At 38.7% G+C, this 72,089-nt stretch overlaps 3 protein-coding genes across 3 annotated transcripts; 1 reads left to right on the forward strand and 2 right to left on the reverse strand.

Annotated features, from left to right (window-relative positions):
- The first annotated feature begins 14,056 nt into the window (after positions 1-14,056).
- Positions 14,057-16,211, forward strand: LOC143568160 (expansin-A10-like). Its single transcript, XM_077054381.1, has 3 exons — positions 14,057-14,257; positions 14,898-15,210; positions 15,841-16,211. The coding sequence occupies exons 1-3, from the start codon at positions 14,116-14,118 to the stop codon at positions 16,145-16,147; spliced, it is 762 nt and encodes a 253-aa protein (XP_076910496.1). The 5' UTR covers positions 14,057-14,115; the 3' UTR covers positions 16,148-16,211.
- Positions 16,212-20,878: 4,667 nt separating this feature from the next.
- On the reverse strand, positions 20,879-24,238 carry LOC143568161 (uncharacterized). Its single transcript, XM_077054382.1, has 7 exons — positions 24,232-24,238; positions 23,465-23,572; positions 23,170-23,220; positions 23,031-23,082; positions 22,808-22,866; positions 21,366-21,411; positions 20,879-21,165 (listed from the first exon to the last, which is right to left on the reverse strand). Exons 2-7 carry the CDS (start codon positions 23,531-23,533, stop codon positions 21,035-21,037), a joined length of 408 nt encoding a protein of 135 aa, XP_076910497.1. The 5' UTR covers positions 23,534-23,572; positions 24,232-24,238; the 3' UTR covers positions 20,879-21,034.
- Positions 24,239-26,030: 1,792 nt separating this feature from the next.
- Positions 26,031-30,270, reverse strand: LOC143568162 (fatty acyl-CoA reductase 2, chloroplastic-like). Its single transcript, XM_077054383.1, has 9 exons — positions 29,738-30,270; positions 29,064-29,167; positions 28,428-28,627; positions 28,241-28,341; positions 27,692-27,893; positions 27,423-27,584; positions 26,997-27,078; positions 26,512-26,915; positions 26,031-26,401 (listed from the first exon to the last, which is right to left on the reverse strand). The coding sequence occupies exons 1-9, from the start codon at positions 30,132-30,134 to the stop codon at positions 26,236-26,238; spliced, it is 1,818 nt and encodes a 605-aa protein (XP_076910498.1). The 5' UTR covers positions 30,135-30,270; the 3' UTR covers positions 26,031-26,235.
- Between the last annotated feature and the right edge of the window lie 41,819 nt (positions 30,271-72,089).

Here is a 72,089-nt window from a genome sequence, read left to right on the forward strand (position 1 = left end):
ACATTAAGCAAAACTAGCAATGGCGAATCCCCGTTCAGCCTAACCTATGGGACAGAGGCTATGATCCCAGCAGAAATTGGATGCCCATCCCATAGGGTACTCATGATGAGCAAAACTGATAACGAGCGCGAAAGAAGATTGGACCTTAACTTGCTTGAATGGCGCAGAGAAGCGGCTATCATTAATGAAGCCAGATACAAGAAAAAGCTGGAAAAATATTATAATCAGCGCGTTAAAGAATGCCACTTCAAGAAAAATGATTTTGTCCTTCGAAACAATGAAGCTAGTCGCGCAATACCCCCAGGAAAAATGTCCCCCAATTGGGAGGGACCTTATCAAATTTCAGAAGATTTGGGGAAAGGCGCGTACGCTTTAAAAGATTTGAATGGAAAAAAGATACCGCGCTCGTGGAACGCGGCACAACTTAGAAAATGCTTCATGTAAAAGTTCAAATTTGTAATCAAGGCTTTTAAGCCATCATGAATGATGATTCGCGCTATCTTTCAATATTTGTCGCGCTATCTTTCAATATTTGTTCTATTACCTTTGCATACATGTTTCACACTTCCTTTATTAAATTGGAACAATATGACAACACTATATTGACTTCAAAACAAAATAAAGCGAAGTAAAACATACATGCGCGAGCCTTAGCTCAAACGCGTTAACGAGTTTTAACTCTAAAACGTCAGGGCCTTAGCCCAAACTTACGAGCCTTAGCTCAAACACGTTAATGAGTCTTAACTCTAAAAACGTCAGGGCCTTAGCCCAAAACAAAGAGCCTTAGCTCAAAACACTCACAAACATCCATCTTACATCCCGCGCAGCCTGATCATAAAAATCCTTAAACACAACTAAGGCAAAGTACATGCCATATCATGTTAAGGTCTCAGGTCGAGGCCGCGCGCGGAATCATAGTGGATATCTGAGTAACACAAGCTGACATGTAATGGCTAAACTCATACTTCCATACCGCGCGACAACGACGCGCGAAAAAGAAAATAACGAAAAGTTAGCGCGCATGTCAGCATGAGCAAGATACTGCGAGAACCACAAACAAAATAGAACAGAGGTTAAGTGAATAATTTCCATACAACCTTGTTCTTATTTTAACGTGCAAGCATATCTTATATCTATACAACCAAACATGAAGAGATGAATGGAAATGCGCAAGATATGAAAAGGAGAGAACAAGTTTCATTCCATTGGATCGAAATTTACAAGTATGATGAGTTACAAATTACAAGTATAAAAAATAAATATACAAAATTTGATGAAGGGCTTCTCAAGTCTCCACGTCGACGTCAGCCGCTTCATCACCCTCATCATCTCCCGCAGCATCTGGCGCGGTCTGCTCCTCATCCCCGAACTGACCATAGTCAAGTTCTTCCTCCTCATTGGAGTCTTCGATCACAACGGTGTCACGAGCAGATTCTTTCGCCGCGCCAGAGCCGCTGGCAGGGGCAACATCCCCCGCGCCACCATCATCGCCACCAGCCCTCTCGCAATCATCAAGCAACTTCTTTAGCGCGCCGAGGTCGGGCTGGTCAGCAAGCGCAGCTATCTGTAAATCATTAGAAAAGTAATGAGTACAAAACACTTAGAAAAGTTAGTAAAGTAAAACTCATTAAGATCAAGGTACCTGCATAAGGATGGGGATGGGAGTATTCATATACTTTTCCCCCACCGCGGCCATGTCCGCGCAGGCCGCATCGCTCTTGTAAGGGTACTCGGATGGGTTCTTCCTCAACATGCCATACTCATACCCATCCGTAAACCCTTCAGCTCGGCCCACCAAACGCGCGGCGGCATTGCAGTCCATCACAAGGGCTTGAAACTCGGCGGAATATTTCATCGCCAAAGCGCAGCGAGCCATGCCCTGTGACACCAGCCATTGGCGATCCTGCGCGAGGCCAGCAACAGACGTCTCGAGGGCAGGAACCTGAGAGTTTAATAACTCAACAGTTTCCTTAGCCTTTTTTAGTTCCTCCTTATCAGACGCTGCTGCCGCCAAAATTTTTTCTTTCTCCGCCTGCGCAGCACCAAGTGCTTCCTGGCTAGACGCCGCCGTGGCCAAGGCCTCATCTCTATCGGCCTGCGCGGCCGCCAAATCCCTTTTCAGGCGCGCAACCTCGCTCTCCAGTGATGATTTCTCAGTGATACTCTGGATGATAGCTTGGTCACGCGCCTCGGCCTGCTGTTCCAAGACACGCACTCTGCGCGCGTACTTGGCAACTTCGGCCTCCGCCAACTGCTGCTTCTCCCGCGCAGCTTGGAGCTCATGCCCGCGCTTGATGTATGCGGTGTTGGCACTTGCTCTGTTTTCACTGAGCTCCGCCTGGAGTTTCTCAGCTCGCGCGCGAGCATCAGACAGGTTCCAGGCGGCCACCTTAGCTTCTCGCTGGGCTTCCACAAGAGCATCGCGTACTTTAATGTAATCACGACGAAGCTCTTGGGAAGCAGCGAAGAAAGCCGACCCAGCGAAAACATGGTCGTTCAGCAAGTCCGCGCGGGTGCGCTCCTCCTGATACCTCCTTTCAGTAGGAGGCACGGCATGAGCCCAGAAGTCCTCGCATACGCCCATGGATTGAAAGGAACTCTCTTCATTAATATTCCATCTCGGGCGGTAAACGTGGACACCTTCCTGCAAAACACAAGAAAAGTTCTAAGTCATAAAACATACTTATATGGAGATACGCGCAGCGGACCAACAAATCAATACATACCTGCGGGGATGAAGCAGGAAAGTCAGCGCCAGCCCCACCAGAGGTCTGCGCTGCGAACACTTGCGGCATCGCAGGGCTGGCGCGGTCTCCCAAGGAGTCTTCAACTTGAACCCCCTCGTCCTCCTCGTCTTCTTCAACAGGCCTCTTCTCCTGCGACCTGGAAGGTTCCAAACCAGCCTCGCGGGGAGGGCTGCGTGCAGGAGGAGGCGAGGGAGGTCTCGACGCCGCCAGTTCGGCGCGCAATACGGTTTCCTGCTCCTTGGTAATCCCAATAAGGGGAGACTCAGCACTAGCAGGAGCAGGACCAGAACCAGCGGCGCCGGAAGTGGCGCCAGGAGTATCACCAGCAACTGTTGCGCCAGCTACAACTCCTATGAACAAATAAACAAGGAAAAATTGTTTATGACTGACTCGAAAGGGAAAAATTCAGAAGACATATGTGCAAAACTTACCTTGGCGCAATTCTGTTCGCGCATCGAACATCGCCATAAAATCCATTCTACCCTTTTCAGAGGGTAGAACAGGGGACTTCGATGGAGTCCCCGGCGCAGCCGTGGCACCTTGTGGCGCCTGCGGCTGATCTGTTACCGTCGCTGCCTCTGCAAACATTTAAAGGAGCAAAGGTTTAATAACAATTCAGCCAGATGAAGATAAATAAAGTATACCTGTTGCAGGCGCGGCACTGCTTCTCTCTTCAGCCGCGCGAAAGGAGGAGGCGACGCCACCATACCTCAAGTGGACAGGAGGTCTGCCCACTCTCACAGGCAGAGAAGCTAAAGAAACCTTTGTGGTAAACACCTGGGTTTCCTTAGGTCCCTTCGTTTGAGCATGGGGATGAGCGACAGGGGTGTCCTCTTTCTTCTGTTTCTTACTGGCCCCTGCGCCAGATTTCCCCTTAGCTTTGCGCTTTAGTAGAGGCGCCTCCTCTTCCTCCTCCTCCTCCTCTTCCGCGAGCTCTAGCTCGTAGTTTTCAAGCGCATCTACAAAAACAAGCGACAGAACTGTTAATAAACTTGGGTATTCTAAAGGAATGAGCAGGAGTGCCAAGGCTTACCAGGCGCGTCACCGTCAAAGTCAAAATCCAGATCCACTGGGATGAACATGTCATCAAAGCGATCCGGGAAACCAACCTCCCCAACGCCAAGTTCGATGGAGCCGCCCTCCACATGTTCATCATAAGCGGCAAGGATGTAATCCTTGGTGACTGCGCAAAGACAAGTTAAATGATATCAGCAAAAGAACGATGTTCGCGCAAAAAAAAAAAAAAAAAAAAAAAAAACTTACACAACCCGTCGACTTGGATAACGGGCTCAAGCGCGCTGTCGGCCCAGAGCCTGCTCATGCCGACCCCAACCAGCGCCTCCTCGCAAATTTTCTTCGCGGGGGATGGTTCGGCGGTCAGTTTCTTAACCCATGCGCCAGTTGGGTTCTTGAGGACATCCTCATCCGCAGGCGCAGAAGTGATAGAGCGCATGGTCATACGGATGGGGATCACACCGGCCTTAATGTAAAAAAACCTCTCAGACCAGTCATGAAGGCTCTTGAATGAAACAGTGGAGCACTTCACCTTCTGACTGCGAGGAATAAAAGAGATCCAATTGTCTTGGATCTTGGCCTTATAAAAATATTGAAAGCGCCGAGGAGTGGGTTCCTCGCGCTGGGATTTGCACATGAACTCAAAGTGAGTCACGCGCACGAGTCCAAACGGATGGACTTGGGATATGTGAATCCTATAGAACTTCAACAGTGCACCCACAAACCTTGTCATCGGGAGACGAAGGTTGCAGTGGGTGAAAAAGTGGCTATATAGGGATATATAGCCGGCAGGCGGGTCCGCCGCCGTTTGCCCGGACCGAGGCAACATGCAGCCAAACAGGGTGGGAAAGCCCTGAGAGGTGATCAGGTTGTCGAGATCTGCCTGCTTCAATTTGCAGGGGATTTCATTCCACCTTTTGGTGGCCTTGGTCCTCCCTACTTCCTCCGATGTGGTCTCAACAACCTTCTTCCCCTTCCCCTTTTGCTTCAATGTCGACATCACCACAGACTTCACACGGCGTCTTCGAGAGGCAACGGAGGTGATTGAAGGGCTAGACGAGTATGAACTATCAGACATACAACTGTAATAGCCGATAATCGAGGATTCGAATCGATGTAAACACTCAAATCAGAATGTGAAAGCAGAAATTTGAATTTTAGCAACAATGAAGATGAAGATAAAAATTTCCTAAGGGCCTGCTTTTATAGGCCCAGGAGAGAGAAATGTGGCAGCTGATCGGGTTTCACGCGCCCCCACTCGCAGGGGCAACCCAACGAAGGCGCGACACGTGTCCCTAACAGCTGTGTGAGGGGACAAAAAGATGTAACCGACCTGCCACGGAACAGAGACGCGCCCCCACTCGCAGGTACTAACCAATGCGAGTGCGACACGTGTTCAAGACAGCTGTGTGAGGGGACGTGAAAGGCAACTGTAGCACCTCGAGCACACGAAACGTCTGACACGTTTACGGCGCACGTCATCACCAACCAACCACGTGTTTGGACCTTTCGTTTTCAACCAAATGGATAGAACTTCGCGCGACGATGGAAACAACCAAGAAAACGACAAAACCCCCTATAAAAGGACAATTCAGTGAGTCTAATATCTATCTTACCACGCTCGCGCAAGATAAGACACACATTAGACTGGGGGGGCTTGAAGAGGTATGTACCCGCCTCAACACCAAGCAAGGCGGGTCAACCCACAAGATAAAGACATTATGAAGGCACAAAGCCAAAACCCAGGCGCATGGCGCATACAAAACATGCTCAGGCATCATATGCTCGCGCATCACATATGCGCGCGGCGCATATCGCATGCTCTTGCACATCACATATGCTCGCGCGTCACATATGCGCGTGGCGCACCAGCGCGCGGCGCATATCACACGCTCGTGCATATCACACCTGCGCATGAAATATCTGCGCGTGAGAATAAAAAGAAGACTTCGCGCATCCTCAGGATGGGCGCATATCACACGTACACATAATCAACCTCGTCCTTATCCAAATCAGGATCAGGGCAACCTTGATTGTGCACGTCAGACACTCTTCTAGAAGGCATCTTTTTAAGGAGTAAGAATATGCTGATGTTGACAGCTGCCAAATGAAAGGTCGACAACTCAGCATGACACATGTGCTACCACATGATTACAACCAACGAGAAAGCGCCAGGTGTCCCAGAGGACACGTGGCGCAGTGCGATTGGAGGAGGCCAACGAGGCTGAGCCCAGCCAGTGGAAACCCTAGCACTATAAATACAGCATCAACTCCACTTTGATGACACATTCATTCACACTCAATCATTGACACTTACAAGCAGTGATATCACATTCAATCATATTGAATTATATTCACTCACAGTCAGTTACAGAAAACACACAGTCACACAATCAAGAGTATTCAGCGATTCAGCAATACTCTTGAGATTTCACTGACTCACACTTTATTATCTTCTCCACAAAGATACTGATTCTCACGCCGGAGGGTTACCCCAAAGAGGACCCCTCTGTCCCTTTCTGAGGGGTAAGTAACGGCGCTGTTCATTTTGTAGGTGGAAGAACACGGATTCAAAGGAACCATCGGTGAAACAGTTTAATCATACCCGAGGAAAGTAGATCTGCTACCAGTGAGCAGATCCACGTTTCTTCAATTTCTTTTATAAATAATTAAAAGTGTATCTCTTGTAACATCATCTCTAACCGGATCTTTTTGAATGTAAAAGAGAGCCGGACACGACAAGAGAATGAAAAAATTATCTCTATGGGCACACACAGGAAGAAGGGAGATGTGAGAAAATAGTAGAAGACAATAGTCGTCCGTGAAGCTTCTGGCTGGAGTCCGACATTGATTAGATATGACCCGCTTGTGGTATGGTGTGATGCAAATGCTTTAAATCTTCCAAAAACACTAGTTAAAATATGCAGGTGAAACCCAAAGTAGCCACATAATTGATGGTCAATACGTCTTAAATAAACTTTCCTAAAAAAACCTTTGTGGTTATAGAACGTAAAATGTATATTATATATAATAATAAGATGACAATTTTGTCACTATAAGTGCATAATGCTACAGAAATGTGTAATTATCGTAATAAATTAAAAAAAAAACTGTCATTTTGAAATACAAGTGTCAATCATGTCATTTTGCGGGATTGAATGGTTTTGGATTAATGAGCTGATAAGTAAACCTGCGCATTACCCATATAATATTTATGAAAAAAAACATTAGCTCTAGCTCGGACTCACTTGAAATCTGTTTAAAATATCGAAAGAAGTGGATAGAAAAATCTGAAGAAGGTTCAGTTACAAGTAATGGATAAAATTGTTGAAAATGAAGGGTTGGCGACGTGTTTAACAGGGAAAGTGATTTCACCTATGTTAATACAAAGTTTCAGAAAAATAAAAATCAAAAGTATCAAAAGTTTGATGTTAAACTTTTTCAATAACTCCTTTAAAAATTCAACATAAACTTTTTAGAAACCCTTAAACGCGTTAATGGGTCTACTCGCTTATTAAGTATGCCGTTTCCCGGTTAACCCGTTTATCAATCATGGTGTGTTTAGGTTGACCCGAAATTAAGTATATTTGAGTTTTGAACAACAAAGAGATTATTAACTTCTTGAATTAAATGAAGTCAAAGTGTGATGACCATGAGAAATAGAAAAGGGAAGAAGACTTAACGATGTCATTAAGCAAGAAGCATTCTAAAACACTAGTACATAATTAATTAATAATATATCTAACTTTTACATCAATTATACCATAGGAGAGAATAATTCTACACAAAATATTAGTGGGACATGTACGTGGATACGTTTTGTTAAAAACAAATACCGTTGAATTAGCTTAAAATAATGAGATTTTATGTTGCTATTTTTGAGATTTTTGTAATATTAGTTTACAGTTAAGCGATATTAAAATATATCTAACTTTTACATCAATTACCATAGGTATTAAATTTTAACTATTAAAGATATTGGTTAGACAAATTTGAGTTTAGAATTGACCGAGTACAAAAGGATTTTATACTTGTGAAAAGGTGCAAAGAATATTGGTGTTATCACCATTTTTAGATAATTTCACGAAAAAGGATAAATTAGTCATTTTTGTTCTTTCTCTCATATACATAAATCACAAGCCAATGATCTCGTCAAATGGTTGAGGTCACTTATCCAAATACTTCAACTTAAAAAAAACAAGGTTATTTGAAGTCTTATCTATAACAAAAAATAATGAGTTTCAGGTTGGGTCAGGAAATTTTCTCTCCTATGATGGGTGTTTCTCTTGAGTGTAGAATGAAGATGACCAGATGAGTCAATGACCCGTCAGTGATCTAAATGACGACCATTACCAGACTGTCACGGAGCCCAGGGACCTAAAGACGATGTTGAACCCTTTCTAATCATCTCCATAATTTAATTAAAAAACATATTTTCAGTGTTTTTTTTATTTTTTGAAAAGCCTTTCATACCGACTCTCCGTCTATGGCTATATCTTACTCAAATACACAAAATTTATTATTTTTCCTCATTTTTAAACAATTAACAATAAAAAAAATCTAAGTTTGAATGAGATAGAGCACTCATAGTGACGTCTGTGTACCATACAATATCTCTAAAATTTAGAGAAAAATTATAGAGAATTCTACAAAAAGTCAAAACTACAAAAGCATTCACATCCTTGTTTATGTCTGTATAAAATTTAACTAAAATATACATTTCTTTTTCTCTAAATCTTGCGACCTCACCAAGACTATACTAACCAACGAGGTTAGGTGAAAGGTGTAAAACACAACGTGACATTCAAGAGGGTCGAAGACAAAAAGAAGCTAGTTGAAGCTGCATTTGAACATGAGGGCTCTACCGGAGGGATTTGACACTTACTATTGTGTCATCCACTTAAAAGCTCAGTCGACTACTTCGTACTTTTTATTTCCTAACTGTATCATTTGCCATGTGAATATACGGATATTATAAATCTGGATACATATATTGTATTATTACATAATATGGTGCATGGTGATAGGAAGTTTCTATATCTCCCTTTGAATGCATGTGAAGATAACACATAGAATATGTTACCTGAATTGCCCTTAGATGTGGGGACTGTCACCCCGGTATGCCTTTATCAAACACTCGTCCTCGGGTGAGGGAAAATCGCCATAGCCAAACGTTATACTATAATTGTATAAAAAGTTTAAGCATGCTATTGAGCTATGCTTATAAAAGGTTACAAATTCTTAATAATACTTAAGACGATCACTCGATTAGTGTGTCAGTGGGTCAACAGACCATAGGTTTACGTAATATTCAATAGACTACCCATGGTTGATGCATAGTCAACCGTGGGTACTATTTCGATATTTTTGTGTAAATTTTACTAATATAGTTCATGTTGTGATGGCGATGGGTTGATTTGATAGCTTTGATGTAGAGTTTAACGTGGGTTGGGCTATTAAACGAGATGGGTTACTTTGGTTAATTTTAACTTTGGGCTGGACTCACTTGGGCTACCTTAATCTTCCAGTCTTCTCTATATGAATCAACCTCACGGTGTAAATAACTATGAAATAATTTTAGATGATGAGAGATGGTAAAACAATTTCATACATAATTACAATTACATGAAAAGTAGAATTTAAGGTTTATCGGTATTCAGTTTGTCGAATTTCATTTTCGTATTTCAAGTGTTTTAAACAAATAAATTAAAATGTAATTGAGTTTTTTAATCTCTTAAGAAGATCATTTTTTCCAAATGTTAAGATATGAAATAATCTAACATGATCCTGCAAGTTTGTTTAGCGAGGGCACGAGGCACAACGGGTTGGATTAATGAGAGAAAAAAAATCATCGTGTCATCGACATTGCAACTAAACAATCACACATAATGCGTTGTATAATAAAGTTTGCTAAAGCAAAAATAACAATGTTAAGAAAACATACATTTTGACATAAAATTCGTAGTGGGCCAAATGACTTTTCATTTTGGTAGCAAGAGCTTTTCACTTTTTAGTGAGGGCTTTTCATTTCTAGGCTAATAAGGTAACTAAAACCAATAGGACTCTAGATGATGTTTAGTGGGGGCTTTTATTTTTTACGGCTAAAAAGGTAACAAGTTTGCTAATAACTTTAGGCCTCTAGGTGATGCTTAGTGGGTTCTTTTATTTTTAGGCTAAAAAGGTAGCATGTTTACTAATAACTTTAGGCCTTAGATGAAGTTTAGTGGAAGCTTTACATTTTTAGGCTAAAAAAGGTAGCACGTTTGCACATAACTTTCCAAGTCCGTTGATGTTGTTTAGTGAGGGAAGTGAGGGCGTTTCCGCTAATCTTCACTTAGATCCACTCATCGTGACAACCCTATGGCATATGATGATTCGTATAATTCATTAGAATAGGGGCTGAATTTATTTTAAAATGTGTTTAGCTGATCAAAGATAATAACTAATTCACTCAAATTTTTTTTGGGTTTACAAAACAGGCACATAATAAATTTCGAATTTTAACCTAAATTCTTTTAATATATTCAAATTCCTTTATAAACATTTTGTGAACCCTACACTTTCATATCATATAGATTGGGAAGGGTGGGTTAATGTACAAAATAATCTTAACAGTAGAAAATATGAAACAATACCAATCTATAATAATCAAGGGCTGAAAATTAGAGGTAACATTTTGGTAAATAGAGAATAGTTTCCAAACTAAAAAAGACATCAGCGATGTTTTATAAATAACAAGAAATAATGATAACAACAAAAGAGTTAAAATCAGCAACAAAACAATAACAAAAGAAAAAACATAACAATGTAAATCAAAAAATACTTATAATGTCTCATAATTGGAAATCAGCAAATACGAACAAAAAATAACAACAAATACTTATAATAACAAGCCTAATAAAAGTAAATTAGTTCTCATTATTTTCATGTTAAAAGGTATTTCTATTTAAAGTTGAAACTAGATTTAAGTAATTATCTCAGCCATCATATACATATATCTCAAAGATATTATCTTCAAGAAAAGCTAAACCCAAAAGTGTAGTGATGATACGATAAGGAATTATATCCTTAAGCAAAGGCACGAAATAAAAGTGGTCGGTTGAGTTAAGGCTGTAAAGTATTTTCTTTTTAATTTTAAGTGTGCTTACATTTCATATGCTGTAAAGTGGCCTCAAACCCCTACGAATCGCATCATAATTGTCCCCCATGCTTTTAACTTTTAACAATAATATTTACATTTACTTTCTTTATCTAAAAAGTTTCGGGTCAAAATATTAACAGCATAAAAACAAAGTTAAATATGTTTAAATAAGTTGTGTAACGTTTCAAAATTATTGTGTTTGTGCGTGTGCGTGTGCGCGTTGTGCGGATGTGTGATGAACTATATATAATCCTGTTGGAAACAAAGAAAATGGTGACAGCCTATACGTTAACATGTTTAGGGTCAGAAGAATTTGATTCCATGCATAATATATTAAGTGGAGAATTTGAATGAGTGAAAGGAGGTTGATCACTTGGTTGGTTGGTTGCATGTTTTACTTGGAAAAGGTTGGTATAATTTAATGACACTTTTCCCATTAATTAACATTTTCTACAATGTTTTATATTTAATTTTATTTTCTGAGAATCTTAAATCTTGAGGATTGGGATTTATAATTTCTAACAAGCTTATATTGTTGAAACTCCAAATTACTAAAATTAAGGATAGTTAAAATTTACCAAATCCATCTCCTAGGGGTGCAAACGAGCCCAGCCGAGCCCGAGCTCGACTAGGCTCGAGCTCGGCTCGTTTAAATTACACAGAGCTCGAGCTCGGCTCGTTTCGAGCTCCATTTTCAAAGCTTGAGCTCGACTCGTGAGTAAATTTTCAAGCTCGAGCTTGGCTCGTTTACTGTATATCAACTATTTTTTATATAATTATAATTATTTTTATATATTTTTTTCTATTATAGTTTTATGTATAAAATAATACATATTATTGAGTTATTTTTATTTATTTTTTCATAACATTATATATATTAATTAATAATTATTAAATATATATTTTAAAAAATTATATAAATAGCAGGCTCGTTTAGGCTCACGAGCCGGCTCGAGCCGATAAGTGAAGCTCGGGTTCGGGCTCGTTTATTAAACGAGCTTACTTTTAGGCTCGGGCTCGATTAAGCTCGACTCGATCGAGCTTTTTAACGAGCCGATCTCGAGTAGCTCGGCTCATTTCCACCCCTACCATCTCCCACCCTTATGTATGTGGCCATCAGTGGCCATGGATATTGTTATTTCTCCGTCTTATACGTGTTATACCTTAATCTTTAGAGTTGTATAAGCAATAAATTAATAAGAGCCAATGGCATGTTAGCCTAACGGAATTTGGTTTTATCCCCACCAACATTGGTGTGTTCAAGCCCCACACAATGGGCAATACATAGATTTGTGTTTGTTGTTCATTATTATATTATTATATGTATAATTAATGGGGAATGTTTATGTACAAAATAATCTTAATATGAGAACGTAGCAAACGATACCAATATACCAAAAATGAAACATAGGAAACAATATCAACTACAATACTAATCTACATAAGCAATATTTTATAATAACAAAGAAAAAAATCTAATGATAGCAACAAAAGAATCAAAATCAACAACAAAGTAATAACAAATACTTATAACAGTATAAGAAAAAACTTAATAATACCAACAAAATATAAATCAACAAATACTTATAACGTCTCATAATCGGAGATCAGTAAATACGAACAAAAAATAACAATAAACAATTATAAAAAAAACAAAGCTAATAACAACAACAACGCGGTTCTCATTGTTTTCATATTAAGAATAAAATTTATTTGATCATAAAATTATAATTAAACGACTAGTGTTGAGGGTTTTTTTTTTTTTTTTTTTGAGGGGGGGGGGGTTCTTGTTTTACATATGTAAAATTTATTTAGTTTTCATTAATCAACACACAAAAACAATGATATAGTTGGTAAGACCCTCTTCACATATCCCCCACTTGTGGCCTAGTGGTAAGAGGCTTGGGTTCTCTAGTGGAGACTCAAGTTCGAATTCCACTTGTGTTATATTTGGGTGAATATTGGCAATGAAGGATTTGAGCTAGGCCTTGTGCAAAGGTTGTCAGTTCGAATTCTGAGCCTACCCGGGTTTTCGTCCCATCGTGTGTTACGCCAGAGAGTCCAGAGTGGGGTATCAGGGCTCTCCAAATTTGGAGAGTGCGGTAGCCTAATTATAAGAAAGTCGCCGTTTAAAAAAAAAACCCTCTCCACATACACCACAAAGTTGTGGGTTCGTGACGTCGTATCTTTAATATCTTTTTGCTCACATCTCCGACCTTGTTCCATTGTCATTTACACATCCAACATCTCCCAAATAAACTCCATTCACATGGCCCAAACAACAAACCTAAGAGAGAGTAGGCACAATGAAACCCCTAACAAGTCATAGGTCGATCAGAAGTGTAAAAGTTTAAACTTTATGCGTGCATGATATGAGAAAAGCTTGTCATAACATGTCTTGAATGTGATGTAAATGGCTTACTTTATTAAATTGGTTTGTAAAGTGTTTTAAAAACAAGCTCATTGGCGTCACATGTTCCATTCTAGTACATATTTAGATTTAACAACTATAATTTTAAAGGAAAAAACATGGCATCCAAATGGAAGATGCCATTCTAGCATTAACATATTTGTTTTTTGCTAACCGGGTAGAGACTTCCAAAACATCAATCACCCCGTTTAAGATATTTGACGCGAACAATCAATACACCCAATGACCCAAATGATGATATTTGGCACGAGCAATCTTATACACCTTAATTAATATCCCTTCACCCAGGCTGTCTGTTCCGTCTAGCGTTTATGAGCTTAAAAAAACCTGCATTGCATGTCCTTTCGATGCATCCAAGAATGCAAACTCCAATTTAGTGCACATTCTCAAGGACAAAAAACTTAATTTGTCCTACCTCACGGCCCACAAACTCATAATCAATTTTATACTTTGTTTTGAGTAAAATACTTCAATAGTAAAATAAATGATTTAATAGTTTATTTTTATATTTAAATTAAATAAAATGGTGTGAGGACAGAATTAGAGACTCTTACAGTAGAAAAAAGTGGTGCACAAAAAATAGAAGCCAAAACGCATAGATTAAAGAATAGAAACCTACAACATCAGCAGCACATGTAACCCTTTAATTTATTTATAAATAGTCTCATACATCCCATTTACGTACACATCATACTCACTTCTCTACATCATAGCTTAACTTCACAAAAATTGACATTTTTACATTAAAATATCCAACACAATTCTTCGGTTCTGCGACAAAAATGAGGTTTCTTGATCTTTGCTTACGAGTAGCTATAATCACTGGCTCTATAACAATTGGTGCTAATGCCAAAGGTGGTGGTGGTTTATGGTTGAATGCCCATGCCACCTTCTATGGAGGTCAAGACGCTTCCGGTACAATGGGTAAGCTACTTTATGCGTAAATTTTCATAATTTTGACACGTTTACTTGTAAATTATAAGTCAGTTCAAGTTAATTATAGAATTTCAAATCAGCCGGTTTAAGATATTACTTGTAAAAGCGTTAACCCTAACCTAGAGTCTGGCTAGCTCGTGTTCAACAACCCAAATATATAATTATGTTAAAACCACTAAACCTAACCTAGAGCCTGGACGTCACACTAAAATCATGTAACCCAAAGATAACTCTCCCGTAACATTTTTATTTGAAAGAGTGGTTGACATATTGCAATCAAGTAATGACATGTTAACATATTGGCTAGAAGTTAAGCATGTTTAATCAAACGTGTTAAACAACTAAACATTAGATGTTTATTGAACAAGCTAAAATCTTACTTTTTTCGTGTCATGTTTCAAGTTGTGTCAGAAATTACCACCCCTGATGCTTTTAAATATACTTTTAAAGTGCTACCTAAATTTTAGCATTAAGAACTTACTATTGTAATAATAAAAAATTTGCTTAATTTTATTCAATGCATTATTATTATTATTATTAATTAAAAACTAGACCCAAGCCCACTCTATGTGTTCCAACTTCCAACTGATAAATATTGATATGATCTTAACTGGCCTATTTTGCACAGGAGGAGCATGTGGGTATGGCAATCTATATAGTCAAGGATATGGCACAAACACAGCTGCACTGAGTACTGCTCTGTTCAACAATGGACTTACCTGTGGAGCTTGTTTTGAACTCATGTGCTTTAATGATGCCAAATGGTGTCTTCCAGGATCCATAATTGTCACAGCTACAAACTTCTGCCCTCCCAATAACGCGCTCACAAATAATGCGGGTGGGTGGTGTAATCCTCCATTGAAACATTTTGATCTTGCACAACCAATCTTCAAGCACATTGCTCAAGAAAAAGCCGGAATTATACCTGTGAAATACAGAAGGTAACATGATTATTAAGTAGTTTTAAGTTTTAAAACGTTTACTTGTAAACAAATTTATTTCAGTCATGTTTTATTTCTAATGAGTCAAACGATTAAAGTAAAAAAATGTTACTTTTTAATGCACAAAACCTTGTAAATCATGTTATTTGTTACGGGTTAATACATAAATGGTCCATGTGGTTTGACAAAAATAACAAGTTGGTAGTCCAACCTCGAAATGTAACAGGTTTGTTATTAGTGATTTTCAATTTATAGCATGTTTAAAGTCTAACACTAATTTATGTTGAAAATTATGTTAAATATTTAAAAATGACAGAGTTGCCCTTGTAACTAATTACATAAATAGTCATTAAATTTTTGTAACATATTTGGTTCTAGCTTAATGACACTTTATGTAATTATACAAAATATGTTACAAATGTAAAAGAGTTTTACATAATTAAAAATCTAATAGAACTTTTAACCAAAATCAGTGCTAGACCCCAAACTTATTACAAATTATAAACCACGGAAACCTATAACTTTACCAAACCAGTATCAACTATGTAATTAACGCTAAGAATAACATGTTTTTATAACTAATATAGACACAAATGTACTAAGCTTGTGTTCCTTGGTTGATTTTTGCAGAGTCACGTGCAGAAAGACTGGTGGAACAAGGTTCACAATCAATGGTCACTCGTATTTTAACCTCGTGCTCGTGACCAATGTAGGTGGGGCCGGCAATGTTATTTCTGTCTCGGTGAAGGGCTCTAAAAGCATGACATGGCAGTCAATGTCACGTAATTGGGGTCAAAACTGGCAGAGCAACACTTACCTAAATGGTCAATCTCTATCGTTTAAGGTTACAACAAGCGGTGGTAGAACCGTTGTTTCTAATAACGTTGCACCTCCTAACTGGTCTTTTGGTCAAACCTACATGGGAAGGCAGTTTTAGTTTATCTGACTTAAATATCCTAACTCAAGATTTCCAACAGGTTTTTATTGTTGTAAGTTGTAACTCTACTGTAATATAGTGATCAAGATCCAATTAGATGGGCTCTTTTTGAACGGTCCAGATCAGATGTCTAAGCTAAAGTTGAAGAATTTAAAGATTGTTAGAATGCCGACAAGGGTTGGTTGATGTTTTGTTAACTTGTGTTTGTGTGTGGACTTGTATTGTAATTTGTAACCATACTCAATTGCTCAATTTGTGGTTTTGAGCATAACATTTGAGGCATAAAAGTTCTCTTATAGAGTTCATATTTGTAAGATTTGACACTTGTGAATTGATAATCATAAGAGTACAAATTTTCAGTTTAGAATCATAGATTTAATGTGCATCCATGATGAACAAGAACTTTGTTTTATGTTAAGATAGAATTGATACGAATTGAACTATGTAAGTGTATAACTAATAACTATAGAGGGATGTTATCACTTCAATAACAATAATAAGTAAAATTAAATCAACTAAATTACATTTAAAAGCATAACAAATAGATTTACATTAAAATTACTAAATTGCACACTTAGAAATTACACTAATCATGCTGAATAATAAGCGTATCTGAATCAGAGCCATAAATAATTCATCATCCCAGCATAGGGCTTTTCACAACCCGGGCAAGGGCGGGCTAGGCTTAGTATTGAAACCGAGCTGAAAATCTGAGCTCGGGCTCAGCTCAGCTTGGTTTAAAAAAGAAATTTATTAATTAAATAAAATAAAACTAAAAATATAACTTCAAATTGCAATATGTGAATCAACAAAAGAAAATAAGCCTATTAAACAAAATCTCATAAATTGCTGCATGTACATACACACATATACAAGTATACAACTACATAAATGTGAGCCAAACCAATCCGAGCCAGCCAACCTTGGCTCCGGTTCGATCATTTACAAACCGAGCCAATTCAAGCAAGCTTTTTTCAGCCTGTTTCCGAGCAAGCCTCGACCCACAAGCTTTTTGGACAAACCGAGCCACTTCGAGCAAGTTTCGAGCCACGAGGTTTTTAGACGCCCCTATTGGACCTGCAGCACCACGAGCAAGCATCCTATACAGATTCTAATTATCAATGTAATAATAAAACCTGAATTTCAAATTAACACATTAAATTTAAACACTAACAAACTCTAAATTCACCAAAAGAAAAAAATAATAATCACATAGAAAAAGCATAAATCAATAAAATAAATGTACAAAAAAACAATAATATTATAGGTTAAAACATTTGGGAAGCCCGCGGTGCCATCATCGCCCGATTAAAATCGAATATATGGCTCCGGAAGCGGGCAGTCTTCATCGCGGTGACCGTAGGAGGCGAACGTGGAAGGCAATAACGGGGCCTCCGGCAACCATCACAAACAAGAAAGATGTGGTGGATGGGTGGCTGTACCCGCCTTGCTTCTCAATCGCCGCCGCCACCGCTACCGCTCAGATAAGATCAAGTAGTGTTAAACCCTAGCTTTAGGGTTTTGGTCTCCTTTTATAGAGCCTAGCTGCTGGATGGATACCCATTCGGGGTTACGGGTTACCCACCCGACGTTGAGTACCGGCATTTGAAGTTGGGATACGGATGGTTTGGTTTGATTATTAGCCTAACCAAATTAATCAATCAGTTTTTGATTAATTAGCTTCGTTTATTCGGTTTTGGTTCGGTTTGGATGATAACTAAAATCAAATTTGTGCTAAAATTTTTACTTCAAATACATGAAGTTGCATAACATGAAAACATAAAACATGAGATGTAGGGGTGAGCAAGATAAGGGTCGGATCCTTGAAACCCGGTTACCCGACTCGTAAAACCCTTAATTAGACCTGAATATATAATAAGGGTCGGGTCAATGGTATTTAAATTTCATTTTAAAGGGTAAAAGGGTTTCGAGGGTCCGACCATTTTTCAAACCTGTGACCCATTTACTAGTTTCTAGATATATATACATCATATTCGTGATTAAACTGAAATTTATGAGAGGTTTCTATTTCATATATAGTTTATCATAAATTTCCCAACTACTAAGAAAAATAAAAATAAATAGTCATACTACTGATTGGAAACATATATATGGGAATTACTGAATTGTTATCTACATGTAATTTGTGAATGTTAATATTATTTATATCAGTTCAAATGATTGTTAAACCTTCGAAGTTAGGTTTTACTATGTTATTAAATGAGAGTATAATTATCATATGTTTCATATATTAAAATCATATATGAGATGTGTAACTAGTAAATGCACAAAAGGAATTGTGATTATTGCCTTAAAGGGTAAATGGTTGAATCCTTGAAACCCTTATTTATACCCGACCCTTTTATTGTTTAGAGGATAGGGTCTCGGATCCACGCTTCTTCCTAAAAGGGTAAAGGGTCCGGTAGGGTATTAGGAAAAAGGGTCGGGTCTTACCCTTTGAACAGTCCTAATGAAATAATAGTATAAATACATGTAATGGATATATAAATGATGAAAAAAAGGTATAATTACATGAAATTGTGGTGTAAAACATGAAATGAAGGTAAAAGGGTAGAAAATATGAAATATCAATGGTCCGCTTTGGTTCGGTTCGGTTCTGTTAACCGAGTGCAGATAAAATAACCGATAACCACCTTTAGGTTAACTTCAGTTCGGTTTCGTCTGTTTTCGGTTCGGTTATTGCTCACCTCTAACGCTTAAAGTTGGTTCGTTTGAATTAGGCGGAGCTTAAATTAACTTGAACGGAAAAAAGTTTGTTTAATAAAAAATAAAGAGTCAAAGCACGTTCTGAATTTGAGTTCGAGCTCTATTAGTCTAAACAAGGTGCGCTATAGCTAGATTGACTCGTTTATACAGATGGATTTTCTTATAAAACATAAAGTTTATGGTTTGGTTTGGCCCATTATGACGAATATATGAGTCAAACTGTTAATTACAAACTAAAATGAATGGATTGGGTGACTGGGTCTGTCTGATTGATTGGTTTTGCAGTTTAACGGTTTGAATTGATAGAGATATAAAAATTATTATTTAATTAAACAATAGAGAAAATACAGTGGTTGGGAATGCTCTTACTTGCTTTGGTAATTCCCTTGAGTTAGTTTCAACAAGGAATAACTTCATAGAATAGTAACCAAGTTTCTCCACTGTCCCAATTAGGTCACTCATTTTTTTCTTTGTCTCAATTAGGTCACTAATGTAGCATTTGGTATGCAAGAATGACAGTAGGAATGGAATGATTAATTTTGTGGGAATGAAAAAAATGGTGTTTGGTTGCTCAATGGAATGCAATCATCCATTACACATAGAATCTCATTTCATCAAAACCATTCCTCTCCACCCCCCCCCCTTCTTTTTTTCATTCAATTTCTCATTCACCATATTTTCTCAACAACACTACCACCTAACAGCCACCACCACCGCTACCATTGGCACCACTACCAACTCCTTCGACACCACAACCGCCGTCGCCACCATCGCCACCGCCACCACCATTTTTGTCGTCGGAGCTACCACCGTCGCCATTGTAGGTTTTTTTTATTTTTTATTGGGTTAAAAAGTATTTTGAGAGATATGAGTGTTTTTATTATTTCTATTTCATTTCTACAATTTTTTTGGATACCAAACAATAAAAATTAATAATTGATTTCATTCATATAGGTTAACCAAACAAGACAAATGAATGGTAATGATCCATTTCATTCTCTTATCCATTCCATTTCTTCTCCCAATCCATTCCCCCTTCATTCCATTACCTCCAACCAAATATACCCTTACTTAGTTTAATATTCTAATTCTAGATTTTTTACCAATTCAGTAGGTTGCATGCTGACATGTCAATTCCTATTTTTTAAATGTTTTTTCAATTATACAATATAGCATCAATATATTGACCAAAAATTCTCACTGTAACTTGAGATGCATATAAAGTATAAACAAACCTCATGAAGATCAGAAACCCTTTTGTTTAAAACATTTGCAAATCTGAAACAATGAGAAGCTGATGGTTTAGATGCTTCATTCAGCGGCTTGTGAGAGAGATCGGAAAAGTTGAATGTCTTCGAAAGTTACAGGTATCACCGGAGAAGATGATCGGAGGTTTGGTGGTGGGGCTATGAACTGATGAACGGATGAAGGTAGGGATGATGGTGAGTTTATTTAAATATAATAATTTAAAGGAAAAGTAAATTAAAAAAAAACCAACCTTTTTTGAGTGCATCACTAATTTGAGCTTTCAAATATCAATCCACATCATCAACAAAAAAACCACTTAAAAAATAAAAATTGACATGTAAGCATGTAACCTATTGAATAGGTAAAAAATCTAGTATTAGAACATTAAACTAAACTTAGTGACCTAATTGAGACAAAGAAAAGAATGAGTGACCTAATTGAAACAGTGGAGAAACTTGGTTACTATTCTATGAAGTTATCCCTTTCAAGAATCTATAAACACGCGTAATACCTGTCATTATGATAATACAATGTTAATCAAAGCTAATATTAGAAAGACATGCAACAAGATTCATAGAAAAAGAATAATGTTTTATCTTAAAGAGGCTACTTCTATTAAGTTTTTTATTTAAAAATGAATTAGTGAACAGAGGAAATGCAACAAAACCTCACATTATACATGAAATAAACCAGAAAGCAAATAGAACTAGAATGAGATCCCATTACACATCCAACGGGCAAAGTGTTTCTCGTATTGTTATACATCTAATCATTAGAAACAGTATCCACCTAGTAAGTATGTGTTATGTTTTATAAATTAAGTCCCAAAAAATCCAAAACATGTACATGTAGCAGCTGCAGCCATACAAGGCATTATATTTGTATCGATAGACACCATTTCCATATAACTAACTATAGAGTGGATGAAGTTCGGGATTTGCTGATGTCATCGTCCTTAGGTGGCGGTACAGATAAAGACGGAGATGAGACTGCTGCATGATAAGATGACGACGCAAGTTGAGCAAGTGCTGGGATCGCACCACCTGCAAATATTCATTTAATAATCGAGTCTAAGTACAATAAAAAGTCTGGAAAAGAAAGAAAAAAATGGTTGAAATTTAAATGCATGCTAATTGCTAACTTGCAATTTGCATATGATAAATCCCCCCATGAAGGTCTTTGGGATTGTGTTTTAAAATAAATTATGTGTATGGAATAATATTTGGATGTGCAAGAAACTAACCTGCTAATCCAGCACAAGCTGATGAGAAAACTATCACAGGTGGGGCCTGCATCACAAAATTTCAGTTAATTGAAAATAAACATTAACATAAGATGACAGAAATAACAAAATCAAAAGGTTTTGCACACGAAGGAAGCAGCGAAAGAGAATCAGGAACAAGAATACAGAACTATTATGAATATAAAAAGACCAGTATGTACTAATCAACTTATGAACCAATGCTACTATCATTTGCTAACGATATGTTGACATCAATAACCATGGTCCTGGATGAGCAAAATTGGTGGCGCATATGATGTTTAGACTTAGATTGGCTCTGTAAGTGCACACTTGAATCATGGAAGAATAATTCTGAAATAGAATGCTAGGTTTACTTGTAATTTGGTTGATGTGAGTCACGTTTTAACTACAACGGGTCAAATGGGCACCATAAAGGCGTAAATTAATCTTTGGCAAAAAAATAAAAAAAAAAGAAAATCCCCAAAGTGTATCTAATGTATACAATCTTGCCCATAGTCACATGGATTGCGGTACGTTCCAATACGGAGAACAAGAGCTAGTACGCGGTTGGCACATTTCTAAAATTCAGTGTGGGTTCATTTGGAACACCAATTCGGTACGTAGTACCGTGTAGCATATAGTCGGGTACATCGTATCATATAGAAAACAGATTAAAATAGATTTTTTTTAGAAAATTTCAATTTAAAAATGACGCATTTCATAATCATATGAGGAGCATTTCATAATCATAACAGATAATTCATAAAACTAATCTAGTCTATGTCTTTTTCTGTTTGACTGTTGAGATACCAAGCGTAACACATTCAATTCATTAAAAGAAAGGCATGAAAAAGGCTGTTGAGATTCCTGGTACATGTTTTTTCACGATCCCAAACAATGATTTCAACAATCGGGAACGCGAATTTGATGAAAAGAGCTCAATTCGTTCGACAGTCAGGAACACTCAATTTCTATCCAGACTGTACAATCAGCGACTGGTATCCCTTTTGTACCGCGGTCTGGTGTGAGCAATCAGGTACGTGGACCGTGGTACACGTAAGAGACAAGGGTTGAGTGTTTCATGTGACTATGAACTAGCCTGTACACCCAAGGGACAAGGGCTGAGTGTTTCCTATAACTATGAACTAGCCTGTTAAAAATATAGATTATTATTGAAATAATATAGTGTTTGCAATCATTTAAAAAAATTAATTAAAAAAAACGAGCAAAAAGTGTTTTGGGTCAACTCAACCTCACTCGTTACCCGCACAAAAGATTATCTGTTTTGTCTCTTTACCCAATATGTCTGACCCGCCTATTTTACCACCACTAATTTCTGGAAATGCATTGTTTACTTAAAAGGACAGATGTTACAAGCTCATACTCTTACAATTTAGACAAAATAAGACATATAAACAGAAGTGTGGTAGTAAGAAACTTACGCCAATAAGAAAATGCAACCACATGGGTCCTTTTACACGCCTTTGAACAACCGGCATCACTACAAAGAAAATGAAGAAAATAATGGTTAACGTGTCAAAAGTACCTCCTCAAATTCCAAGTTTAATATCCAAGTGAAACATGTACACGGGTCTTGCTAAATGAAGTAGCGCGTGAAATGCGAAAGCCAGCAGTGTAGGAACTGACTAATACCACTGCACATACCTAAATTAAAGCCATAGAATGCACTTGACACACCACCAACAGCAGAACCAATCTGAATTGTGAGCAAGATAAATGAAAATAAGGGCGCTTTATAATTCACATGCTGCTGTTAAACTATATGCAAAAAGAAAACAGTTACCATAGAAAAACTATCTCTAATTAGAGGTCCAACCGTCCAAGCACTCGTTTCCTGCCATCAATCAGAAACATAGTCATGTACACACAAACAGACAAATAAAACAAAAACCATATTGTACATGATTTGCACAGTTAAGAGTTATCATTATAACTTTGTGATTGTAAAACTTCTAAGAAACAATCAGTGTGATTCCTTTTACAAAATGGAATAAACAATGTGCTCATGTGTAACAAGCCATATTTTGAAAAAAAAAAGTATACATAAAAATAAGCTTAAGTTATTTAAAAAAAGTTACCATTTCCTTGGTGAGAGGACCTGCACAGTGCCTGCATCTCAAAGAGCTTCTAGGATCCGAATCGCCCATCTCTTCTCCGTGATATATATGTGTTCCTATTTCAGGATTCTAAACGCCAATCAGAATATAAAAACAACTTCAAAGTAATGTGCTCTACTTCAGATGCAGATGAAACTATAAACAGAACAAATCACAGGTTAATCATTTTGCCTATCTTGGTAGTTAATTAGCTTATTACATGATACACCTCAAGTGAAACTTAACGCCGTGTGCTGATTAAGTACTTTTATACCTTAACATTCAACCAACTAGCCTTTTCAGTTTGAAACTTGACATCAACACATCTTACTATAAGCAGCATAAAAGTAAATTTGCAAAATAAAAATCATGATGGTGGCAACAACATGTTGTATTGGTGTTTTCTTCTCAGCAAATTTGTCACCATTAATAATATTATTTGGTGTGCCAGTTTATTTGAAGCCTGGTGTATTTAATGATGCTAATTCAAAGCTTACAGTATGACAACAAATCACATGAATAACTAGAGAACTTAAAACTTTACATGTTAATTAAATCAAATAAACAAAAGGTAGAAAACTACTAGAATCAATTAATTTCAATTACTATTAGCATATAATTGGGTGAAAAATAATAATCAAACCCTAAAGTATTAATTCGACGGAACCCTAACACTAAGAACCAATAAATCATATAGTTAATACTCGTAGCAGAATGAATTAAATAAAATAAGATGACTTACAGATCACCGCCGGATTCACCTCGAAGCTCGATGCCGTTGTGGAAAGAAGAGGAAGAAGAAGAAGAAGAAGAAGAACTAATAAAGCCCAAAAGTTATATTTACAAAGATCCGACCCGGACCAGTTTAGTGGTATTCTCAAACACCTGGGATCCGACCCAAGTACCCAACTCTGTAAATAATCGGGTCTGACCGGTTTGGATCTTGTAAAACTTACCCAATTTACGTAAAGAGAAAATGGCCAGACCCGCGAGACCCGACTTAGCCGGACCTGTTTAATGGTATTTTTAAGACCCGGAAACCAACCTTGTAGTAAATAATTGGGTCTAATATAAGTCGTGACTCGCGGCTTTTACTTACCTAGTTTATGCTCACTCTTATGAAACCGAACCGATCCCTAAACTATCTTACGACTTCCATTTGTTGGACATTTAACTTTTTTAATCTCTCTTATTAATTATCTATCACTTGAATAGCAATCTCTCATACTAGATAGATTCAATACTTGATTTAAGGGTGTAGTGTGGAAGTTTGATGTTTGAAAAGGTCAACAGTCACGATTTACTTAAATAGACCATGATGTGAAGGGGTAGTAGTTTCGACACGATTCAAAACACGACATGAAAATAATCAGGTTTTGGATTATTGTATCTATATTTTAACCTACTTAATAAACAGCTTGTGTGTGGTTTTACCTGTTTAATTAAATGGGTAGAGTTTGGACGATTTATTTAACTCACTCAACTAAATGTCGACCCATTAACTTGTTTAATCCATTTTTTAGAAACGAATTAGCACATTTGCAACTTAAATGTTACTTGTTGTCTGCCAAGTCATTTAACACGTTTAGATAAATGAGTTAAATAGGTTGTTTTGTGTTACACGGCAATAAGTTTATAGAGTAAAGATTGATATTTTTTACATTAATAAAAATATGGTTATGTTATTGTTTTCGGGTTGAATATAATAATTAATTATTTTGGACAAAAGTATTTTGTGTCAACACGACCCAACCCATACAAAAGTAACCCGTTTTGATCGTTACCCAGCCCACCCATCTAGCAACCTCACTTTTATTTTGGTAAGTATGCCACCATGTTTTTGTTTTTAATTTACTTGTACTGTACTATATTGTATTAACCCGAATGTTTTTGGAATATCAGGAATGTTTGTAGTCTTTTGGAATGTAAACAATAATCTTCCAATGAATATTGACCTCTCAACATATATAGCCCGAGAGGATGATGAAGAATCACCCATTGCAGAAATATACCGATTCCAACTCGTTCTTGAGCTCTGTAAATCATGATAAACTAATTTGGCAGGAATGCAGCGAGCAGCTGCATCTAGAACATCGATTGATGGCTTGATGCTATTATTAATAACAATGATATTATTGTAAATCATAATATCCATTGATGACTTAATAAAGGAAACTTCAATAAAAGATTCCTATTATTAATAACAATGATATTATTGTTAATATTATTATCAGTGCGTGCCTGTTAAACCATAATAAACTAATTTGGCACGAATGCAACAAGCAACTGCATCTAGAACATCGATTCATCAATGCAGCCCCAACCTTTTCCATCGCTAGAATCTTAATACCTACAAAAACCGGTTAAATAGTACAGAATCGTTGTATTCCACCATTTTAATGGATTTTAACTTTCCTACGTTACATACTAACTCTTACACGTTACAAATAGATATATGACTCAAACTAAACTTTACACTAATTGCATAATTGAGTCTAAACTTAATTCTCCATGTTTATCAAACTTCATCAAACAATTTAAGGCCAACAAAGTTTATCACATGTTTTATATCATCCTGTTCCATCCAGACAATCTTAATACACAGTGTCACAAACAACATACAATATCCATAATATTAAATCAATAAAAGAGAGAAAACATAATATATTTATTACAATACGATTTTTATTTTTATATAAAACATGTATTATATAATGTAGTGTGTTTTGAATAATATTTATAAGGCTGATTAATCAAGTGCACATTCCTCTTCCCTTCATTACATGCCTCCTTAGCCCCAGAATATGAACATTTGAGATGTAATCTCTCCAATCTATCTTCCCAACATCGAATCCAAATGTCTTCTTTTCTTCTTCAGACATCGTTGCGAATAACTTTTGAGTATTGCTGTTATCAAACCTACAAAATATGGTTTCAAGATTCGACGATCATGTATGGACTGAAAGTGAAAACATGTAATATTATAAGGAGAGTAAATTTATTCAAGAGTTAAAAAAGTATGATGTTACCTTCCACCATAAAATGTGTATGGTTCATATATGTTTGCCAAATACTTTGCTTGCTCCACTGATTTCTTGCAAATATTTTCAAGTTTAAGTGTCAGCTTCCCATTATTTGTAGAGGCTGAAGAAGCCAACCCGGTTCTATTCATCGCGTCTTTCCATATATGAGCGGAGAATTCTTCCATGGACCGATAAAGTTGCATGACTGGCACATGAACCGGCCTTCCCTTTAAATCCAAACAAGGCGAAGAATTGAAATGTTCATAAAGCAAACTTGCCAAATCCTTAAATACCAACGGGTTCACTACCGATGAAGCTATATGATAAATGTAGTTCTCTTCGGTTTCTCTATTTGCTATGTGCATGGCCATGGCTGCCATGGTGGCATTAACCACCATGTCAGCTGGAACCTGCAAAGGTTTTGCATGTCGTTAATGGGAACATTTAGAATCTCTAACTGGGAAAACATATATATAAAGAAAATCATTTACCACATCAAGAACGCCATTTGGATCAACAAGAAATCCGCTAAGTTGCCCCTTTCCGTAGTAAAGTACAATTGGATCCATCATCCTTCAAAAATTATAAGGGCCATATAAGCACAAATCTTGAATATCAAATCATATTTAGTTTGCCAGCACTGGGACTTTATTTTTAATCTCTAGCAAATCAGACGTGTCGAACAATGAAAGTGTACGCAAATGACTAAGACCTCCTAAACCGCTTTATTAAAAAAAGTTACATGATTGTATTAGTAATATAATTATTAAATCTTCTTTTAAAACAATAATCACTTATAAATCTAATCAAAATGGACAAAAAGCAGTAACAAGATGGCCTAAGCGCAACAATTTCGACCAGTTATCCAACTTTTATGACCCACCCGCACATTTTGCTACGTCTAAGAACATGTGTACCTGTTTCCTTCCATCCATCCTGGAAATGGTTCTTTGTAAGTGCTTTCAATGACACTAGGCCGGATTATGACAACGGGTATATCTCCTCGCATTTTATTAATCATCATTTCTCCCATTGCCTTGGTAAATACATACGTGTCTTGCCACCCGTATAGCTTCGCCCTAGTTAAATCAAATAATAGAAAGGAAAACAACGTGTTTTGTTAGAGATTTTAAGTGATCAAACAGTAACAAAACAAGACATATTAAATGTTAACCCGTCGTTATACCTCTCTAACCCAAGCTCTTTTAGCTTTTGAACTAATGCGTTTTCTCCCAAAAATTTCTTTGATTCCAAAACCATTTTTATTTCGTCTTCTACATTCAACTTTTGCGTATGATTCCCGTATATGAGGCTTTCGCGTGCTATAGTCTCCCCAACATTAAACGGCTTTTCCATGATTCTTCCTTGTCTTTGTCCATTAACATATGCTGCAACCAAGAGAAAAATGGTGAAATGTGTGTGTATACATGGTTCATTACAAAACATTAAATTATTACGAAAACAAAAAAAGAACAAATCCAAATTGTTTAATTTTTAATCAGCGCCTCAGCGGTTTCTATTTTTAAAAGTTTCTGCTTTCCACATACAATTTGTTAATATTTTTGTTTGAATTTAAATACAGATGGATTAATACTGCATTGTTAACAATTTTCTTATATTTTAAACAACTAAGATTAGAAAAGTGGGTGATTTATTTTGTTCTGCGCATTCTCATAAAATTGAACGATTGACTTGTAGGAAGAGGTCAAGTTCTTTTAAGGGTGAACTATTATACCTGTTGACACTTGCAGGAAGAGGTTAAGTTTTTTGCACCTTTTCGCAAAGCTCATAAGGCGACTCGGTCCACCCGTGTTAGTGTCAAGAGCTACATCATATCTGCATTTTTCAAAAGCAGTGAATCCTTAATTAAGCTTTCCTTGCTAGTTTATGAATTAATTAATTAAACTTTTAAGGAGATTAACCTTTCATCAAAAGTAGTATTTGCTGCAGAATTTACAATTATGTCAACATCTTTCGCAATCACATCTGCGGTATCCTCATCTAACCCAAGGTTAGTTTCACAAACATTTCCAATCACAGGAACCAGCTTGCTTAACATGAAAGATTGATATGATTTCCCATAAGTTTGTTGGAGAGACTTGAAAAGTTCGATATCAATTATCTGTAATGCAATCCTATATTAAATTTAAATTTTACTACTTAAGGATAATGAGACTGATCATGTAAATATCAAGTGATGCATGGGACAAGAGGTGTCAAAACAATATGGGTCGGGCCGGTTGACCGATGAACATTTTTTTTACAATCTTTTAAACTTTTATACAAAAATTATAGCTTTAATTGAGTATGGTTACAAAAACTTTATTAGAACAGTAATAATAATCTAAATCTTCATATGAACAATGTAGGAGGTTAAATGCATTAATGTATAGATTAGAAGGCTTTCAAGTCGTGTGGTGCATATCCCATTTTGCCTATTGTATAATTTTGTATTAAAACACGGCCATTTAGAAGTAAACGGATCTATAACATCACATCTACGTATATCGGACTCCCTCAAGAACAAGAAAGAAGACAAACAAAAGAAAATTGCATACTTCGTTTTTCAATCTTTCCATGGCAGCTTTCGCGTTCTTTGCCTTGATTAAGATATATATCTTCCCCACATCAGGCACCGTGCGCAATATCTTCTCTATAAACACTACATAGTTGATATGATATTCATGAAAAATTCAAAAAGTTAAAGAAGGTTAACAAGCAAAAATGTTACTTGCATCCAAGAATAATCATTCATTTAGGCACCAAAATGAGCAAAAAAAAATATGGCTACATACAAAAGAAATGTGTCAAGATGGTCATGTTGGGCTAATTATGTTTACACAAGGTAAGGTTCATGTCAAAATTGGCTAGCTATGGTTTACCAAAGCAATACTACACTTAGAAAATCCTGGTTCCATCTACAATTCGTGCTAGATGTGTCAAAACAGACAGTTCATGTCAGGTTTACCCGAAACAATTTCGAATAACCTTTTATATACAACTTGTTTGTTACTTTTACGAATACAATGCTATACCTGTAACAATCTAAGGTTTGAACTAACCAATACATTATGTTCTAGACCTCAAATATATATATTTTGGGCGAGTTTCTACATGTTTGATCTACTCTACTCGTTTCCATTTCACCGATTTGATCCATTAGAAATAAAACATCGCGTGCATAAAATAATAACACCATGCATATGGATTAAACAAAGAGGATCATGTGTACCTTTGCCCAAGAACCCGGTTGCACCGGTAACAAAGAACCCTTTCCCTTTAAGTACATTAATAATGCCAATACCATCATCAACATTCATACCCATCACAGAATTACCATTCGATGCATCATTGTAGGATGCTAAATCCTTCCCATTAGGCGTCAAAACCAAGTTTTCGGTATCCAAAAGAGCGGTTCCAGGATCAACATTAACCAAAGCCGATCTTTTCGTCAAAATAGACGACACCCCATTGATATTCCTACCAACATTTCCCTCATTATGGCAGTTCATCAAACACTTGAAGTTCCTCCTTGACAACCATGTGTGATTGTTGTCACAACCGGCCAAACTCGCAAGTTTTTTTTGCCGGATGGCGATGGAAGAACCGAGAGACATCGTCCCCATCATTTTCAAGAGAAATGTAAACGGATTCCAGAAGGAAAAAATTGCAAAATGAGCAGAATCACACAAAGGGTAATTTGCAAGTTGGAAGATGTTGGTTGGAAAGTTGGAAAGTCTGATCTTTAGCTAATAGTCTCCTACAATAATCAAACACAAGGTTAATATTAAAATAATAATAAAGAATCAGTGATGGAAATGAACTTATGGGTTTGGTTGAATATTTAAATAAAGAAGATGGATAGGATGGCATGCAAGGCTCCCTTTTTGCCAACGGCTAAGATGGCGGGAAGTAGTTGTTTAATTTTTTTTACCCTTAATTTTCTAGAATATGTTATTTAGTTGAGATTCATAAAACTATAAAATATTCATGTGAAAAAGGGTGTGGGATTGCTCAAAGAAAATAAAAATGAAAATCGAGAGTTTTTTTGTTCAAAGATGAACAATTAATTAGGTGAGATTCGAAAATCGAACCGAAATCAAACTGTTTCGAAACTGATTATACAGAAACCGATTTAGAACCAACTGAAACCGATTATATAGATATCGTTTAGAACCGATTGAGACCGTAGTTTGGAACCAGTTTGTAATTCTCTTCACCGAAACTGATTTCAAACCAGTTAACTGAACCAAAAACCGGACAAAACAGGTCAAATACCGATTGTAGCATGGTCAAGAAACCGGTTTCAACCCAAACCAAACCGATCATAAACCAGTTTTAACTTTTGTTGACCGAACAAAATCGATTTATTGATTTAGGATTTTAAACCAGTTTGTGCATGTAAGTAAGCAATCCTTCGATCAGGCCGATATTGGAAGTAAGTATGCAACCCTTCAACAAAGAAAACGATAAATAGCGAAAAAGTGGGGCTGAACTTGTAATTTCTAGATCTTAGATTTTTTATGTAATTTCTTTTATTGTTTTGAATTAATGAAATATATTGATTATGTTTATGATTTTAAATATATTTAGTTTTATATTTTTAAAAGAAAAAACAAATTCGGGTACTTCTCCATTGGCTTCCCTACCAATTTGGTTAGTTTTATATGAATTTGGTTAAAAATGAGGTGATAACTCCATCATAAACTTGGGTAAATTTTTATACGTCCATAGCACCCTAAGCGAGCCATCTATGTCAATACGAACTAATTTGGCTTTTGAAATACGGTAGAGAGGGGATTCTTTTAGGCGAGGCTTTAAATTTGTTTGTTCCTTCTTGGAGCAAAGAATTCTACAAGAGGACACCACTTATTGAAATCATTGAGTTGAATCCTTTTGCATTTGTGCTTTAATAATCCCGTTAGTTTAGTCTTTGAATTTTTTGTATTTATTTTTTTTATTGTTCATGCGGATAGTTCGTTTCGATTCCTTTGACGCATTCGGTTTTATTTTTATTTCCCGCTTCAATTTCTAAGGTGAGCTTCTCACACCCCCTTTTTAAACGTTTTACATTTTTTTGGGGGTATCATATATATCCTACACAAATGCATGCTTTATTCAAACTACAATTCACATTATGGACGTGTGTGTTTATTTGCTTACTTATGTTGTGCGATTATCTGAGTACGTTGGTTGTTACCAACTAGAAAGGACCTTTACGTGCGTTGTGCTATTATCCGACTACGTTGGTTGTCCCCAACTGAAAAGGACCTTGCGTGCGTTTTGCCATTATCCGAGTACGTCGGTTGTTATCAACTGGAAAGGACCTTGCTTGCGTTGTTACACGCGTTCATAGAATTGTATGGTTTTTAGGTATGTGTATCAAAACTGTATGATTCTCGGCAATTACTTATTAGTTGACCTTTTTATTTTTTGTATACATACTACAGATACAATCATTAGAGGTTGAAGAGATAAAGATACTAGTTCTAAGACATCAACAATAATGGACAAGTTAATATAGTTTTTTTCCTTTATTTGAATGTATTTCATTGCTTAAATTTGTGTACTTGAGATTATAAATGAATTAATGATAATATTGTCACTTAATAGTGTCACATGTGTTTTGAACAATCTGTACGTCACACTCGGGCGTTTCCGCTTAAGCCAGGGTGTTACAAAAAAACCCCACATTTTTTCTATTCGTTTTAGAGCTTAAAAAGCTTGAACCGACCCTGATTGGGAGAATGTAAATATATTAAAGGGGGTGGGGATGTTTAATGTTATCGTGTTCGTTGTAGTTGAGTTTCAAGGAAAACATGTAGGGGTCTAGTGCATATATGTCGGTGATTAGTTTTTCATGATATGATATATCGACTTCAGTAAATTAAGGGTAGCTACCATGTGATACAATATTATAGACTGTTAATTGCTAAGCACCTAAACGAAGCGTACGGGACTTCGATTAGGGCACCAACTTCAAGAGTAGGGAACGAAGAGATCAATAACTAGATTACCATTCTCTTCTGACTGCTTGGCCGATTAGGCTACAAAGAAAGCCCTTAGTATTTGATGGATGTGAGGGTATTATAACTGAAGAGGTAGGTCCCAGCAGAGCCCAGTTGGACCCGCAAGACTCACCTTAAACAGGGACGTCTGCGCAGAGACCAACTGGATCCGCAGGACCAACCATGCTCAGAGACGTGACGTCCTTACACGCAGTACGCAAGCTGGTCCCGCAGGAAATGCCTCCCAATGGTGAAGGACTCCGCCTGTCCCCGCAGCCTCGGATACAAGCCATTAGGGAAGGCCACCCGCGCAGTATGGCTACACGCACAAGGCACTTAGCTCTCGATCATTCAGTGTCACCTGAAGGAATGAGCCAAGCCGGGAGCAATCCCGCACAGAGGCGGGAGGGGGAATACTCCCGCCCAAATAAGCCAGTCCGTATACTGAAGGATCTTTTACTGTACCTGACGAGGTATGGGCGAAAGATCTGATCAGAGATACGACAGCTCACTGATACAGTATGGCGAGCAGCATGCTCCTGTACTGTATCACTATTAGCCGCTGCCTACTCACCAACTACTGCCATACCACGTGCGTAGCCGTCAGTTGGTGGAACAGGAATAGTATACAGCAGGCCTGGTCACTATCAGCCGCTACCTACCCACCAACTACCAGCAGGGCACGTGCGTAGGCTACTGTTGGTGGAACAGGAACACTGTTGCAGCCGGCCATACCTCTTTGGAAACCTACCTTCGGCTATAAATACCACAAATGGTATGACCATCTCATCTTACCTTGTATGATCATCTTACTACATTATCATCATATTATACCTGATATCTGCTCTAGCAATCTCTTAATATACTTTTATATTTAAAGAGCAATCTAGTCTGATTCTCACGCCGGAGGGTGGTCACAAGGAGGAACCCCCCCCCCTTCTCAGTGACGAGCTCACGGTGTCTGTTTTGCAGGTTATCAGAAGAACCATCTTCCAAGGGTCTAACCCCTCGTGGGAAACAGCTATCCAACCCCCAGGTTACCAGTAATCTGTCCGGGGTCCGGTTAGTGTTTCTTCATTGGCGCCATCCGTGCATAAAGCCAGAACTTTATTTTTCTCCAGTTTTTTCAAACTTCTACAAAGATGGTTAGAGAGATGCCGGTAACCACAACCCCAGCTACTGCGGGGAATACCGGCAACACAGTTTTTACAAACACTACCCCGGTTACCCAAGCAGGGGCAAGTGAAGTAAATTTTACGAACACTACCCCACTTACCAAAGCTGGGGCAAGTGCAGTAAATGATCGCCTACTGGGATCCACCGATACCCAGTTTGAGAAACGAAGACTCCCCCGCCAGACTCTCGATGAAGTTAAGGCATGGGCGGAGGCACGACAAAAGGAATTCCAGGCTGAGTTGGACGAACGCTTGCGTTCCGTGCAACAGGCCGACGAATTCGAGTACTGGGAGGATGACTCGGAGGAATCCGACTCCGACGCGAACCCTCGCCATAGGGCAAAAGGGAAGCGTAAGGAAACGGAATCCCAACCGAAAAGGCATTTTGGACAAGCCTTCAAACCAAAAAGCACAGGTGGAAGTCCACGAGACTTCTCTAAAACGTTCAGACCAAACGTTGCAAATGCAGGAACGTCCAAATTTGCAAGGGACATTGCTGAGGCAATCGCCCCAAAGAGTGCCAAACAAATGCCCAACATAGGCACATATGACGGTATATCTAATCCAGACGATCATTTGAACAGGTTCATAGCGGGGGCAACCGTCAGCAATTGGACGGAACCCACGTGGTGTTACATGTTCCAAATGACGCTGGTGGGGGCTGCTAGAGCTTGGTTTGATCGTCTACCGGTCAACCACATCTACGACTGGGTAGACTTCCAACAGAAGTTTAGCCAACACTTCAGCCAGCAACGGAAGTATACCGAGGAGCAATGGACAATCCTCAAGTGCATACGAGAGGAAGATGAATCTCTGCCAAACTTCATCACTCGCTTCAACTCAAGGAAGCTAAGTTTGGGCAATATCAGCGAAGATCTTGTTCGCGCTGCCTTCATCCAGGGCGCACATGACCCAGAGCTCATCCGCACCCTAACGGGTAAAGATGGCATGCCATCCACATGGGATGGCATCATGACAGCAGCAAAACGCTATGCGGAAACGGAGAAGCAACTGGGTAGAGATCTCCCACAGAGCACAAACCTCTACACTCAGAAGACGAGAGAAGACAACGTCCTCACCGCCAGACTAAATAAAAAGCGAAAGCTAGGCATTTGGCAGTCAAGGGTAAACTTTGACACCTCATCCGGCTTGCAACATCGAGTGGGCGGAAGGGATAATGTACAGCCGCACCGAAACTCCAGATGGACGCCACTCACCAAAAGCGTCACTGAGATATTCGCCACTGAAGAGCTCCCGTGGCCAAAACCTCCGATAATCCGACATCGTCACGATGCTGATCGGAGCAAATACTGTGACTTTCACAAGACAAAGGGCCACAACACTGAAGAATGCATAGATGTAAAAGACATGGTCGAAGCATTTGTCAGAGATGGGACGCTCGCGCACCTCGTGGCGCAATAAAGGCTGAGCAGGCGGATGCGTGTAGAACCCCAGCTGGGGAAAACGAATAAAAATTCCAGCTTCAACATTGAGACTACATGCTGCGTAAAGAACGAGATCCCGAACCAGGTGCGTATCGGCTCGATGGCGCTCCCATCCCAACATGGAATGGAGCTCATTTACACAGTTTGCATGTAAATCAATTCCAATTTGTAAAGAAAAGGCCAAGAGCCACTTCTAATGGAAATGATTCTCTTTTAAGAATATCGAAGCTGATGATTTTACATTTATACTTTTCTGAACACAAATATGCCGGTTTTCACCGCATAATTATGTGAGGACATTGCATGGGAAGGCGGCCCTACCCGCACGAACCCAAAAAACGTGACAAACCTTCACGCAACCGCGCGTCGAACGGTTAAACTATGCAACACTGGTGACGGCATTCACATTACGTGAAGTCGTTGCGTGGGAAGGCGGTCCTACCCGCACGAACCCAATAACGTGGCAAACCTTCACGCAGGTCAGTTGAAGGAAAAGTTCAATTCTCCCATTAAATGAAAGTGCCGGTCTATCCGCATGAATCATGAAAGGAAACTGAACACTAACCTATCGACAACCGCGCGTCGAATGATCAAAAACAAAATTCTTAAAAGGATAAGGAAAACCTACACGCAGGTCAGATAAGGGTAAAGTTTTGCCATCCTACTAAGTGCAAGTGACGGTTCTACCCGCACAATCACGAAAGAGGAAGCAAAACTTCACACCTATTATCAACCACGTTCAAAGGTTAACTTATCCTCAAAAGATGAGGAAAACCTACACGCAGGTCAGATAAGGGTAAAGTTTTGCCATCCTACTAAGTGCAAGTGACGGTTCTACCCGCACAATCACGAAAGAGGAAGCAAAACTTCACACCTATTATCAACCACGTTCAAAGGTTAACTTATCCTCAAAAGATGAGGAAAACCTACACGCAGGTCAGATAAGGGTAAAGTTTTGCCATCCTACTAAGTGCAAGTGACGGTTCTACCCGCACAATCACGAAAGAGGAAGCAAAACTTCACACCTATTATCAACCACGTTCAAAGGTTAACTTATCCTCAAAAGATGAGGAAAACCTACACGCAGGTCAGATGAAGGTTAAAGTTTTGCCATCCTACTAAGTGCAAGTGACGGTTCTACCCGCACAATCACGAAAGAGGAAGCAAAACTTCACACCTATTATCAACCACGTTCAAAGGTTAACTTATCTTAATGCCTTAAGAAATTTCGAAAAGGAAAACCTACACGCAGGTCAGATGAAGGCTAAAGTTTAGCCATCCTACCAAGTGCAAGTGACGGTTCTACCCGCACAATCACGAAGGAGGAAGCGAAACTTTAACCCATTATCAACCACGTTCAAAGGTTCTTATTCTAAACACTTGGAAAATTGCTAATTTAAACTAAGTATGCAAGTCATAAGTTTATAAAGCAAGGAACCCAAAGAGGGAAATAACAATCTTATACGCAAAAAGATTAATATTTCAAGAATATATTACAAGAATGGCCGGGTAACTACCCGCCTAAAAGAATAAAACTATACAAGTCTATCTTAGCAATGGGAAGGGATCTTCAGGATCAAGCTTCAGGGCCGCTTCCACTTGGACCCGCTCCGTCAGAAGAACGGGGTGGTTCGAGGAACGCTTTGAGGACAGCTAACCCATCATCAGCAGCAGCTACTTCGTCCACCTTCTCCACCACTGGATGCGGGAAGGCGGCGTATTGGTTCAATGCTTGGTCATAAATGGCTTCGGTATCCACATCGAACAAAGGGAAGTTGGAAGGCGGGACGCCTTTCTCAACAAACCCTAGACCAAGCAGGAAGCCGGCCTTTTCCCCATCCTCATGAGAAGCGTTGAGGGCTGCGGTCATAGCATCATCGTAAGAGGTCTCTGAAAAGACCCGACGCACAACCTACAAAGAAAACACAAGTATTAGAACCTTTTCTTACAAAAGAAAAGCGTGAAGATAAAACTAAACATACCTGAGGCAACGCTTCTCGAAGAAGCCATTGGAGGGCAGCTTGAGCTTCTTTATGGGCGCGTTCGGCTTCGCTCTTGTTAAGGTTGGCAAGTAAAACTTCCTTTGCGGCAGCCTCTTCGACGCCCTTAAGCTTCCGCTCGGTGTGGTCAAGCACCCCCCTCTGGTCCAGGATTTCCTGGAGTTTCTTGGCATCTTCCATTGCCAAGGCATCATGAGCGCGTTGGAGAGCCTCTAATTTGGCCTTGAGCTCCTCATTCTCCACACGCAAAGGCTCAGCAACGGCTTCAGCCTTGGCAGCCCTCTCGGTTGCGTTTCGCGCAGTCTCCCTGGCCAGCCGAAGCTGTTCATTCACAGCTTGGGCAGCCTTGGAGCGGGCCTCGAGTCGCGCCTGAACTTCAACCTCGAGGGCCTTGAAGGCCTTCTCCTTGTCGGCGGCAGTTGCCGCCAGCTGTTGGTTCTCCTCCCGAAGAGCACGCGCCTCAGATATGTCCTTGGCGCGAGCTGCTTTCAACTTGTCGTTTTCACGACAAAGCATCTCGACGCGCGGCTGCATCCGGGCCTGGAGAACCCGAAGCTCATTAGTTAGCCTACCCTCCTGGTAGCTAACCATGGCTTCCCCCAACGCACCCGGAGGAGCAGCGTGGCGAGCCCAGTCCACGCACTCCACAGGTGTGCGAAGGGTTGTTCCTCGGCGTATGTTCCATCGCGGAACATACACTTCATTGGAATCCGACACTGCAAAAGAAACAAAGGCAGTAAGGTAAAGATGATAAAAAACAAGAGAAAAGAAAGGAACCCTACGCACCTGTAGGGTCAATGACAGGCCGATAGCCGCCAAACCCATCACATGAACCTAAAGGAAATCCATCCAACAGGTCAGGCAGACGGGAAGGTGGCAAAGATCGGCGGGAAGCCCTGCGCGTACCTGATGGTCCGGCCATCGGTGGCGGTGGCGCGGGGCATGGTGGCAGCCGCCGAGGCCGCCGTTGTGGTCGCCGCCGCGGTCGCCGCCTCGTAGGCAGCAGCAGTAACCGCCGGCTCTGTGAAGGATGCTGTAAAAATCGCACTCACAGCCGGCGGGTGACGTCATCTCAGCTGGAACAGTCTGCTCAGAGGGAGCAACTGAACCAGCGGGGTAGCAGGCGTAGGCACCTGGGTCGACGCCTCAGGTAGGCTGACCAAGCCTACCGTCATTGGCGGAAGGGTACTCCTCTGCGCTTCACCCCGGAATGCGTCAACATCCACGCCTGCACAAAGAAGAAAGTGTTAAGATAAATTTATGAAGTAATAAATCTACAAAGACAAACTATGATTGTACTTACGGTTTTTCTTGACCCTGAACGTACGGACGGGCGGGGAGGAACCAGATGGAGCCGGCCTCTTGGTACCGGTCACCGTCGTCTTCGTTGGTTCTCCAGAGGTAACGATCGTAGCCTCCGGAGCAGTGGTCTTCTCACCACCAGGCTCCCCCGCCACCTCTTCACTATCTGACTCCGAGTCAGATAGAACAACTGGATCAGCTGTGGAGGCCTTCTCCTTCCCCTTCACGCCGGCAGCAGCCTTCTTCTTCCGTACAAGGGGAGGACCATCTGCGGATTCCTCAGAAGAAGATAGGATGTAAGGATTTCCAGCAACGGGTACAGCATTGAGGGGTTCAGGATAGAATATCTCCTTACCTGGCCGCCGGTGGCTCAGGATCTCTTGGCCCGGCGGATAGACCTCCACAAACCTATCCGCCGTTTGCTCCAGGATGGGCAACTCATTGTCGTCCAGAGCACGAGTGCCCACCCGCACGGGACTGTCAGCTTCCCGCGGGGAACAGGAGCGACTCCAAATTATTCCCCTCTGAATGAAAAAGAAACAGTTAGAAAATTAACTAATATCAGCAAGAAAGACAAGACATACCATAAGGAATAGAGTTCAAACCGTATTCAAGAAGGATGGGAAACCGGGAAGCATCCTTCCATACCCGGCTCATCCCCAGCAGCACCATCCCGGACTCCGCAAACCGGTAAACCGGAGATTGGACCCGGGATATCTTCGCGAACCATTCCGCCTCCTGGTAGCTGGAAGTGTGAAGGCTCGGAAGCGCTTGACCCTTCTTGAACTTCATAGCAATGGGGATGGCGCGGGCAGAGATGTAGAAGAACTCCCGCTTCCACGATCGGAGACTGCGCTCGGTCACGCAGATCTTCAAACCCTTGATACGGGTTGTCAGGGTGTACCACCCCTGGACGCACCTCCAAGTATAGAAGGTCATCAGGCGGTCCACGTAGGGCTCAATACCCAGAATCCGACACACCCACTCGAAGTGCCGGACCTTGGCAATCGCCATCGGATGCACCTCGGTCAGGTGCACCCCGTGCCTCTCCAGGACACGGTACACAAACTTTGTCAATGGGAACCTAAGGTTCCCATAAACAAAGAATGCAGCATATACCCCGATCTTGCCACTGGGGGCATCGTACACAGTCTGGTGGGATTCAGGAAACTCAGGCTCGAGAGACTCGAGCATGAACTTCCTGACGATGTACTGGTACTGATCGACAGGTAGAGCACACTGGCATTCGCCAGCAGTACTCCTATCGTCAGCTACAGCTTCAGCATCATGAGAAGACATTTTTGCAGAAAGAAGAGTGATTTCGGGAAAATGCTTGCCTGAAAAAGGGGAGTATTTGCCGGAAATCACTAAGAAGAAGAAGAGAGGTGAAAGTGTGGATTACAAAGAGGCCTCTCCCCCTTTATATACTAATCGCAATTAATGCGGTGAATTTAATGCGGAGGAGAGAGAAATCGACGGTGCAATGAAACTATGACACGTGGCAAAAAGCAAGCTGGCAACAACTGTAGAAAGGACGTGTGCCAGTAATTTCGGGGCCACGCGCCCGAAAAATCGCGCCCACGCGCCTGAAAAAGCGACTGGAATGACCATGTTCTGTCACGTCACTATAACTTCCTGCACGTCCTGACACAGTCAGAAGAAACCGTCGCACGACGTTTCAGAGGTTTGGACTTATCTTTTCACCAACTCTTCGAATTTCAAAATTCAAAATTCGAAAATATTAAAAAGTAAGCGGGAAAATACCCCTTACCCCTCGCAAGCAAGTAACCGTAAGACGGATGCGGGTACAGTGTTAAGGCAAAACCCTTCACATACCTAGCACCCGCAGGGAATTGAAGCCAAATAAACCTTGGCAAGCAAGTAACCGTAAGACGGATGCGGGTACAGTGTTAAGGCAAAACCCTTCACATACCTAGCACCCGCAGGGAATTGAAGCCAAATAAACCTTGGCAAACAAGTAACCGTAAGACGGCTGCGGGTACAGTGTTAAGGCAAAACCCTACACATACCTAGCACCCGCAGGGAATTGAAGCCAAGAAAACCTTGGTGAACAAGTAACCGTAAGACGGATGCGGGTACAGTGTTAAGGCAAAACCCTTCACATACCTAGCACCCGCAGGGAATTGAAGCCAAGTACCTCGGCAACCAAGTAACTATAAGACGGGTGCGGGTACAGTGTAAAGGCAAAACCCTTCACATACCTAGCACCCGCAGGGAATTGACGCCAGGAATACCTTGGAAGTAAAGTAACCGTAAGACGAGCGCAGGTACAGTGTTAAGGCAAAACCCTTCACATACCTAGCGCTCCGCTGGGAATTGAAACCAAGAAGGATCTTCTGGGCAATGCTTGCGGAAACGGAAATAACATCCCCGCATAGCGGGAACGTCGAGAACTACGTTGTTTGAAGCTCCAGGATGGAATTGGTGGTCTTAACATAATTGATCACTATGTTCAAAACTACCAAAACCTCATGGAAAATACATACAACTGGGACTCAATGCTCCTGACTTGCGAGGAGGTTACAGACCTACCCGCATCATACCCAAAGACCAAGCAGGAAACTCGGGCATTTCTGCAAGTGACAAGGACTTCCGCGGAAAGAATCCCCATGGAAAACCTTACAAAACCCTTTTCAAAACCCTTTGCTCAAGTCCAAAAGTTCACCTCACTTTATTAAACACTCATGAGAAGAACATTGGACTGGGGGGACTTGAAGAGGTAGGTCCCAGCAGAGCCCAGTTGGACCCGCAAGACTCACCTTAAACAGGGACGTCTGCGCAGAGACCAACTGGATCCGCAGGACCAACCATGCTCAGAGACGTGACGTCCTTACACGCAGTACGCAAGCTGGTCCCGCAGGAAATGCCTCCCAATGGTGAAGGACTCCGCCTGTCCCCGCAGCCTCGGATACAAGCCATTAGGGAAGGCCACCCGCGCAGCATGGCTACACGCACAAGGCACTTAGCTCTCGATCATTCAGTGTCACCTGAAGGAATGAGCCAAGCCGGGAGCAATCCCGCACAGAGGCGGGAGGGGGAATACTCCCGCCCAAATAAGCCAGTCCGTATACTGAATGATCTTTTACTGTACCTGACGAGGTATGGGCGAAAGATCTGATCAGAGATACGACAGCTCACTGATACAGTATGGCGAGCAGCATGCTCCTGTACTGTATCACTATTAGCCGCTGCCTACTCACCAACTACTGCCATACCACGTGCGTAGCCGTCAGTTGGTGGAACAGGAATAGTATACAGCAGGCCTGGTCACTATCAGCCGCTACCTACCCACCAACTACCAGCAGGGCACGTGCGTAGGCTACTGTTGGTGGAACAGGAACACTGTTGCAGCCGACCATACCTCTTTGGAAACCTACCTTCGGCTATAAATACCACAAATGGTATGACCATCTCATCTTACCTTGTATGATCATCTTACTACATTATCATCATATTATACCTGATATCTGCTCTAGCAATCTCTTAATATACTTTTATATTTAAAGAGCAATCTAGTCTGATTCTCACGCCGGAGGGGTGGTCACAAGGAGGAACCCCCCCCTTCTCAGTGACGAGCTCACGGTGTCTGTTTTGCAGGTTATCAGAAGAACCATCTTCCAAGGGTCTAACCCCTCGTGGGAAACAGCTATCCAACCCCCAGGTTACCAGTAATCTGTCCGGGGTCCGGTTAGTGTTTCTTCAATAACATCTTCATATTTATTTTTGTGAACTTATGTAGCTTATTATTTCTAATACAATTTATCGAAAGTAAAATAATTCTTTTAGCGAAACACCCTCCCCCCCCCCCCCAAGTTTTCTATTCGTTTTAGAGCTTAAAAAGCTTGAACCAACCATGATTGGGAGAATGTAATATATAAAGAGAGGGGGGGGGGGGGGTGGTTAATGTTATCGTGTTCGTTGTAGTTGAGTTTCAAGGACAACATGTGGGGGTCTAGTGCATATATGTCGGTGATTAGATTTTCATGATATGATATATCGACTTCAATAAATTGAGGGTAACTACCATGTGATACAATGTTATAGACTGTTAATTGCTAAGCACCTAAAAGAAGAGTACGGGACTTCAATTAGGGCACCAACTTCAGGGGTAGGGAACGAAGAGATCAATAACTAGATTGCCATTCTCTTCTGACTACTTGGTCGATTAGGCTAAAAAGAAAGCCCTTAGTATTTGATGGAGGTGAGGGTATCTTGACATCTTCATATTTATTTTTGTGACCTTATGCTGCTTATTATTTCTTAATACAATTTATCGAAAGTAAAATAATTCTTTTTAGCGAAAACCCCCAATTTTTCTATTCGTTTTAGAGCCTTATTGGGAGAATGTAAATATATTGAAAAGGGGGGAAGGGGGGGGGGGGGGTGGGGTTAATGTTATCGTGTTCATTGTGGTTGAGTTTCAAGGACAACATGTGGGGTCTAGTGCATATATGTCGGTGATTTGTCTTTCATGATATGATATATCGACTTCAATAAATTAAGGATAACTACCATGTGATACAATGTTATTTTAGAATGCTTTAAAAGATGCTTAAATACTTGTGTGAGCTTTAATCAAGTGTCCTATAATATGTAACCGATGAGATATTAAAAAACCAAATGTGTTATTAATTCCAATTGTACTTTTTTTTTCCGAAAGGTAGGGGCCATTATAGGACACCTTTTGTAAAATCACACAAATCCTCTAAATTGGTTACTACTGAAATTCACAATATCATGATATACTCGTCTTCGAACCACGGAAAACCCTCACCTAAAGCCAATGATTGTAAACACACGCCCAAAGACACGACAATGTTATTCCATTTATGAGGGATATTGTAGCGGGCATTGGTAAATAGTTTTTTATTGAAGTAAAGGAAAATTAAGTTAAATGATAAAAATAACTTCATTTATTAATTACAAAATTAAATGTGAATGAGTATCTATACCTTTGGGTTGCGGCGAGTAACGAACATGGACGATTTTACATGATATATAAATTTCTATAGGACGTTATTATTATTATTGTTATTATTTTCCCTTTTAACTCTATGCGACCCGCATGTCGACGCGATCAACCAAAAAAATAAGAAGAAGAAGAAAAGGTAGGGGCCATTTAATAGTGAATTAAACGAATTATCATTCACACTTAGGTTTTGAGAAAAAAAAACTTCGAAAAAAGTATCAAAAAGTTTGGTGATATTCGGGCGTGCGACCTATCCCTAAACAAGTGTTTTAACATGTGAAACAACCTTCTCATGTGTTGGTTGTTTAAATGGGCATATATTTAGAATTACCAAACCTTATTTAACCAGAACTGGGTAAGAAGATCCGCCATGTGGTGGCAACAGGACATGAATTCAGTTGATATAGGTTAAGCTCGCTACGGAACCGACACTATATAAAAAAAATACTTTTTTAAACAACCAAAATGGTACCGGCGCACATATAACTTATGATCAAAGCGACACGAATTCGGTCGGTATCAGTTAACTTCGTACCGATACCGACACTATCCAAAACATAAATTAGTAAACTCTCATGATAGTAGTGACACTCGTATAACTTATGATGCAAAAATACAACATATTTGAAACACCGTTTATTCGATCGGTAAAACACGGGCGTTGTTTCTGCGAGTCAACGCAGATTCAGCCGGTATTGACTATGTTCTTTATGCTGCCAGAGCTAACCCAAAAAATATTTCCGTCAAGTAAACATATTTAAAACAAAGCATAAACATGGACATTGCGACAACGAGTCGACGCGAATTTAGTATAAAAACTCAAAAGAAAAACAGAAGGATGCATGGATCGAACTAGGGCAGTCCATGTTACATACTTACATGGAACACCATTTACCAACTTCAGAGTTTTACTATAATCAAGATATAGTCTCCTAGATATCAAATACAATACATGACATGAATACACGAGACTAATATTCATGAATATACTAGACTAATATTCCTTCTCAAGTTGAGCAAGAGTTAGATGGTCACTCAAAACATGTTTTAGAAAACCCATGTTATATAACATAAACAAAATATCTACTGATAAATTTTTAGGTGATAATACCTACGAGGTAATGAACACGAAATACTTAGATACCATAAACAATTTTAAACATAACGTGACATATTAACAAAATAATAAATATTTAAATTTCATTAAAGGGATATATTTGTATAGCATAATTAAAATACGTTTGAAGTATTTAAACCCAAAAAAAAGTCATTTTTTTGGTAAAAGAAGCCCACAAGAGAAGTAATTATTGTCAACATAAGGCCCATCGCAATTATCTTTCGCCACAGGCTCACAGTCAAATGATTTGGGCCTCTTAACTCGTCATGGGCCTCATGGCAGCACTTTCAGTTTCTATTATTCTTTTACAATATAAGATTTAAGTCTATAAAATGATTAATTTAAACCTTTTTAGCCTAGAATAAAATATTAAAATGAATTCCTCTTTAGCCTTGAGTAAGATAGCAAATTTACATAAGGGGGTTATAAACTTCTAAAACCTATCTAAAATTCTAACTATTCAAATCTGATAGGGTCTACCGGTTTGATGTCCGAATGATTTGGTTCACGATTTGATTTTGTAAGTTTTTCTGTTCATCGGTTCTATCCGGTTTGAAATTTGAAACTAATCTTGTTACCCAAATCAAACATTTACTTTTCACACAACCTAACCACCTTTGGTTAGAGGTGCACAAATCGGTTAACTGTTAACCGGTTAATTTTCTAACCGTCTTTTTTTGGTAGGAAATAACCGGTTAGACCGGTTAATCGGGCCGGGTACTAACCGGTTTTGATAAATTAATAAAAAAAATCGGTTAACCGGTCGGGTAAAAACCGGCTTTTAATTAAATATTAATTAAAAAATCTGTTAACCGGTTAGTAACCGGTTTTGAAATCAATAATATAAACCGGTTACTAACCGACGGTTAGGATCGGTTAGTAACCTGTTAGGATCCGACCGGTTAGTAACCGGTTAGTTTTTTAGTTAGAAACCGGTTAACCGGTTTCTGTGTGCACCTCTACCTTTGGTTACTACTTTATAAAAAACCAACACATGAGGCAAAAGGCCAATATTTATTTTCTTTAAATCATGAAGATATTAAGGTTGAGGTTCTCGTTTTCAAAATAATAGTTAATGATTCGGCCGAAAATTTTCATTAAAACTGATCAAAAGAGTCAATAAACAATATTAATTTAATATTTTGAATACCAACTTATTACATTCAAAAGTTAAATATATATTTTCTTTCTATAAACTATGAACTTATAATAATACTTTAATACTTTGTTCATGGACAATTATTATGTAAGTTATTGAACACATATACTATTACGGCGATGATAATAATAATAATAATAATAATAATAATAATAATAATAACATACATTTAATTTATCCAAGTCATACATGGGCCAAAGAAATTTGGAGTCTATCCATTATCCATATCCATAACCAAAGGACGGATCAGCAAGCTGATCATGTGCAAGTTGTCAACAACATGCACCCTCCATTATTTGATGACCCCCAGGGTCCCATTTTATCCTTTTTCCATGTCGATCAATGAATATCTAGTACTGCATAAATATCTGTCCTATATTAATTTAAGTAATGTTTTTGTATTTATCTAATTAACTAGTTTTTATCCCCATATTACGGAGGCTGTTTAAATTTTTCGTTTCTAATATTGTGAATGTATTTTTGAGATTTTAGTTTATTTATTGTAAAAAGTTAATAATATACTTGAACCTATTTTGATTAATTTATGTTGGGTTAATTTCATTTTTTAATGAAACTTTGAATGAATTATTTACTTAATTTTTATATTTATTCGTTTGTGTTCATTTGTTATAATTTTGATATTAGTTTGTGAAACTTTTCATTTAAGTTAAACTTAAAAGAAAAAAAGAATCGCTAATGTAACTAAATCCATATTGAGAAATTAAATTAGGGTTTGATTACGGTATTTGTTTTACATTTACGTTTCTAATATTTATATATTTTTTGTATTTTAATTTTATTTATTGTAAGAAAATTAATAATTTAATTAGGGTTGTTGATGAAAGGGTTTCACAAATAAATGAGATGCTATAACTCGTTTAAAAGCTATCTGGGTTTGATAAGACCTATGACCCGCTTATTTTTTACTATAAAATTGTTTCATAATTATAAATAATATCTTTTTTTAAAAAAGAAATCGGATATTAATTTTTAGTATATCCCTATTTTATAAGATTTTCATATAAAATATTTGGTGATATTAATTTTTAATATAATTAGATGTTACAACCCGTTAAATGGCTATCTGGGTTTGGTGAGACCAATACCCATGAATTCAGGTCAAGTGCATAAGAAACCACCAATTACAAATAAAGCAATCTGTCGGCTTAAGAGAAAATAGGGATGTTTCGTCTATATTAAAATGATTTAATGTATAAATTATTAACTAAATATGGATTTAACTTTATTTGTATCAAATCAGTCACTCAAAGTTATGAAAAAGCATCAGATACATTTCACATATCAACATGTTATAGATAAAATTGCCTCCTTCTAATAAAACTAAGCAATTTTTACAAAAGTTGATTTAATTCACATCATGAAGCTGAAAAAATAACACAAGAGCATAGTTTATGTGTAGCGCGTCTTAAGTCTTTGTAAAGACATAGGTTATCATGAGTATGGGTCCGTTGTACCCGTCATATGTTTGTAACTTTGTTTGAAACATGCTAGTCACATAAAATCGAGTCTGTCCTAATCATGTAGCCTGTGTCGATTGAATTGCTTGAACTTGGTAGAAATTTTTCTAAGGATTATTTGTAGGCCTGTAAACAAACTGAACGTTGAGTGAACCGTTCGGCGCGAAGTTCATTTGTGTTTGCTTATTTAATAAATGAACGAACATGAACAAAAAATTTGTGTTCATTTAATTAAACGAATGAACATGAACACATGTTTTGTTCGTTCATATATGGACGTGAACGATTGTTTATGTTTGTTTATTTATGTTTGCTTGATTTCTTTTATCTTTGTTCATATATATTCATTTATGTTCATTATCTTTGTTCAGTTATACTCGCAAACTTTTTTCGTTTAGATTTTAAACAAACGAACATGAACAAACACAAACATTTTCATTTTTTATACAAACAAACATAAACAAAAAAATATGTATTCGTTTAAGTGCTCGTGATCGTTTGAAGTTAAATGAACGAACACGAGTGTACCCTTGTTCACGTTTGTTCATATCATTTGCAAACCTAATTATTTGTATGTACACCATGATATAGCATCAAGACATGACTCATGTAAAATGACAAGAAAGCATCATTATTAATCAATATATATTTCCGCATCTCTCTACTAGTATTATCATCTTCTCCTTTTTTGTGGTAGGGGTTTCTTTGGTATGCGGTGTTCTTCTAGTGTGTTCAGGGTAGAGGTGCACAAATCGGTTTTTTGAAAAAAACCGGTCCGGTGGTTATGAACCGGTTTTTTTTCTTGATCTCATCAACCGGTTTTTTTAAAACCGGTTTTTTGAAGTGAAAAGACGGACTGGTCTAACCGGTTATAACCGGTTTTTTTTATGAACCGGTTTTTTTTTTAATTTAATAAAAAAAAACCCATTTAATAAAAAAAACCGGTTAACCGGTTTGTTTAAAAAAACCGGTTTTTTAAAAAACCGGTTCGGTTTTTTTTCTAACCGGTTTTTCTAGTTTGATGATGTAACCGGTACACTAACCGTCGGGTTTATAACCGGTTTAACCGGTTTTTAATTAACCGGTTTTAAAAAAACCGGTTTCCGGTTTAACCGGAAAACCGGTTCACTAACCGGTTTTTTTGGGCATCTCTAGTTCAGGGGCATAGCTTACTTGTGGTCTGGGGCAACCACCCCTCCCCCCCTCAATAGTGTAAACTTAACCCGTTTTATCCGAAAATTCTATACGTTGTGTAAATTTACACGTTTTCGTCTGAAATTTTAAACCCTCTCAGTTTCATCCAAGCTTCGCCATTGCGTGTGTTTATGATCATGTTGTAAGTTAAAATGATTTTATGACATATAAAATATCCCCCTAATAAAATTTTATTTGGAATTTTATGTATCGTACCAAATAGGTTAAAGGTGTGCATTACATAAATACAAAATTTACAAATTCAATTATCCTAACTATAAATTTAAACGAAAAGTAGATACTTGGCTAACCTTTGTTTGAACGGCTTCAAAATTTACATAATTTTGAGTCGTGACACGATATTTTCATATAAGTCATTAGACATGATTGTAGTATGTAAATAAATTGGAATAATAAGCCATTTCCATTTCCGTTTCACTTTACCCGGTGAAATGTTAACCTTATCACAATTTTATCATATTTCACAACAAATATGAGTGTGAAGAGGTAGGTCCCAGCAGAGCCCAGTTGGACCCGCAAGACTCACCTTGAACAGGGACGTTTGCGCGGTTGGACCCGCAAGACTCACCAAAGGGACGTCTGCGCAAAGACCAACTGGATCTGCAGGACCCACCACGCTCAGAGAGATGACGTCCTTACGCGCAGTACGCAAGCTGTTCCCGCAGGAAAAGCCTCCCGTTGGTAACGTACTCCGCCTGTTCCCGCAGCTGCGGATACTAGCCATCAGGGAAGGCTACCCGCACTAACAGCAAGGCTACACGCACAAGGCGCTAACTCTCAAATAATTCAGTAGTCACCTGAATAAGGAATGAGCAAGCCGGGAATACTCCCGCACAAAGCCAGGAATACTCCCGCCCAAAGCCGGGAATACTCCCGCCCAAATGAGCCAGTCCGTACGCTACTGGAGGATCTTTTGTACTGTACCTGCCAAGGTATGGACAAAAGATCTGACCAAAGCAGCGACAGCTCACTGACAACAGTACGACGAGCAGCACGCTCTAGTACTTAAAGTCACTATCAGCCGCTGCCTACTCACCAACCCTCATCGTGGCACGTGCGTAGCCTGCAGTTGGTGGAAAAGGAACAGTGCACAGCCGGCCATGTCACTATCAGCCGCTGCCTACCCACCAACCACTAGCATGGCACGTGCGTAGCCCACAGTTGGTAGAACAGGAATATTATACAGCCGGCTGTACCTGCTTGGAAACCTACCTTCGGCTATAAATACTCCAACACCTTGGAACGGTATCATCATCTTATATCTTCATATATTATCTGATATCTGCTCTAGCTATTTCTCTTAATATACACTTATATTCAAGAGCAATCTAGTCTGATTCTCACGCCGGAGGGTGGTCACAAGGAGGTACCCCCCCTTCTCAGTGACGAGCTCACGGTGTCTGTTTTGCAGGTCATCAGAAGAACAACCATCTTTGCCGGACCTAACCCTCGTGGGAAACATCTACTTAACCCCCAGATTCTCCGTAATCTGCCCGGGGTCACTTAGTGTTTGTTCATTGGCGCCATCCGTGCATAAAAGCTATAACTAATTCTTTTTCAGTTTTTTCAAAACTTCTTGAAAGATGGTTAAGGTTACTCTGGTGCCAAGGCCAGCGAGTGACCAAGAAACCCCGATAACCACAACCCCAGCTACTGGGGGGAACACCGGCGAGTACACAATTTTTACGAACACTACCCCGGTTACCCAAGCCGGGGCAAGTGCAGTAAACAATATTTCACTGGGATTCACCGATGCCCAGTTAGAGAGACAACAGACGAGGCTCCCCCGCCAAACACTCAATCAAGTTAAAGCGTAGGCCGAAGCACGTCGGAAGGAATTCCAAGCTGAGTTGGATGAACGCTTGCGTTCACTCCAACAGGCTGACGAATTCGGAAGCACTCGACAACAGCTCAATATAAGCAGTGAGTGCGAGTACTCGGACGATGATCGGGAGGAATCCGACACCGACGCAAACCCTCGCCATAGGGCGAAAGGGAAGCGTAAGGAAACGGACTTCCAACTGAGAAGGAATTTCGGAGAAACCTTCAAACCAAGGAACGCGGGGGGAAACCCACGTGACTTCTCTAAAACCTTTAGACCAACTGCTGCAAATGCGGGAACGTCCAAGTTTGCAAGGGACATTGCGGAAGCAATCGCCCCGAGAAGTGCCAAACAGATGTCCAACATCGGCACTTATGATGGTATATCCAACCCAGACGATCACTTGAACAGATTCATAGCGGGGGCAACCGTCAGCAACTGGACGGAACCCATGTGGTGTTATATGTTCCAAATGACGCTTGTTGGGGCAGCCAGAGCGTGGTTTGATCGTCTACCGGTCCACCACATCTACGATTGGGCAGACTTCCAACAGAAGTTCAGCCAACACTTCAGTCAACAAAGAAAGTATACCGAAGAGCAATGGACGATCCTCAACTGCATCCGAGAGGAAGATGAGTCTTTACTAGACTTCATCACGCGCTTCAATTCAAAGAAGCTAAGTCTGGGCACTATCAGCGAAGATCTTGTTCGCGCTGCTTTCATCCAGGGTGCAAAAGACCCAGAGCTCATCCGCACCTTAAGGGGTAAAGACGGCATGCCATCCACATGGGATGCCATCATGACAGCAGCTAAACGCTTCGCGGAAACGGAAAAGCAACTGGGTAGAGATCTTCCCCAGAGCACAAACCTCTACACCCAGAAAACAAGAGAAAACAACGTCCTTACCGCCCGACTAAACAAAAAAAGGAAGCTAGGTATTTGGCAGTCAAGGGTAAACTTTGACACCTCATCCGGCTCGCACCCTCGGTTAGGCGGAAAGGATAACATGCAGCCGTCAAACCGGAACTCCAGATGGACGCCACTCACCAAAAGCGTCACCGAGATATTCGCCACCGAGAGGCTCCCATGGCCAGACGCTCAAATTATCCGACAGCGTCCAAACGCTGATCAAAGCAAATCCTGTGACTTCCACAGGACAAGAGGCCACACCACCGAGGAATGCTTAGACTTGAAGGACGTCGTCGAAGCATTTTTCAGAGATGGGAAACTCACGCACCTTGTGGCGTAATGAACGCTGAGCAGGCTAATGCGTATAGAACCCCAGTTGGGGAAAACACGAATGAAACTGCAGCTTCAATGTTGGAGACTACATACTGCGTAAACAACGAGATTCCGAACCAGGTGAATATCGGCTCGAAAGGCTCGATGACACTCCCTCCCAAGAACATGGGAGTTCAATTACACAGGTTGCATGTAGATCAATTCCAAACTTGTAAAGAAAAGGCCCAGAGCCACTTCTAATGGAAATGATTCTCCTTATCACATTGACGCTGATGGTCTTACATTTATACTTATGAACTTTCCAGACTGATATGCCGGTATTCACCGCATAAATATGGAAAGAAGTAAGTCGTTGCGTGTGGAAGGCGGCAAAACCCGCATAAACACAAAAAACGGTAAAAATTTCTAAGGAAAAGATGAGGAAACCTTCACGCAGGTCAGTTATAGGTGAAGTTTGGTCATCCCACTAAATGAAAGTGACGGTCCTACCCGCACAATCATGATAGAGGAAACTGAACATTAACCTATTGACAACCGCGCGTCGAAAGGTTAACTTATTCAAAACACTGATATGCCGGTATTCACCGCATAAATAAGTGGAAAGAAGTAAGTCGTTGCGTGTGGAAGGCGGCAAAACCCGCATAAACACAAAAAACGGCAAACCTTCACGCAGGTCAGTTATAGGCGAAGATTGGTCATCCCACTAAATGAAAGTGACGGTCCTACCCGCACAATCATGATAGAGGAAACTGAACACTAACCTATTGACAACCGCGCGTCGAACGGTTAACTTATTCAAAACACTTGGAAAATTGCTAAGTTAAACTAAAGTATGCACGAGCGAATCATATATTGTTTATGCGACAAAACAAGTGCCAAATTAACCTATAATATGCATGAGCAAGTTATATAACGTTTATAAAGCAAGTCATCCAGTGAAAGTGGCGGTCCTACCCGCACAAACATTTATATTTCATAAAAAATTCAAACATTACAAGAATGGCCGGGTATCTACCCGCCTACAGAAATATAAATCTATCCTAACGGTGGGAAGGGATCTCAAGGTTCAAACTTCAGGACCACTCCCTCCAAACCCACTTGTACCCGCACCATCAGTTGGCTGTGGCGGTTCAAGGAAAGTCTTGAGAATGGTTAGCCCATCATCAGCAGCAGCAATTTCGTTCACCTTCTCCACCACCGGATGCGGGAAGGCAGCATAATGGTTCACTGCTTGGTCATAGGCAGCTTCAGTGTCCATGTCATAAAGAGGGAAGTTGGAAGGCGGGATTCCCTTCTCAACAAACCCCAGACCAAGCAAGAAACCAGCATTTTCCCCATCCTCATGAGAAGCGTTGAGGGCTGCGCTCATGGCATCGTCATAAGATGTGTTCGTGAAGATTCGATGCACAACCTACAACAAGAAAAAATATATCAAACCTTTTCCAAGTACAAAGAAAAGCGTAAAGATATTATGAAGCTACGCATACCTGCGACAACGCTTCTCGTAGAAGCCATTCCTTGGTAATCAGAGCTTCTTGGAGGGCAGCTTGAGCTTGGTCACGGGCGCGTTCGGCTTCATTCTTGTTAAGGTTGGCAAGCAACACTTCCTTAGCAGCAGCCTCTTCAACGCCTTTCAGCTTACGCTCAATATGGTCAAGCATACCCCTCTGATCCAAGATCTCTTGAAGCTTCTTGGCGTCTTCCATAGCCAAAGCATCATGAGCCTGCTGAAGCCTCTCTAGTTTGGCTTTAAGCTCCTCATTTTCGGCGCGCAGAGGTTCAGCAACGGCTTCAGCCTTGGTGGACCTCTCGGTCGCGTTCCGCGCAGTTTCCTTAGCCAACCGAAGCTGTTCGTTAACAGCTTGGGTAGCCTTGGAACGGGCCTCGAGCCGGGCCTGCACTTCAACCTCGAGGGCCTTGAAGGCCTTTTCCTTCTCCGCAGCAATTGCGGAAAGTCTCCTGTTCTCCTCCCGGATAGCCCGCGCCTGAGCCACTTCTTGGATACGCGCAGCCTTTAACTTGTCGTTTTCACGACAAAGCAACTCGACTCGCGGCTGCATCCGGGCAAGGAGAATCCGAAGCTCATTTGTCAGCCTACCCTCCTGGTAGCTAGACATGGCTTCCCCCAACGCGCCACTTGGGGCCACGTGACGCGCCCACTCGACGCAGTCCACAGCCGTCCGAAGGGTTGTTCCCCGGCGGATGTTCCACCGTGGAACATACACCTCATTCGAATCCGACACTGCAAAAACAAAACGCAGTTAGGAAAAGATAAAAAAAATAGGCCAAAATAACCCTACGCACCTGTAGGGTCGACAACAGGCCGGTAGCCGCCAAACCCATCACCCGAACCTAAGGGATATCCATCCAAAAGGTCAGGCAGATGGGAAGGAGGCAGAGATTGGCTAGAAGCCCCCAACGCTGAACATACCTGCTGAACCGGCCGGGGACGAGGTAGTCGCCGGTGCTGGAGGCACGGTTGAAGCCGCCGCGGTAGAGACCATCGGAGGTGAACTCACTGGAGGTGAACTCACACCGGTGGCCGCCGCTACGGAGGAACCCACAGAAACAATCACCGCCGGCTCAGTGAAGGATGCAGTGAATATGGCACTGACAGCCGGCGGAGAGGACGTTACAGTTGGAACAGTTGCCTCAACGGGATGAGCAACTGAACCAATGCTGCAAACAGGCGCAGCCGCCTGGGTTATCGCCTCGGGTAGGTTGACCAAACCAACCGTCATGGGTCCAGAAACGCTGCTCCCCGCTCCACTCTGGAATGCAGTAGCATCCACGCCTGAATGAAGACAAGATATTAAAAACAATGGCGGAAAGAATTGCGGGTAAGATTCATTTACACTTACGAGTTTTCTTGAGCTTGAAGGTTCTGACAGGCGGGGATGAACCCGATGGAGCCGGCCTCTTCACGCCGGTCACCGTCGTCGTACTGGGCGGCCCGGAGGTGACAGCTGTCTCAACCTCCGGGACAGTTGTCTCACCACTACCAGGGTTCCCCGCCGCTTCCTCACTTTCGGTCTCCGAGTCAGACCGGTTCCCCGAAAACTCGCGCCCACGCGCCTGAAAAAGCGTCTGGAATGACCATATACTGTCACGTCGCCATAACTTCATGCACGTCCTGAAACTGTCAGAAGAAACCGTCACACCACGCTGACGTCCCTTCAACAGTTGGACTGTTCTTATCCTTTCACCAACTCTTCGAATTTCAAAAAGATTTAAAAAGATTCAAAAGTAAGCGGGACTATACCCTCTTACCTTGGCAACCAAGTAACTATAAGACAGGTGCGGGTACAGTGTCAAGGCAAAACCCTTCACATACTTAGCACCTGCAGGGAATTGAAGCCAAGAATACATCGGCAACCAAGTAACTATAAGACGGGCGCGGGTACAGTGTCAAGGCAAAACCCTTCACATACTTAGCACCCGCAGGGAATTGAAGCCAGGAATACCTTAGAAGTAAAGTAACTATAAGACGAGTGCGGGTACAGTGTTAAGGCGAAACCCTTCACATACTTAGCACTCCGCAGGGAATTGAAACCAAGAAGGATCTTCTGGGCCATGCTTGCGGAAAGGGATATAACATCCCCGCATAGCGGGAACGTTGAGAACTAGATTGTTGGAAGCTCTAAGATGGAATTGGTTGTTTAACATAATTGATCACTATGTTTAAAACTACCAAAACCCCGTGGAGAATCTACACAAGTGAAACTCAACGCTCCCGACTTGCGAGGAGGTTACACACCTACCCGCACCATACCCAAAGATCAAGCAGAACAGTGGGAATTTCTGCACGTGACATTAGGACTTCCGCGGGAAGAATCCCCATGGAAAACCTTAAAACTAAACCCTTTTCAAAACCCCTTGCTTAAGTCCAAAAGTTCACCTCACTTATTAACAATTCGTGAGAAGAACATTGGACTGGGGGGACTTGAAGAGGTAGGTCCTAGCAGAGCCCAGTTGGACCCTCAAGACTCACCTTGAACAGGGACGTCTGCGCGGTTGGACCCGCAAGACTCACCAAAGGGACGTCTGCGCAAAGACCAACTGGATCTGCAGGACCCACCACGCTCAGAGAGATGACGTCCTTACGCGCAGTATGCAAGCTGTTCCCGCAGGAAAAGCCTCCCAATGGTAACGTACTCCGCCTGTTCCCGCAGCTGCGGATACTATCCATCAGGGAAGGCTACCCGCACTAACAGCAAGGCTACACGCACAAGGCACTAACTCTCAATTAATTCAGTAGTCACCTGAAGAAGGAATGAGCAAGCCGGGAATACTCCCGCACAAAGCCAGGAATACTCCCGCCCAAAGCCGGGAATACTCCCGCCCAAATGAGCCAGTCCGTACGCTACTGGAGGATCTTTTGTACTGTACCTGCCAAGGTATGGACAAAAGATCTGACCAAAGCAGCGACAGCTCACTGACAACAGTACGACGAGCAGCACGCTCTAGTACTTAAAGTCACTATCAGCCGCTGCCTACTCACCAACCCTCATCGTGGCACGTAAGTAGCCTGCAGTTGGTGGAAAAGGAACAGTGCACAGCCGGCCATGTCACTATCAGCCGCTGCCTACCCACCAACCACTAGCATGGCACGTGCGTAGCCCACAGTTGGTAGAACAGGAATATTATACAGCCGGCTGTACCTGCTTGGAAACCTACCTTCGGCTATAAATACTCCAACACCTTGGAACGGTATCATCATCTTATATCTTCATATATTATCTGATATCTGCTCTAGCTATTTTTCTTAATATACACTTATATTCAAGAGCAATCTAGTCTGATTCTCACGCCGGAGGGTGGTCACAAGGAGGTACCCCCCCTTCTCAGTGACGAGCTCACGGTGTCTGTTTTGCAGGTCATCAGAAGAACAACCATCTTTGCCGGACCTAACCCTCGTGGGAAACATCTACTTAACCCCCAGATTATCCGTAATCTGCCCGGGGTCACTTAGTGTTTCTTCAGAGTGAAAATAAAATTAAATGCCTTGTAATAAAAATCTACCATCTAACTGTAACTAAAAAGCCAGAAAAGAAATGTGAATTTGGATATTTAGTGTTCGACGAATCATTAATGGCATATTCGTTGCAAGTTCAAACTCATTGATGAAACACAGTACCAGTATCGAACCAGAATTTGTTTATCAAGAACAAAGAGAAAAACTAGGGTTTGTATTCAGTTTTGAAGATGATTACAGAGGAATGAAAATAAAGTGAATATTTCAGTAAAGAAATTATTCCTAATCTCTGGTACTACTGGTCTTGTTAAACGGTAACAAACTATTTACACATATGACCCCTGTAACTTTGGAATTATACAGAAACACCCTTAGAGTTTCTAACAAACTCCCCCCTAATTCCAAAACTAATCCTTCAAATCTTCCACACCTAACATAAGCCTCATCTTAGCAAATTTCAATCTTGGAAGTGCTTTAGTCAACACATCTGCACGCTGCATCTTTCCACTAACAAAGTCAACCTTGATTTGACCATTTTCAATGCATTCTCTTATGAAATGATACCTAGTGTTGATATGTTTACTTCTACCATGGAAGACAGGATTTTTCATTGATGAAATAGCTGATTTATTGTCAACCAATATCATCACAGCCTCTTACTTTTGGCCGGTTATTTCACCAATCAGTCCCTGCAGCCACAAAGCTTGACATGCTGCAGAGGTTGCAACCATGAATTCTGCCTCACAGGATGATAAAGCAACAGTCTGCTGCTTCTGAGACATCCATGAGACCACTGAATCATTATAGTAGAAAACGTTACCTGATGTACTCTTCCCATCATTAGTATCAGTCAAGTGATTGCTGTCACTGAACCCAATAAGTACAAACTTTTATATTCAAAACTAATATGATCCAAAATCTTTAATGAGTAGTTTAACAAGTCTCCATGTACTATCCTTGTCTTGTGTCGTCATCACATTTGGTTTTCGACTAAGCACCTTGACTACAACAAAAAAGCAAACAAAATATTGACGGTTGTGGCTGAGGATTCGTGTTAAACACGGGTCCCTTAAAACAGATTTCGGGTTTCTACTAAAGATTCCGTGTGTCTCCCAGGGTACAACAGCCGAAGCAGTATGTACTGCCGGGGAAGGCCACGGGCCCGAGGTTACACCGGGTAGATTAGTGTATTAGAACTTGAATAGATGAATATGAAGTTTAAAGAGGACTCTCTAATTATTCATGAAAGAAAGAATCTACGTTATATTTCTTTGGTTGGTGTGATTAGTAGCAAAGCTGCTTCTTTTTCTTCTTAATAAAATGAACATTTATGTTCATTATATAAGAACACAGACTGTAAATTCTATGTCCATTAATCATGACATAAACAAGGGTTAATTGGCATATTTAATTGTAACAAAAAAGACTCTTAAGCACTTATGAAACGTTTTTAACAAGTCATATGAACCATTAATTTGAAGACAAGATGGTATTAGTCATGATATGATTAGTGGAATAGTATTATTTACACCGACCACTCATTCGATATCTCATTCATTATTATATTAGTAAAAACACATTTTACTAAAGAGTAAAGTGTCATTTTCTTCTTTGTGGTTTAGCAAATAATGCAAATTTAGTCTAAAAATTTTATTTTTTGCATATGGACCATCTACGTTTCCCAATTCTTGCCAATTACATCTAAATCACTAACCCGGTTAAATTGAATCATTAAGTCAGGGGTAGACATGTCTTTTCACTCTTTATATTATATGACTAAAGTGTCAAAATCGTCCCTGACATTTGGTCACATTTGTGAATTTCGTTCAAAAAAATTTTATTTTTCACAATTAGACCCTCGATGTTTCCCAACCGTTGCCAATTTCGTCCAAATTGTTAACTCGGTCTAAATTCAACGTTAACTCGGGGGTGTTACTGTCTTTTACATGTTTGTTTAAGTTATTATTATTGTTGTTGTTGTTGTTATTATTATTATCACATTGAACTAAACCATTTATATGACTAAAAATAAAAAAAAATAAACAAACGGATACTATATTGGATTCAAACATAGGAATCGTGAGATGTTATATATGTCATCAAACAAACACATAATAATAATAATAATAACAACAACAACAACTAAGTAAACAAACATGTAAAAGGACAGTAACACCCCCGAGTTAACGTTGAATTTAGACCGAGTTAACAATTTGGACGAAATTGGCAACGGTTGGAAAACATCGAGGGTCTAATTGCGAAAAAAAATATTTTTAGACGAAATTCACAAATGTGACCAAACGTCAAGGACGATTTTGGCACTTTACTCATATAATAAAGAAAGAGTGAAAAGACATGTCTACCTCTGGCTTAACGATTCAATTTAACCGGGCTAGTGATTTGAATGTAATTGGCAATAATTGAGAAATGTGGATGATCCATATGCAAAAAAAATAAATAAATAAACCTTTTGGATTAAATTCGCATTATCTGCCAAACAACAAAGACAAAAACGACACTTTACTCTTTTACTAAATTTTCCAACATTATCTTTATAGTATACAATAAGGCGGGGGTGGTTCTAAAGGGAGCCTAGGGATAGTCCGTGCTACGTACCCCTTAACTAATTTTCATACGAAGTGCTATTTAAGCATGTAACAATGTAATATAGCATATTAATATGAGAACACATAAAACTATGTAACATGTAGTCATGTACACACCCGTATCACGTGCTCATCTTAAACCGCTCTTGTTATAAATTACAAAAAGAAGAGAGTGAGAGAGAAAGTTAATATACTATATATTGATGATGATTATTTTTTTCTAAAGCAATTTTTTAAGTTAAAACAATAAAATTTGTAAAGAAGACATGTGACAAACATTTAATGTTAACCAAAGAAACCTATAACATCAAATTATTATAAGATCACTTACGTACAAAGCAAGAAAATCAATAAAATGTTCCTTTGAAAATACATATTTCCCGAGTTGTGACTTGTGAGTATACACTATATATAAAAGGTTATGCACCAAATATTATATAGCATGACCAACAAAAAAACAACTAATTAGGTGATTCTTATAATAATTCATTATCGTTACAGAATTATAATTGATGCTTTTATAGAAGTTCAAGAATCATGTGAAAAGTCTTCCGACCATCGGATGGTCATTATCTATATAGATTATGATTGAAATGTCGGTGCCATAAAAGGTTTTTTTAGTATTTCATTAGTTCAGTTATTATATTTAGTCAAATCATTTTGGTGTTAAAACGATTCATATTGTCTTGCCTGATGGTTTTTCTTCTGTTTGTTAAGTAATTGGCTGCTGATGATTACTCAATCCCGGTTCGAGGCCCATACTGAGCATGCATTATTTTTTTCTACTTATTTCATAATTATGTGGTGGGTTTTGGTACTTTCTTATTTCTTATATCTGTGGTGGGTTTTGGTGGAGCATGGACCTTCCTTTTGTATTTGTTTTCTTTTTCATTTTCTATATCTTCTATTATTCTATTTGTTTTAAATATTTTAACTTGAAGAATTTATTATTTGGATTTATTTTCAGAACTATAAGGAAAATATCCGTTATCGGCCGAATTCACCTCGACTCACTGCCGCAATGCCCAGATTTTAGTGGTTGAGTAAGCGTCATTTTAAACATGCTATTTGTATCATAACCAAGTTCGTGTCATTTTGATCATTCATAAGTTTACATGTGGCCATGTGCTGATACTATTTGGACGTTGACATTTTTTTGTTTAATGCCGGTGTTGTAACGAACTTAACCGATACCGACCGAATTCGCATTGCTACGCCGCTGCAACGCGGAAGAAACCCACAGTTTGTGTATTTATGATTTTAGTTTCATTGTTTAATCAAATTTATTAATATAGTAGGCTGGCTGAAGATTGTTTTGCAAACTTCTTTTCTTTGGCTTTACTCAGGTTCGAACCCATTAGCTGTTGATATGCATTTCTTTCTTTTTTTTTATCTATCTATCTATATATCTATCATTTTAATTATGGTGGAAGTTTTTTAAAGGTTTTTGAATTTAAGTTCTTTTTTAGAGGTTTTTTAAGTATAATAATTTGAGGAAATTAAAATTTGGATTTAGTTTCGGTATCGTAATGAATCTAAATACGTAACGCCTTGTCGCCGCAACACCCATTTTTTTATTTAGTTTTCGTATCGTAGTGAACCTAGCCAATAACGAAATTATTTTTTATGTTTACTTCTGATACGATAACGAACCTAACCGGTACCGACCGAATGTGTGTCGACTCGCCGCTGCAACGCCCGCGCTTTGTTTTTTATTTTTTTAAATATGTTAATTTTTCGAAATTATCTTTTGTGTTTAGTTTTATTACTGTGACAACCTATCGATACCGACCGAATTTCCGCCACAACCCCTATTTTGCCAACCGAATAAACATGGTTTTACATATATTATTTTGTGTATCATAAAAGATACGCTTTCATAAGTTGTACGCGTGCTGGCACTACTTTGAACGTTCACTTATCAATTTTTTTGTTTAGTGTAGGTGTCGTGACGAACTTCACCGTATACCGACTGAATTTGCTTCAAGCCGCCGCCGCTGTAGCGCGGCGGGTTTTAAACCTAGTTACTAACCATTACCAGATAAATGATTAGGAAACAAAACTAAAAAAATCTGTCAAGAGACATTAATTAACATCTTATCATTAATGGATTACTGACAACTATCAGACCGTCGTAGATTACTTACGACCATTTAAGTTTAAATGAAATTTGGTGGTAACTATTGGTAATCTATCAGTGAGTTTTTGAAAGGTATCATAATTGTTTAAACTAAATCCAAAACCCATAAAATTATGTGTGAAAATCCTTTATTTATAATTTATGAGTCGTAAAGTTAGAACTTTTTTTACGTAAAAGTAAATTGTTGTAATTAAAACTTTTATTCGATTAATAAAAGTTCCCATTCACCATTGTGTAAATCAGATTATGCGTAGTGATTTAACTAAAAAGTGCGTAATGTTTTAACCGAAAAACAATTATTATTAAATCACTTTTATTAATGGAATAAAAGTGTTAATCGTATGCATTTACTTTTACTAATGTCAAGTTGGTGAAAGATTATTGTGTTTTCGTCCCGCAATATTGATGAGATCAGCATCGTACTGGTGTCGAAAGTATTGAAACCAAATTTCAAGAAGAGTGGGTATCGAATACTATACCGAATCTATCAGGATGGTACCATGACTCATTAAAAAATGGTTATCTCTATATGGTATTGGTACCGAAAATACTTGTAACGAATTTTAAAAAAGTGGGTTTCAAATACTATACCGAGTCTATCAATATGGTATCCAAACACTCATTCATAAGCAGAGAGAGAATGCCATATCATTGATTGAATAATTATTTTGAACTTAACGTAACACATTTATATATTTTCCTAAAGCATTTGCGCAAGTTAAAAACATTTAGGTCATTTGACAAACATTTAATATAAACCAAAGAAACATATAACATCAAATTATTATAAAACCACTTACGTACAAAGCAAGAAAATCAACATAGTGTTTCCTTTCAAAATACATTAGCATCAACAAATCAATTAACAGAATTTTTGCTCCATGTGCATTGTGACAAATAGCTAATGTCTATAGTTTTAAAACTCATTTAATTTTTTGATAAAACCTTATTTCTAATTTCATGTCAATAAAAAAAACAAAAAAAAAACAATAAGACGCGTTTTTTTTTAATCAAACAACAAACACAAGAATAAGTCTTCTGATTTACAATCAATCACAAATTATACCTAAAGTAAAACTAACATTTGGTTGAACCAATTTAGGGTTTAGTGATAAAGCCATCTAAATGAGCCAGTCTACTTGTCAACTAATCGAGATCGGCTTGCTAAAAGTTCAATTAATTCAAGCTTAAACGAGCTTGAGGCAAAATTAAAGATGCCAAGTTTAGCCATGCTATCTAGACCTTAAACAAGCCAGTCATTTATTAATAAATATAACTATTTTACTTAACATAGTACTTTATTTTACATATAACATGTCATTTATAGATAATTACTTGTGTGTATAAAGAAAACCATTACTTAACAAGTAATAAAACAAGTCAAGCACTTATTTGAAAGTGCTCAAGGCAGCTCAACTCTAGATCGTTTACATTCTTAGTCGTCATATTTATAAATTATAACGTATGTATGATGGATAATGGGGGCATGGGATTTCTATGTGATTAACTTATTTATTGTAATTTGAATACAGAACAGAGAGAATGCTAATATATCATGTTATTATTTTGCTAAAGCATTTTCACAAGTTAAAACAATAAAATTTGTTAGAGGCCATATGACAAACATTTAATGCAAACCAAAGAAACATATATCATATTATTATAAAATCACTTACGTACAAAGCAAGAAAATCAATAACATGTTCCTTTCAAAATACATTTGCATCAACAAACCAATTAACAGACTTATGGCTCCATAAATATTGGGACGAATAGCTAATTTCTATAATATTTTATGATTTTAAAACTCAATTAATTCTTTAATAAAACCTTATTTCTGATTTCATATGCCAAAAAAAAAAAAAGGACGTACTTTTTTGTTTAATTAACAAACAAACACAAGAATAAATCTATGATCATCAATCAAGCCATCACAAATTACAACTAAAGTAAAACTTACACAGGCTTACACAAATTTAGGGTTCATTGATAAAAGTAAAACATAGGTAAAAGAGTCAATCTGATTGTCAGGCGTCAATATTCAAGATTAGCTTGCTAAAAGTTCGATCATGACAAGCTTGAGGCTAATTGAAAGCTCAGTTTTTTAAACAATCAAGAGCTCAAGCTCTATATACGAAGCTTGACCAGGGTATCATGACCCTAAACAAGCCTATAATTTATGCGAATATAATTATTTTATTTAATATAGTAATTTATTTATTATATATAACATGTGATATATATAAATTTATAAAAACAAAACAACCTACTAATAGAAAATGAGTCAAGCACTTGTTTTAACGTGCTCAAGCTCAACTCGAATCGTTTACACTCTTATTCTTCATTATTACGTATGAGTGGATATTGGGGCATCAACAGTTACGTTAGGTAAAGCAATGGCCCCATTTTCATAATAAAACAAAATTATGTATGTTGCCTTTCAAAAATCAAGTGATATATAGACTGCTAATTGCTAAACACCTGAATCAAGAGTGCGGGACTTCGATTAGGGCACCAACTTCAGGAGTAGGGAACAAAGAGATCAATAACTAGATTACCGTTCACTTCTGATTGCTTGGTTGATTAGGCTAGCCCTTAGTATTTTATGGATGTGACTTGTGAGGGTATTATGACGTCTTTATATTTATTTTTGTGAACTTATGTTGCTTACTTTTTCTTATACAATTTATAAAAAAGAAAAATAATTCTTTTTAGCGAAAACCCACCACCTTTTCTATTTGTTTTAGAGTTCAAAAAGCTTGAATGACTCTGATTTGGAGAATGCAAATATAGGGGGGGGGGGGGGGGTTGTTTAATGTTCTCGTGTCCTTTCTAGTTGAGTTTCAAGGAGAAAATGTAGGGGTCTAGTGCATATATGTCGGTGATTAGCTTTTCATGATATGATGTATCGACTTCAGTAACTTAAGGGTAACTACCATGTGATACAATGTTATTTCAGAATACTTTAAAAAATGCTTAAATATATGTGTGAGCTTTAATCAGATGTAACCGATGAGTTGTTAAAAAAAACCAAATGTGTTATTTCATTTGTATTTTTTTTCCCCAAAAGCTCAACAAATCCTCTAAATTAGTGTTACGGTTTATTCGAGACAACCGTCAATCTCCCAAGAACCAAAAATAATAATTCTTTCTTATTCTTTTTCTTAAACGAGATTACAATATATAAGAAAACAAAAACATAAACATAGGAAAAGATAAACAATAAGGAAACATAATTTGACTATAATAAGAAAACTAAATAAAATATAAACTTAAAAAATAATAATAAACTTATTAATATAATAGGATCATATCAATTCCCGATCCCTTGAAAGCGTCCTTGTCCTCAAGGACGGAATGCCGTTACCATGGCGGTCGCCACTCAAGTCGTACAACGACAAGTGGGGCAAACTCAACGTAGCACCACAGTCGCCACCATTCGAGTCTTCCGGTATTATTCGGGCCAATGTCAACAGACCACCACAAGGGGCGCAACACAGGTCGCCTTGTTGCCCCTTTTAATGCTGTCGGCGCCAATGAGCTAATTGTATTGTTGTAAATTTGATTGGCATCTTTATTAACCACCAAATTACCACTTTGTTGCTTATATTTATCACTTGCATGCCCACCTAAGGTCACATCCCCCAATCATTGAGTAACTTCCACATTAACAATGGTTTCATGATCAGATTTGACAATTGCATTAACGAAACTGCGTGGAATTGAGTAAGCATTGTTGTAGTGAAATCATCCCAGGTGAGGAAGTCTGAACCCCGAAGCCAACCATTGAACCACCTGAATGGTTCATCATCGAAGGATTCAACGACATATGGAAACCGCTCGTCGCCATAGATAGCGTAAAAGAAAAAATATCGTTCAACTTGAAAGATCCATAGGACAGGATTAGATACAGTAAAAAGAGGTAATTGTGGATGCTCCCACAAGAGTTCTTCCAAAGCCATATAGGTTAAGGACAGCTCAATGAAAGCACCAATTGATATGGTTTATTCGAGATAACCGTCAATCTCCCAAGAACACAAGAGAAGAAGAGAAAAGAGACCCAAAATAATAATTCTTTCTTATTCTTTTTCTTAAACGAGATTACAATATATAAGAAAACAAAAACATAAACATAGGAAAAGATAAACAATAAGGAAACATAATTTTACTATAATAAGAAAACTAAATAAAATATAAACTTAAAAGATAATAATAAACTTATTAATATAATAGAATCATATCAATTGGCTACTAGTGAAATTCACCATATTAGGATACACTGATCACCGAACCATGAAAAACCCTCAGCTAAGGCCAACACCCGTAAACACTCGTCCGAAAACACGAAAATATTAATCCATTTATAATGACGGGGTATATTGAGTTCGTGAAACTGGTAAACGTCATTTTTTATCGAAGTAATCAAATGAGTTGGATATTAATATTGTAACAACTTCTTTTTCTTGTAAGGCTATTGTAATAAATTCACGCACTTATTTTTGCAAGCTTTAATATAACTAGTAACAATTAGTCCGACCCGACCGGTTCGATCGGGACCTGGTCTTTACATCGGGTCGGGTTAGGGTATTTGGGCCGTTTTTTAAAAACCCGGCCGGGTTTTGCAGGTGACAGTCGGCCCAGACCCTGTGACCCGGCGGGTCAATAGTAAAAACCATTTTTTCATTAAATCCAAACTGAAATGTGCATGCTGGGATTCAAACTTGGGTCATTTTCGAGATAAAAGCTTTCATAAATACCCTATTAGCCAACCAACCAAGCTTCATTGATATCTTATTGATCAAACATAAATTATATATATATATACATATATATATATGTATATCGAATCACATTACAAATGATACACCAAATATTAATTGTACTAACAAAAGTACGACAATCGTTACTAGAAATACATAATTTAAATACAATAACAATATAGTTTGCTTTGCACGAGTTTTCACCTTTTGAAGCCTAACCATTATATGATCATGCCAACGTTAACAAAATGACATAATCAATTATATATATAGGGAAAGGTTAATATGAAAACCCATTTGAGTTGTGAAAACCCAAAAACCTTATGTAACATCGTTTTTTTTTGTTAAATGTAATATATGTTGTAACATTCAATACAAATCATCGAAACATAAAAAAAATGTTTTGCTATTTTTTAACATTTTTTTACTAATTTTTATATATGTTTTCAGGAGAGAGAAAAAGTTATATTTATATTTACATTTTTTATTCACTTTAATTGTGGACCACAAGATTTAAACATTAATTAAAAACATGTGATTAAGAATGGGGTTCTAGAGTTTTCACAACTCAAGTGAGTTTTCATTTTATACTTAGCATATATATATATATATATATATATATATATATATATATATATATATATATAAGCAATGTATAAAGCATAAATAAATATTAAAGTTTGTTATTATTATGATTTATTATTATTATTTTTTATATGTATATGAATTTTATATACACACACACATACATATATAGATATATGGGTGTCGGTCCGTCCTCCGGGTCGATGTCCGGGCCATGTTTGTAAACATTGCTAGTAACTACAAAACTCACGCACTGTAGCGAGCATCAAACAAAGAGAAAACTTCAAAAAATATAAAAGGAGAATGCGCACTCATGGGTATTACCCTTGTACTAGCCATTACTGCACAACCACCTTAATTCCTTAAGGACTCACAAACCATACAATTAGTGGCAACACCTACTCATTCTTCAACATTTGCCACGAGATCAATTTATGTGGCACACCTTTGCCACAGAATGAAGTCATGCACCCATGTCCACATGTGGTGGCGACGGTATTATCATTTGGAATGGAAGCCATACATCCTACCAATATAGGTACGCCGCCCTCTTTAGCATATTCGGTAAATTAGTTTTTTATTGAAGTAAAAGAAAATTAAGTTAAATGATAAAAATCTTTTATTAATTACAAAAGTAAATGTGAACGAGTATCTATATACCTTTGGTTGTGGCGAGTAACGAACACGGGCAATTTTACATGATATATAAAAGTAGGACGTTATTAACTTACTATTGTTTTTTGCCCTTTAACTCTATGCAACCCGCACGCTGAGGTGAGTACCGTGAAAAAGGAAAGAAAAAAAGTGTAGGGGTCATTTAATAATGAATTAAAAGAATTATGATTCACACTTGAGTTTTGAAAAAAAAAAAAAAAAAAAAAACTTTGAAACATCGAAAAAAGTATCAAAAAGTTTGGTGATATATTGGGCGTTCGAGGCTTCTCTGTCACTACGAAGTACAAACTATTTTGGCTTTTGAAATATAATTGAGAGGCGGGTTCTTTTAGGCGAGGCTTGAAATTTATTTGTTTCTTCTTGAGCAAAGAATTCGTTGAATCTTTTCCATTTGTGTAATGTATTATTTGCATTTCTTGTGATTTATTTGTACACGATATTCTGCTATATTTACCATACGAATAAAGAAAGTATATTTATTATTCTAATTTTAGAAAACAATTCGGCCTCCCTACATTTTAAATGGTTAGGTCCAAATAAAAAGTTTAATTTTCTAAAAAATGTTAGGAATGAAGGTATTTTAGTCTACTACTTTAATATTAAAGTCCACTTACTTTAATCTCAAAAGTCAAAACTCACTTACATTAATCTCAAAAACACTTACATAAAACCGACTTACATCTTCACTCATCTCGTACAACCACCAACACTCCACCGCCCACCACCACCACAACTGTCACCCACCGCCACCACCTTGCCGGAATATCTCTGGAAATTTCGCCGAAAAAGTCGTTGGAAAGTAAGCGGAAAACAATCTCCGGGAAATTTCGCCGAAAAATTCACCGAAAAGTCACCAAAAAATAGCCGGAATATGTCACCGGAAAACGGCCACTGAAAAAACGCGATGGAAAACACTATGAAAAAACACAGCGTAAAAAACACAATGGAGAGAAATACGGTGAAAAAAAACACAATGACAAAAACATAATATAAAACACAATTGCATGACATAATGTAAAAAACACAATGAAAAATACATTTGTATAACATATTTTGTAAAACACAATTTTGGTAAAACAAAATAAAAAAAAACCCACTATTTTTTTATATATAACAATATAGTACTCATATAAAAGATAAAAAAGCACCCGTTATTATGATGAATTTATTTTTCAATAAAAATGTCGTAGAAAAAGTTATTAGTGTTTTAAAATGATGGGGGTATTTAACATGTGTGGAGTGAAAAAGTCAACAAATGTATTATTTCTTTTATGTCATTCCCCTTATTTCACATTTGATTTCCCCTAAACTAATCTCAACCATCCATGTTTAAAATCAATGTACTAGATTACTTCTTATTATTCCTACAAGAACCATAATTTCTATTATAACCTAACCCATCATTTAAAAATTCGTTTTATTCATTATAAACCATTGCTTTTACTTCACATGTCAAAAGAAATTATGACTTGCTTTCTGATTAAAGTATACTTCGAACACAAGTATCAATTTGATGATCGTCAATCAACCCATCACACACTAGAACACGAAACCATGATTCACTTATAATAGAAACGATTTACGGTTTGATGATAAAGTAGTCTAAACAAGTCAACTTGCTCATCAACTACTCGAGAACGTTTTGCTAATGCTTAAGCTTTATTAAAATGAAGGAGCCAAGCTCGAATTCAAACACGCTTGAGTTTGGCTAAGCTCGATTACACTATTATACGTTGCTAATATTTTGTATGAGACCGTATCAACCGAGTGATGTAAATATTATGTATGGTGGAGTAATGCAAGGCGGACTATGATGCAGGGTCGGGTGGTCGATCGACCTTGGCCCGACACTCAGATAAACCCGAATTTTGTTAAAAAAAACTAATACATATATATATATATATATATATATATATATATATATATATATTACATGTGTGTAAAATTTATGTAATAACAAACTTACATGTGTAAAAAAATAAGATATACGCAAAAATTAATTTGTATAATTATAATCGTAAATATAAATATAAAAAGTGATAAAACTACACTCAAATAATATTAACATACAAATTTTTTTTATAAAAAACGTTCGTTAATAAGAGTTCCTTTAAGTTCTTAAATAATTTAAGAGTTTTGTAATGATATATATATATATACAATCTTAATGTTTAAACCCAATTACTCAACTAATTTAAGGGCCAATTTTTTTCGTCTTCGGCCCAAAATTCATGATTCCCAGAAACGACCCTGAATTAATGTTATCATGTTCTGGATTATGAAGATTTTGAAGGTATATTACCTTAATATATGTGGAAGATTTTTGCTTTTCCTTAAAAACTATTTGAGAGTACCTTATACTATGTGTTGTAGAAGGGGGTTAACAAAAACTGCCACCACGTTACTACCATGTGTGCGAAATGCATTTACTATCCAACTTCAAAAACAAATGTTATGGAGGAAGATTAGTTACCCGATTTATTAAAAAAGAAGAAGAAAAAAAAAGAAAGAAAGACGATTGACTGAAATGAGGGTTAACCCTACATTTTTGTGCCCTCATAAGTGTGAATGGAATGATGAGAAAGGGGGAGCAAGAGTGGCGCCCGTTTGATTTTGTGGTTTGAGAACCAATTTTGTGCTGATGTGGCAGGTTGGTAACGCTCCTATCATCTCCACAACACTCAATCTTATGTCATTAAATCAAAGCTAAAGGTTCAATGAATATATAACTATAGTGTGATAAAATGTTATTCATGTTACTATGTATGCTTTAAATAAAGACATGAATATATATGTCTGAAAGCTAAAGGTACAATGAATATATAACACTTGTTCTTATGTCATTAATCGAAGTGTACTTAACAATCGTTACGTTACCATTGATATGCAAAAAATAGATAAAACTCCTTAGAACATTTATGACAGGTGAAGATCGAGTATGTAGAACTGGTAATCACCATTTTCATCAACTATAAATAAGTTGGATATAAGGGGTGCACGGAGTGGGGCTAGGGACCAAATTTGTACCATGAGAGGTTTGGGAACGCAGTCTCGTCCCCTTTGGAATCGAAGGATAACATGTTGAATTTGGGTGTGTATGCCGCCGCATGCCATCCCGTTCTTTCGTCCATTTTTTTTTTCTTTTTTTTTCTATATTGTTTATTTAAAAACTGGGTTGGGATGGTTATAAGATGAAATGATGTGGTGTTGACGTGAATGAGAGTGTGTGTGAGAAGTGGTAAAAATAGCTTGGGAAGTGGGAAGTGTTTGGGGCCACTTCCACCACCCTTATAATGTTGTAAGTTGTAACTAGGGATGCACGCTTTCGGTACCGTTATCGAATTTGGTACTATCAGTACCGAATTGGTACCAAGTTTTGCGTTTTCGGTACCAGTACTGTTCGATATCATACCGATTATCCGAATTTTGCACGAAATACCGGTACGTTACAGGTACCGAACCTATATCGATACCGAACTGATCATTTCGGTAACGTACCAAATATTTCAAATTTTCAGTATTGGGATTTTTGGGATCGGTGCTGGAACCATCCCGAGCTCATCCCTAGAGGTGCACAAATCGGTTTTTTTGAAAAAACCGGTTCGGTTATTAACCGGACCGGTTTTTTTTATCCAGAAAAAAACCGGTTCGGTTAATAACCGGACCGGTTATTAACCGGTTTTTGTCAATGAAAACTCAAACCGGCCAAACCGGTTTGGACCGGTTTAGAAACCGGTTAGAACCGGTTATTAAACCGGTTTTTTTACAACCGGTTTTTAATAACCGGTCTAACCGGTTAACCGGTTTTTTTTTTTTTTTTTTTTTTTTTTTTTGCTTTAGGGTTTAGGGTTTAGGGTTTCGTTGTTAGCATTCTTTGCTTGGAAGATTAAAAACACATAACTTTCATTTATAGCTTTTACATTAAAAATACAAACATTAAATCGTTATCGCATATTCGTAACTCAAAAATACAAACATTAAAGAATGCTTAGACACGATTACATTAACAAGTTGATGTTTGTTACTCATTTTCTTCGCTACCCGATCCCGAGCTATTCCTTAGGTAATCGTCGTACGCGGCTTCTTCATCGGTCATTGGTTGAGTGTGTCCTTGATTGACCTCGTCTTCATACAAGGCCGCCTCATACTCCATTTCCCCCTCGAGTGAGCGTTGATGTTGTGCCCTATCTAAAGAGTCCAAGTAATCCTTGTAGCAAATCGACATCTCTACAGCTGGTGGAGTGAGTCGAGTCCTCCTAATCGATATAACCCTGCCAGAAACAGAAAAAGCAGACTCCGAAGCTACCGTGGAAGCTTGGACCGTTAGTAAATCTTTGGCCATGGCGGCGAGGATCGGAAACTCATCCTCCTTACCTCTCCACCAAGCCAGCATATCAAGACTTCTAAATTCATCCGGAGTCATGTGTTTCACAAAGTTGGTACCACCATACCTTCCAAGTTCACTGCTTGGGGTGTTTACCCTTTGACGTTTACCGGCGTCTTCCCAAATCATGTAGTACATCCCCATTTCAAGGTCGGTTTGGGATTGGGATTGGGCAACAGCTCTTAACGAGTCATGAATTTGGGAAGACGACCCGTGTTTTGTAAGGTAAACATCATACATGTTTGCCAAGGTGGTGTTGAAAGCATTCTTTAAAGTTTGGTTATAATGGGGGTTTTGATCGTCGTTTAACTCTAGCTCATCACAAATTTTTTCTATTAAAGCTTCAACACCACCAACATTGATGCAAGGGTTTAACGCAGCCGCACAGGTCAAAACAGCGGGTAGTTGTTGAAAATATTTTCTAAATTTTTCTTTCATTTTTGCACCCATATCAAAATAAGGTGCACCCCTACAATGAATTTCAGTCAACTTTGTGCACATAACAG

Source organism: Bidens hawaiensis, unplaced genomic scaffold (genome assembly GCF_021521415.1).
Source record: "Bidens hawaiensis isolate Kalapana, Puna unplaced genomic scaffold, B.hawaiensis_p1.1 tig00023819_1, whole genome shotgun sequence".
Taxonomy (NCBI): domain Eukaryota; kingdom Viridiplantae; phylum Streptophyta; class Magnoliopsida; order Asterales; family Asteraceae; genus Bidens; species Bidens hawaiensis.

Bases quoted from the DNA above. Each gene is read 5' to 3' on its own strand.
- LOC143568160 (XM_077054381.1), top strand. From the start codon at position 14,116: ATGAGGTTTCTTGATCTTTGCTTACGAGTAGCTATAATCACTGGCTCT. The intron at 14,258-14,897 runs GTAAGCTACTTT...TATTTTGCACAG, and splicing joins AGACGCTTCCGGTACAATGG to GAGGAGCATGTGGGTATGGC. The intron at 15,211-15,840 runs GTAACATGATTA...TGATTTTTGCAG, and splicing joins ATACCTGTGAAATACAGAAG to AGTCACGTGCAGAAAGACTG.
- LOC143568161 (XM_077054382.1), bottom strand. From the start codon at position 23,533: ATGGGCGATTCGGATCCTAGAAGCTCTTTGAGATGCAGGCACTGTGCA. The intron at 23,083-23,169 runs GTAACTGTTTTC...CTCACAATTCAG, and splicing joins TTAGAGATAGTTTTTCTATG to ATTGGTTCTGCTGTTGGTGG. The intron at 21,166-21,365 runs GTTAGTTTCTTG...GAATATTTGCAG, and splicing joins AGCTTGTGCTGGATTAGCAG to GTGGTGCGATCCCAGCACTT.
- LOC143568162 (XM_077054383.1), bottom strand. From the start codon at position 30,134: ATGATGGGGACGATGTCTCTCGGTTCTTCCATCGCCATCCGGCAAAAA. The intron at 28,628-29,063 runs GTATGCAATTTT...ATTGCATTACAG, and splicing joins TGGAAAGATTGAAAAACGAA to ATAATTGATATCGAACTTTT. The intron at 28,342-28,427 runs GTTAATCTCCTT...TGAAAAATGCAG, and splicing joins AATACTACTTTTGATGAAAG to ATATGATGTAGCTCTTGACA.